Source organism: Peromyscus eremicus, chromosome 5 (assembly GCF_949786415.1).
Source record: "Peromyscus eremicus chromosome 5, PerEre_H2_v1, whole genome shotgun sequence".
NCBI lineage: Eukaryota > Metazoa > Chordata > Mammalia > Rodentia > Cricetidae > Peromyscus > Peromyscus eremicus.
In genome coordinates this window covers 117,986,165-118,051,085 of record NC_081420.1, presented here as the reverse complement: position 1 = coordinate 118,051,085, position 64,921 = coordinate 117,986,165, and the positions used below count along the sequence as shown (strand labels likewise).

Here is a 64,921-nt window from a genome sequence, read left to right as displayed (position 1 = left end):
CTCCCACCCCTGCTGTCCCCCCACTGCCAGCCTTCTTTCCGAATGCCCTCTCACCCCGCTGTCCCCCCACTGCCCAGCCTTCTTTCCGAATGCCCTCTCACCCCGCTGTCCCCCCACTGCCCAGCCTTCTTTCTGAATGCCCTCCCACCCCGCTGTCCCCCACTGCCCAGCCTTCTTTCTGAATGCCCTCCCACCCCACTGTCCCCCCACTGCCCAGCCTTCTTTCTGAATGCCCTCCCACCCCTGCTGGCCTCCTTCCCACCTCACGTCACATGTCCTTGTGCCCTCCACTTCTAGAACCACCTTTGTCCCCTCGTAGACTTCTTGTCTGATCACAGTCTAAATCCACCCTCACAGCAAGGCTGGAATGTTCTAAACCCCATCTTGATTTCCTTGGTCTGTGTCCATGGGTGACCAGAAAGATTTTTATTACATAAGTATACATTACCCCTGGTCTAGAAGCTGGTTTTTATCAGGACACATCTATCTCAAGTACTGAGAGTAATTTTCAAGAGAGGAGTGTACTCCGTGTCTCCCTGTGATAGCAGAGATGGAACAGGATGCTTAATCAGAGAGGAATATGTCATCATAATCAAGAATGAAGGGCTGAGAAGATAGACTCAATTGCCTTATCATTTTCAGATTACAAAATCTTAGCCCAATGGGCTATAAACAGTAAAGCTGTCTCCATCACACTATCATATTCAACATTAGTGTTAATTAATGAGTACTTGAACTCTGCAAAAAAAAAGTTGATGTTCATTATTGTGTGTGTATTTGGTATTGCTAGGTGCACATTGTTAATGTTTTTGCCTTAAAACATTTAAAGCAGCAGTTCTCAACCTGTGGGTTGTGACCCCTTTGGAGGGGGGGTCACTTAAGACCATCTGAAAACACAGATATTTACAATACAATTCATAACAGTTATGAAGCAACACCAAAGATGGTTTCATAGTTGGGGGTCAGCAAACGTGAGAATTGTGTAAGAGGGTCACAGTGTTAGGAAGGGTGAGAACCACTGATCTAAAGGCTTTACAGTTTTGGTTCTTCTCAGTTTCTTTATTTTTTATTGTATGTCTTTTTGTATACTTAGCTTGAAATTTGATCAAAGCAAGCACTTTCTACCCAGTAAGCCACTGACAATTTATTGCAGAGTTGGGCTGCAAGGGTAAGCAAGTCCACCAGCTCGGGCTTTCACACGAGGGAAATGCATGGTGTGTGTCCACAAAATCAAGCCCAAGAGGCTGAAAGGGACTTGAAAGAAATTTGACATGTGTCAAACTTACTCATATTTCATTACAAAACAGACCGAAGTCAATGTTAAATGTAACAGTGTTGCATGAGGTCAGTCAGAAAGGCTTTCACTGAACAGGGTGTGATAGTTAAAGGAACCTCAGGACAGAGTTGAAAACCTAAAAGATAATTACTTTTTAATTTTAAAGTCACACAATGGGCTGCTCTCCAGGGCCAATTCAGCTTTTCAATCAGGACCAGTGTCTGAGAATTTCCCAGGCTCCTCTCACAGGCTCACAAGTTTCTCCGGTATCAAGTCCAGCCTCTTGTTCCCTTTTGCCTACTGATAGGATACTAGTTTGTGGGTATTCCAAGAAGTCAGCCCCAAAGTAAGAGAGGATACTTTTTGTGTGTGTCCGTGAGTGTGTATGCTTGCATGTGTGTCTCTCTGTGTGTGCATGTGTGTGGGTATGTATGTGTGTACACACTCAAGGATTCATACGCACATGCTTGCTCCGTGCCTTCCTCAGTCTCTGCCTCATAGTTTTCTGAGATGGAGTCTCTCAGTGAAGCTGGACCGGCTGGTCTGGAAGCTTCTCATTGACTCACTTGCCACTTGGGCCACTGAGCACCCGAGCACAGGCCCTCCCCTGATGCTGGAGCTGCAGGCTGGCATCAGCACGCCCAGCCTTAATGTGTGGACTGAGTCTCAACTCAGCCATTCTCCGATGTCCCAAGGAGGCGCTACATCCAGGGAAACAAAGTTTCCTTCATGGGTTCTTTGTCTTGTTAGTAAAAGAATTTTAAAACAGACTCAGAAGGAAGCTTAAAGACAATTTTGTTGGAGTTTGAGAGGAATACAGAGCAGGAGAGGTGTAAATGTTAGCATGGACCCAGAGAGAGATGGGGGAAAGGGAGGAGGGGAAGCTTTGCCCTCCGCCTTGGGGGTTGGTAAGTAGCCACGTGGCGGAAGGGGAAGAGCTTCAGGGAAGAAAGCTCAGAGTGCCAGAAAAAGCTTGTGCAGTGTGGAGACTGAAAAGTAAAGGAGGAAAAGGCTGCGGCGCTGTCTGATGAAGTTCTGCAAGCATCTGCCCCCAAAGAGGGGCTCCTGGGAAACAAGTACATCCTCTCAGTAAAGGGATAATTAGTCCCTCCCTCTCTTAGCAGTCTTCCAGTGAACCGGCTGTTCCTGTGGATGAATCCCAGCCAGGTGATTGACAGGTTCAGTTGGGTCATCTCTTTAAAGGAGGAGCCAACGGTATAGTTAGGTCTCAAGGAAACCGGGGGCAAGTCTCCTTCAGTACCTGTGCCTCCGCCCAGCACTTCTCACCACGCCCCCTGCCCTAAGCCCCCTCCCCAAGGGGGTGGAGCTTCACTACTCTTTCCCCAGCCTCATCCTAAGTAAACCTCAGCCACATTGTGGACATGCGGTTGGTCTCTTGCCCTCTTGGTCTCTTGTGTCCTGGCTGGCTCTGCTCCTGGGTCTCTCTTGGGCTACTTCCCACCACCTCTCTCCTCTCACTTCCTCACGGCCTCCTCTAAGCCCCACATGACCGTGTGCAGTCTGAACCCTTCCAGATGCCTCTGGCTGTACTCTCCCTCATATCTACAATAAACCTCCTCAACCCATACCTAGAAGCAGCCATGTCCTCATTTTTTCATTTAATTACGTGGTATTTGGGGTAGTTTAGTTCCCAGGACCACACGGAAGACTTAGATTGGATATTTTTGACCAAGAGGAAGTCCCCGTGTTCAAACGACTTCAACAAAGCCCAGAAACTCCTAACTTTTCATATGGTAATTTAAAGCCACAGAGTGGCAAAACGCATTTACCAGAGACTTGAGGGTGGAGGTCAAAGCCAGCATTTAGGATGGAAGACTGTTCTCAAACCACCATGGCTGTGAATCCTCAGTAACAGTCTTCCTTTGAAACTGACAACACATCCTGAAACAAAACGAAGTTCCTTACGTGGCTGCCTAGAAGAAATGCATCATAGGGACTTTTACTCTAGTTTAGAAACTTCTGGAATTAAAAGTGGTATTCCAGCTGAAGGAACGACCCACTAGGTAAAAGGCTTGCTGTAGCAACCATGAGGACCTGAATTCAGACTTCTAGAACTTCTGTAATTCCAGGAGGATGAAGATGTCATCTGAAACCCCAGCCCCTGGGAGACAGCTTGATTTGCCATATCAGTGAAATCTGAGTTCAAATGAGAGACCCTGACTCAAGTAATAATGTTGAGATATAGAAGACTCCAGACACCAACCCTGGACTTCTATACACACACATACATACATACATACATACACATGTAAAAAATAAACAGGAGACCACTAAAGAGATTACTAAGTATGCACCACTATTTCCCAGTATATGGTGCTAAGAACCCCAGCTCTAGACTTTGGGCAAGGCTAATTCACTGGGGATACTCCACTTGTTAAAAATGAAACTTGACTCCAGCTTGATTGTTATGGTGTTGAGAACCAGGCAGAATGTTGCAAGGTAAGAAATTTATTTTATAGCTGGGCCAGACTTGCAGTCTCCTTGGGAGCAGGAGATTGAAGCGGACAAGACTAAAAGCGGGGGAGTCTTTTTATAGTCAAGTTCAAGCCTGAGGAACATAACAAGTGATTGCAAAAGTAGAATTTTTGCAGTTAATTTAGTTAGTTATCAGCCAGTTCTCAGAATATATCATGAAACATTTATGGTCAGCTAGTTCCCAAAACATACCACGAAACAATAGAAATAATTTATGATGTGTAAATTGTTCAGATGGAACTTTCAGCTTGCCCCTACATGATCCAGAAAGTCCCATTCCTGTCTCCCCAAACCCTGCCCACTCAGAGTCTCTGAACAAAGGAAAGGCTCCAAAAAGCCCAGTTCTGCATTCTTGGCAATGACTGCTGTAGTTTGCTCCCCTAAAGTTACCAGCCACCCAGACCCCCACTTAAATCATCCAGCTTTTGACTATACTTGGACACAAACCCAGCTTGCAGCAGACACATCATCACCCCTTGCCTACAACCTATATAATCTACCTGCTTTAGTTTAGGTGTGTGGCTTCTCCAGCCTCAATCTCTGGGACTGGAGAACCTGCCCAGGAGTAGCTTTGCTCAAATAAACCTGTTGTTATACTTTTGTTGTTATATGCTTGATCCAGCTTACAGTGTCAGCAGAAAAACCTACTGGGGATGGGGGCTGTTAAAAATCACAAGATCATAGTGGAAGAATATGTAAAACAAACAAACAAACAAACAAACAAACAAAAACAAGTTGACCTTTAGCTTAGGATATGATTAGAGAAAAACACCATAGACACAAACCAAATTCTAACATTCTGTTTAACTAGAAGGAAGAAATGGAGCCAGCTGGTCCTTAATGGTCATCTGCTGAATACATAACCTGGGAGGCATGGCCCCAGCACCAGGAGGCTCAGCACACTTCTGAGATGCAGCTAGAGGAGCAAGCTGCTGTTCTCTCGAATTGCAAATGCTTTGGCAATTACAAAAAATCTAAAATTGTCTGAATCCTACTTCCCACGGGGATCTGCTAGGAACCAATTTGTCCTGGAAGGTACAGGCATCTATTTTAAACTACAGACCAGCTCTCAGACAAGCCTCATAATTTGGAGGGATAAAGACTTTGTTTGGAATCTCCAAAGGAAAACCCAAAGATCCATAGTGTAAACAAGATGCAAAATGGTCCAGTCACTTGCTACTCATGGAAGCCAACGCTCTGGAGCTGTCTTGCTCCTCTGTGTTCAGTGCCCCCGCCCAATTACTTAAATAGTAGATTCTCTAAGGGCATGTCTCACAGCTGGAAATCTAATGCAGTCATATGATTTCTTTTTATTAAGTTTTAAATGCTCTAGGAGGGTGGGTTTGTGAGACTTTTAAAAGGTGAAGTGACGGTAGCTAGTGGAGCAGTGAGTCTCTTCAGTCACAGTGGAGAGAGGAGAATCTCCCAGGGGCTCTTCCATCAAACGCAAACCCTCCTGCTACAAGGAAGTCAAACAGGTAACACAAGAATTGGCTGATTACTGGAGTCAGATTCTGACATCATTCCTTCTATTCAGCTGTGCTGGTTACTGCAGTCAGATTCTGACATCATTCCTTTTATTCAGCTGTGCTATTTGGGGCCCAACAAGGAGAATCAGGATTCCTGATTTCTTATCCATTTTTCCACTTTGGATTCACTATGGTCTGAACAAATTCCTGCCTCCCAGGGCTAGCCCTTTCCTCTCAAACACTGGAGATAATGATACAGTGTTTCAGCCCTTAATCTTGGTAATGATGCCAGGGTTAATGAGAGTGTTTGGAAGGGGAGAATGTCTTTGAGCAAGGATCAAAGTATGGGTGAGTACATTTTATTAGAAGCAATAATAATGGGCCCTGCACTCTTGACGCCTGGCGAGCAAACCACTGCCCTTCTGGCCTGCATTAATTCTTGGACCCAAGGGTGTTAATTAGAGTGAAAATGTACGTACTGAATGGCATCCAAGGCCCTAAAGGAATTAATCCATCTCCAAAAGGTGGCTAATTTACCTCTGCCCTCCCCTCTAGGCTTCCACCCATTGTTAGTGCAGAACAACCACGCCTTACCACCTCTTATCAGGCGGTTTTGCTTCCTTCCATTTCACTAATAGAATAAAAAGAATCCAAAAGTGCTATTGAAAGAATCACCCCCTCCTTGAATATTTACTCTTTATTCATTGGTGAGGACAGTCCCAAGCTGTGGTTATCTGTATTTAAGATCAGCTCTGTTTCCTCTTGTCATAGTGTGTAGACCACATCTGTTCAGTTTAGGCAGAACACATTTAAACATCTCCTTTTTCAGATCCACTCCTACACCTTTGAATTTTGTCCCATAAAAAAATGCTTTCCACTCTCTTCATAGAAACAAAATTCCCCACAGTCTAGCATAGATGTCACCAAGATCCCAGCCAAGTTACTTAGATCTAATCTGTCTTAGCCAGGGCATTCAAATAGACCCTTAGTGGATGGTGGTGGTTATCATAGAATTTTTCTTTATAATTGCAGTTTCACTTGGAACAATTGCCCCCTTGATATTCACATTGCTTTCTCACTCATCATAAAAAATCATAAAATAGGGTAGAGTAGAAGTTAAAGGACCACGAGGACACAGTGGGTAAGCCATTTGCCCCCAGAAATCACACTGTTGTTCATATGCTGGAACTAGTTAATGGGCTGGAGGGCAAGCCATGTTGAACGACACAGACATAGATTAAGTGTGGTCCTTATAGCACATCTCACCAGGCAGCTGGAATGTCCTTGGCAATGGCCTAATTCAATTTTTGTTCATATCGATAGAATACCCAGAGTTTTGTCACAGATCAACTTTCCCATCCAGGACCCTCTGCACTAATAGAAGTGAGTTCTGAAAAGGAAAAGCACTTTGCATACAGAGTTCCTCAGTTAAGGTTTCTAGGTATCACACTGAAAAGTCACCTAGAATAACATCAACACTGTCCAACTTAAATCGAAAGATTACTCTTAAAAACAGTACCGGCCCTTATCTAATCCTGGGTTAAATAATAATGCTAGTTTGCCATTTAGGTAAATAGAAAGGCTGGAGTGGGCTGCAAAGGGTGTGCCCACGCATGTTTACATTAGTTAGCTCTGCTCCACAGGAAACATGCACTCCTGACACCATAAACAACCAAACCTCTCAGAGATCAATTCCATAAGAGGGAATTCCCCAGCTCCCTGGGGAGAGTTCATCCTGAGAGGCAGAGCTTGTTACAGGGGCTTCTGGGGATCTGAATGAGTGTCCAGAAAGAAGCTGTTCTGGGCTGATAACTACACAGAGAAATGCCTCTGGGTGGGTCACAGAGAGCAGGAAGTGCAGCGGAGACTAGTCTCTTACACCTTGTGTATGACAAGGGGAAGCAGGATTTGGCCAACATTGGATCTCTGCACCTTTCTTTCCAACCTCCCTACCTTAAGAGAATGCAAAAGGAAAGAAATTCGCTGGGATGGGGGAACTCTTCAGGGACCTTTCAAGGAATAATTGTACACTCCAAAAGCAAGAATTAAAGATTCTAGATATCTTATAAAGCTCCAGAGAATACTTCTGAGAGTTGATGATATACACAACCAGATGATTATACAAACACTTTCAAGTTTAATTTTAATTTTTATGTATATGGGTGTTTTGCCTGCATGTATATCTGTGTACCACTTGCATGTCTGGTGCCTACAAAACCAGAAGAGGGTATCAGATCTCCTGGAACTGGAGTTACAGATGATTGTGAGCCACCATGTGAGTGCTGAGAATTGAACTCAGGTCTTCTTCAGCAGCTGCCAGTGCTCTTAACTGCTGAACCAACTCTCCAGCCCAGCATTCATTTATTTATTTTTATTACACTGATTTATACATACAGGGCACATACATATACTTGCACATGTGTGCTACAGTACCCTTGTAGAATCAAAGGACCACTTGTAGAAGTTGGTTCTCTCCTTCCCCACGTGGGTTCCAGGGATCCAACTAATGTCAGCTTGACAGCAGGCACCTATACCTACTGATCCCTCTGATACCCTTCATAAACATTTTAATCTGAATTTACCTTTTCTTTATTCCTTTTCATTCTTTTCAACATCCGAAGACTGTCCTTTTGTGTTCATTTCTCAGTGATTTGTTGCTGCTACTGCTGCTGTTTTATTTTGTTGCTGTAAGAAATAATCTTTAAGGAACTTTGAAATTAGCATTGAGGCATTGCAGTCAACTGTGACTGGCTGTAACTTTCATTAAAAAAAAAACTGAAGTAAATATTTGAACCTATCTACTTATATTTAAAGGAATTGCAAGACACTGGAACTTTTTCTCGTTATACAGCAACTAAAGAATTTCTGTGGTTCTTATCCACCAGGAGTTGGTTCATAATACGTTTTGGGAATCCGTGCAAAGAAGGCATGCATGCATTCCATGAGTAGTACTGTCCCCTCCATGACCCTGAGCCGCCATCATGCATCTGAAGCCCCCAGTGCGCTCCAGGGTAGTCCTCCTCTGCTTTTCCTCACCAGGACATAAAACTGTCAGCTGAAAACCTTTGCTAAGAGCCTGTGTACTCTGTGGGTAACCCTCACCTCTGCCTGTCTCTGCCACTCCAACCTCTGACTTAGGAACTGCAGTATGAATGTGCTTGCTCTATTGGGGGTGGTTGGGTGGGGGTCTATTCCTATAGTTAGAAGCTAGACCTTTCTCCTAGCTGAGCCAAGACCATTTCTGATACACCAATCGCTCATTAGCCCTCAGCAGCTCCAAGGCTGAACCTCAAGCACTACCCAGCTGATCCAAAACTTAATAAGATGAGGTAAAAACAAGTAGAGATTCAAATGTCTGCTCTACAATGGTAAGTTATACCTCCATACCAAAAGACTCAACCATTGAGCTAGCTCAAAATGCCCAGATCTCATCATGAAAACACACATACAACACACACACACACACACACACACACACACACACACACACACAAAGATAATACGTCTCCTCCAAAAATGATCCCTGAGGAGAGCAACTTAGATGATACACAAGACAATGAATTCAAATTAACAGTTATAAATACGTTCAATGAACTCAAAGGCGATATGAATAAATGTTGGAATGAAAACAAGGGAAAACATAAACAGCTAGATGAAATAAAGAAGACAAGTCAGGATATGAAAATAGAATTCAATAAAGAGATAGAAATTCTGAAGGAAATCCAGCTGAAATAAAAATTGAGATGAAAAATTCAGTGAGTCTAATAAAAAGGTCAGGGGGAAAACCTCACCAATAGATTGGATCAAATTGAAATCAAGGCTTGAAGACAAGGTAAAGGAATTAAATCATTCAATCAGAGAAAATAAAAACTTAGTTCATAGTTTAGGTTTTTGACCATGTTTTACATTCATATTTTAGTATGTAGCTCAAGTTAGTGTGTCTCTTTTCCTAATAACTTATATAGCTTACTTAAAAACTTGAAATCATCCTTTTCTATCTTAATGTGTCTTAAATGTATTAAAGGATAAATCTGGAAACATCCTATTTTGGAGAACTAGCCCTTACCACTTGTTTATTGAATTAAGCATTTCTAAGAGCTGAAGTTGTTCTCTTCTTACTTATAAACTTTATTACAAATAGCTTATGAATCAAAAAAGCACACACCAAAATTAACCAGACTCAAAGTCTAGAAATTCACTGAGGTATTGTGTGTCTTGAAGACAGTCCAGAGGCCATTTGACATGCTGTTCCAGGCTGAAAGTGTGTATATCAAACTTTCCAAAAGAGAATTTTCTATTCATTTTTATCATTCTCTTCTTGGAGTTTGATTTTAGAATTTTGACTTATCTGACAACAGATTTATTATTCAGCAGTTCCTAGACACTTACCTTTTCAATTTATGAACGTATTTTCTGACAGAAGACTGAGATCAGATTATTTAATAATAAAATGTAACCCTGGGAACCCCTCTAAGTCCTTTACTTTTGGGTATAAGGCCAACAACAAGGAAGTTCTAGCTAAATATTGCATTAATTAAGGGCTAGCCTCTTTCACTGTTCTGAATTCAATCCCTACTTGAGTCTCCTGCCTTAGGCAAAACTCTCCTTTTAGATGAATGGATATCTTGAAAAGGAGGGGAGACTTTTCTTTAGGAAAGATAAAGACCCTTTCCACTCCATACTTTCCTTGTAAATTCCCTGTGGGAGAAATCCAGTGAAAGGTGAACTGGCATGAAGGCCATCAGTTTGCCAACAGAATGTGATGAGCCTGCCACTGTGATGTGGATAGAGACGTTACTCCCAGAGTCACGAATAAGACTTTGTTTTCAAAGTCTTCAGAGGACCTCCAACAAGTGCTGAAGTAGCCAACATGGACAGGCAGTAAAGACGGCTTAAGAATACAGAGAAATAATTTCTCCAATTGTCCTATTTGGGGTGGAGGAGAACTGAGGTATTTTGCCACAATGTTGTTTCAGATATAGGTTCAACCTGGGAGGATTAATCACCAAATGGGCACCATTAGTTAGTGCACGGCAAATTACCGCTACTTTCTATTTAGAACTGTGTTCACATATTAGTGAAAATCTAAGTTACCAAAAAGTGAGAGAGATTATTGCAAATTTTCATCTAAGAGTTATACACAGGCAATGCTACACCTTGTATTCTCCAAAATATGAATGTAACAAACATTCATTTCTTCACAAATTCTCAATACTTGCAAAAGACGTAAGATCTTTGGCCAGTAGGCCCAGTACTCACTCTTCTCATACAGACTCCTGAAGCTTGCCTTGTGAGATAGCCTAGTGTGGGCTCTAAAAGCTTCCAAACCAGTGGATTAGGTAGTAGACAAAGTAGGAAGAGCAGGAGTTAAAAATGAGGGTTGCAATGCCAGGAAAATCTGAGGTGGCATCAGAAATGGGTGTGAACACACAGAAGGTTGATGAGAAAAGAACTCAGCCTGTGAAGGGAAGGAAGAGCCAAGCTAGTGTACAAGTGGAACATGAGCACTTATGCGCAATAGGCCTTTACACTGTGTGGATATATGTTGCTGTGACTGGTTTAATAAAGAAGCTGACTGGCCAATAGCTGGACAGGATAAAGTTAAGCAGGAGACCCAGACTAAGGACAGTGGAAAGAAGAAGGGCAGAGTCAGAGAAGTCTCCAGCCAGACACAGCTAGGAAATAAGAGTTGTAAGATGAAAGAGAGGTAATGCCACATGGCAGAATGTAGATTAATAGAAATGGATTAATTTAAGTTGTAAGAGTTAGCTAGTAACAAGCCTGAGCTATTGACCAAGAATTTATATTTAATATTAGTTTCTGCCAAGACACAAAGAAACTCCACCTACATACTTAAGTGTCTTACAGTGTGTGTAAGAGTAAGAAGCATTCAGCCACACAATGGCTGACTGGGAAAACTGTCAGATAAAGAAATAAGAAGTGAAATCAATGCAACATTTAGGACTCCAATCCCACACAGATGTTTAATGCCATCTCCATTAGAAATGGAAAGGGAACAGGGAAATTACTCAAGACTGCTGTCTTCATGCACATCTCTCTTTTCCCAGAAAAAGATAAACTCAGAAATTCTCCAGTAGAAGAAAGCTTATTTTTTCCATGTTTCTTGATAACCAGTTGTCATGGTTATCTGTCTCTGTTATTCTGAGAAAAAGAAAAGATTCGAGTTACAGTTAGTATTTCTGCTAAATTATGTGTAAATTAGTGTAGAAAATAATGTTTCACAGGCTCCCCATGCCCTGACCTTGACTAATGGAGCTGTTATGTTCCAGATGTTGTAAATGAGATTTTAGCTTTAAGAATCCTCTGGATGCCACAGTAGTCTAGAAGGAAGGGAGTCAGCATTCTGTTACTACATCAAAATACTGAAATAATCAACTTATGTGGAGAAAGATTCGTTTCTACTAAAGGTTTCAGTGAATGCTTCCTAGGCCCTGTTGAGTCTGGGCTGTAGTAAAGACACTGCTGACTCCATGTAGCTGAGAACCAGAGACAGAAGGAGGAAGAGAGAAACCAGAGTTTCATCATCTTCAAAAGCACACCTTCTGAGTCATGTTAAAGCTAAGGCCTTCCAGCAGTTCCACCTCCTGATGGGTATACTCTCAATAGCTACAAAGCTGTGAACTACGCTTTTCTTGCATGGGGCTTTGAACCATCACAATAAAACTAAACTGCTGCCAGAGTCCATACTGATCTTCTAGGGAAAACGCAATTTCCTCCTCCCTCTCTCCTTTCTCTCAGGCCAAAGGATTTGTCCTGCTATGTACATATTTTGTCACTGATTAATTTGTTCAATGTTATAGGATAGCAGTTGGGATTTGGGGGTAGATCAGTGTAACCTTTCATTAGCTATTGTTAAAAAGAAGGAGAATCAAGTGAAAGGGAAGTTTTACAACATACCAACTTGTGAATGATAGAGAGGCTGTAAACGGCCAACCATAAGACGGGGAGCATTAAGCAAGTTCCAGAACACCAACAAGCCTTGATTTCTATGTCTTTTGGGGTGCCTTCCTCCCAGGTTTCTTTTCCTTAGTTGGTGGTTTGAAAGAATATGGCCTCAAAGGGAGTGGCACTATTAGGAGGTGTGACCTTACTGAAGTAAGTGTGGCCTTGTTGGAGGAAATGTGTCACTGTGGGGGTGGACTTTGAGATCTCTTTTGCTCAAGCTTCACTCAGTGTGACACACAGACCACTTCTTGTTACCTACAAGATGTAGGACTCTTAGCTAACTGTCCAGCACCATGTCTGCCTGCAGGCTGCCATGTCCCACTATGATGATAATGGACTGAATCTCTGAACTATAAATGAGCCACCCCAATAAAATGTTTTCCTTTATAAGAGTTGCAGTGGTCATGGTGTCTCTTCACAGCAATAGAAACCCTAACTAAGAAAGACACTTAGGACGCCCTAGATCTCTGTAATAAATCCCTTTGAACTTCTCTATTATGAGCTTCCTGTAACAAACCTAAGATGGATGAACAATGATTGGTTGATCATCTGGGTCTGGGGCAATAGAGGGAGACAGAGAGTTAGGATCTCAGGTTTTCACATCTATACATTATATATAAGTGATGACTGGTATACAGTTTAATAGTAGAGCATTTGCTTAGCATGTATGAGCCCAGACTCAATCCTCAGCACTTCAATAAATAAGTTAATTAATTATTAAGTTAAAAATAACTGTTAGCCAGGACTATCTCTTCCCAGGATACTCCTCTAGATATACCCACTCCTACTACCTTGTTGCCAACCCAAAAACTAGTCCTTGTGTCAAGTATCTGAAATCAAGATATATTTGCCATTCTCCAGATGCCTTTGGACTCTTCAAGAAAGTAGATTATGTTCAATACTTTGGTTTTTTATATTTATTTATTTACTTTGTGCATACACAGGTGCCAGAGTACACATGAAGAGGTCACAGGACATCTTGCAAGTGTTGGCTCTCTCCTTCCAGCATGTGCGTCCTGAGAATCAAACTCAGTCATTATGATTATCGGCAAGAGCCTTTACTCAATGAAACTGCCTGTAAATTATATTTTTATGCTGGCTTTTTTTTTCCTAAAACAACATGTGACAGGTCTGTGATTGTGTCTCTCCCTCTTGGAGAGCTGTTGGGAAGTGCTTGGTTCCTGTGCTGCCATTCAAATAACAGCTGCTCATGGAACCTCCCCCTTTGGGAATCCCAGGACTTTTCTTTCCTTGTAGATCATGTGTGCAGATGTGCTTAAGTCTTTCCAAGAGGTATTTATCAAGAAGTGTGTGGCTCCAAAGAAACAGATGGTCTCACTATGTGAAAAGCCTATACCTAAAAATTAAAATAAAACAAAACAAATCCCCAGCATTGTCATAAAAATTCTGAAACCAGGACACTCACAATTCTCATAACTTAAGGCAGAATTATTCCACATGTGAGCTACTCTGCCTACATCTGGTTTCCATAAATGGTAATGATTGAGCAATAGGGATGATAAAGAAGTGAGGTGGGAAATTTGAGTAGACACTCCATTGTCCCATGCTCCTTCCCATGACAGAGAACACATCCCTCCATCCCCTTCGCTCTGAGAAACAATAAGTCACAAGATTCCCACAATACAATTTTCAAGCTTTACTATCTTTACATTATCTTTAAAATAGTAACTACACAATGAAAAAATAATTTTCTAATATTTTGTTTTAGAGTTCCACAAAATCAAGAAATTATCACTATGAAACTTAGACAAAAAGACTCCAGGTTTTTCTATTTATAAACTTCTGTTTTATTTATTTTTCTCGGTATATAATATACTCTTTCCTCTTTCTCTGCCTGCAAAAACAATAAAAACTAGATCTGGCCTAGTAAGAAAAGGCTTGAAGGTGTCCTTTGTGAATCCAGGGATGAGATATACAATAACATGTTACATAATTCTAGACTGGTGTATCATTAATCATTTCATGTAATAACTGTGCACCAAGAAATCGAAATTAAAACAGACATGTGTCACACCGGTGTGCCTAGGGTACATACTAAACTGTTAGAATTTAAATCAAATGTTCTCTATGTTAACTGAAAAAATTCAGTGACAAACCTATGCAACATAAATAATAGAGTTCATTAAAATGATATAAACAGCATTTTAAATAATGAAGAGTTATACAGTCTTTAATACTTAAGAATCTTTTGAGAACACTTTGGAGTAAACCTATGATGCTGGAGAATGGCTAATGAATGGCAGCTTGTGATAATCAAGCTTTAGGTCCAACACCAAGAGAGACAGAAACCCAAGCAAAGCTCGTTCACAGAGCTGATGGACGTTAAGCCAACATGCTGCCAAGACAAACATTCCTCATGAGCTGCCCTAGAGACCCTTCCTATGTCCGTCCGTGGGAGGAAGTCACTTGCCAGATGTTACTGCTTATTTTTCAAGTCTGTCTTGGGCTTGTGCTTATTTTTCCTTGACCTCCCCCAGCTTCTCTCATATATACCACATGGGGTTGTGGGGAGCAGGGCTCTATAACCGTTGCTCACATGGGGTTGGGGGGGAGCAAGGCTCTGTAACCATTGCTCACACAGGGTTGCAGGGGAGCAAGGCTCTGTAACCATTGCTCACATGGGGTTGGGAGGACCAAGATTCTGTAACCCTTGCTCCCACAGGGGGGTGGGAAGCAAGGCTCTGTGACCCTTGCTCACACAGTATTGAGGGGAGCAAGGCTGTGTAACCCTTGCTCACATAGGGTTGAGGGGCAGCAGGCTCTGTGACCCTTGCTAAAGAAGAATTTAGCTGTTCTAATCAATACGTACATCGGTCTCAACATGTGTTCTTGTTTATGTGTCCAGCCTAATTGCTGATGGATGTTGAGTGATTAGGCCCTCCTTTCCATGCTATCTGGATATCCGTCAGCACGACATACTATTTACAACTTGGCATCGTGAATGACATCTTTCTCTGTTGTGATAACAAAAGGCCTATTAAATCTAATTCTAATCAAGATAAAGAAAATAAAAAGTCAATATTAAAGGAAAATACTATGTTATTCTTTAAAGATGTGTAATCCTTGGCTCTTCCGAAAGATCACACAGCTGCTATGCTCTACCAGCTGGGGTTCAAGGAGGAATTTCCCTGCAGTCTTGTTTTCAAGACTGTAGCTAGAGTTTTCCTGCCTGGCCCACAGTCAGGACAAATCTCTCTCACCTGCCAGTCCCACAGCCGCTCAGACACAATCAAGTAAACACAGAAACTTATATTGCTTACAAACTGGATGGCCGTACCAGGCTTCTTGCTAACTGTTCTTACAGTTTAAATTAATCCATTTCTATAAATCTATACCTTGCCACTTCCCAGCTTTATTCTCCTCCTTGTCCTGCCTATATTTCCTCCTGCCTGACTACTGGCCAATCAGTGTTTTATTTACCAATCAGAGCAACACATTTGCCATACAGAACATCCCACAGCACAAGACAGAGCACCAGACTAGCTGATTCAGCAGTAAGGTCTTGATTGTTCTCCATGGTATCTGTTTTATTGACCTTAATCTAAAGTCACAACAGTATTGGTATGGGTCACAGTGTCCTTAGGGGTCTCCCATCTTGCCACATCCCCCTGTCAACTTGGCCAAAGCCAACTAACTCTTCTTATGGTAAACAGACACTGTGCAGGCTTACTTTGAACACTCCGGTGTGATTTCATGGATTTGTCCCCCTGCTATCTTCCAGATCATTCCATAATTAGGAGGTAGACCAGCGTATCATGGAGGCAGAAGATATTAGTTACTTTTCTGTTGCTTCCATCAAGCACTGTGACCAAAGCAACTTAGAGACGTTTACTCTGACTTGTGGTTCTAGAAGGTTAAAGTCTGAAGAGCAGGGAGAGATGGCAGCAGGCAGGGCAGGCGGTGGGAGCAGGAAGCTGAAAGCTCTCCTCTTGAACTACAATCACAAAACAGAGAACAAACTCAAAGTAAGCAAGGCTTCTTATCTGAAAGTGTACCCCACTCCCATGTCTTAAGTCTACCAAGGTCTTAAACACCTACATCTCCCCAGACATCACCACCAAGAGGACTAAATGCCTAAGATTGTGGAAAATTTTTCTCATTCAAACCCATTACATAGGGAAATAAGAATTGGAGCCCAACCAGCTAGGAATATTCTGTAAATGAGCCCAACAGGACTGAATCCTTAAGAGTTACATCGAGGAACTCAAAGGGCTGTAATTTAAATTATCTTTACATACACCTGAGAAAATTTAAAACACAGGTAAAAGATGAATATAACCTCTTTTGTTATCACTAAATTGTGTCCAACTACCCAGAGGATGGGCCCTGGGCACACGGTATATACATAATATTCATTAAACAGACAAATGAGTAGATGGGTAAGTGGATGGATAGATGGTCAAATGGATAGAAATGCAGTCATTGCTGTGTAAAAGATTTCCTCATGCATTTATTAAGATATTCAAGTTGGATAGTAAGTACCCCTTCAAAATTTGGGCATAGCTTTTTACATGTCTCCATCTGTCTAGGCATGTCCAGAATTCTCCTGATCCTGCTTTCCTATGTAACAAAAGACCGAAAATATCTGATTTGTAACCTGCTGTTTACACTCAGCATATTTTCAGCTCAATAGCACTCGTGGCTTGGCTGTGTTTTCTCGTAAGTATTCGAAATTATGTTGGAGTATGTTGGAAGACTATACTGCTTTAGAACTACCGAACAATCAAAATGAAAACAAACGACATAGGGAATATAAACTCCATCTTGTTCATTTTTAGACACAACAGCCACACAAGCCCATGCTCACCAACTGTCTTTGAACTCCACTGAACAATTCTAAACTCTCAGATTTTGTGTTTATTTGGTCGCAAAGTGTCCACAATTAAACCATTTTAGAACCAACCTGTGGGGCACACTGAGATCCTACTGGCTATGTCCAATTTCCTCCTTGAGTTTGTTCAGAGTTAGGCAGATGTACAGTGGCAGAATATAAGGCACCGTATCACCTCCTTTATAGAACACTTAACATAAGCCTTTGCCCAAAAGGGTCAGTCTGGGTTTTAGAAATTCATTTCCAGGCATTTTCAAACAGGAAGGGAGTTATTTTAAACCATTGCATCTTTCACTCTACAGTGATGGGTTTTGTTTGTTTGTTTGTTTGTTTTTGTTTTGTTTTGTTTTGTTTTGTTTTGTTTTTTGGTTTTTCGAGACAGGGTTTCTCTGTGTAGCTTTGCGCCTTTCCTGGAACTCACTTGGTAGCCCAGGCTGGCCTCGAACTCACAGAGATCTGCCTGGCTCTGCCTCCCAAGTGCTGGGATTAAAGACGTGCGCCACCACCACCCGGCCAGTGATGGGTTTTAAAAGTCGAGGAACTAAAGAAAGCTGAAACTCTAAGTAAATGTCTTTTTTTTTTTTAAGTGAATATTTCTGCTTACACATGCCTCTGTCTCCCACTGGAGAGAAACCCCCTTTCTTGGCAGTGTGGACTAGTGAAGATGAATGCTGAGGCCATGCTGGGTTCAGGCAGAAGACTGAATGGCTCTTAGTGCATTGCTCTCTTTAGTGATCATGCTATTCTGGGATGCCAAAAAATAAGAGAGTAGAAGATTATGTCATATGTCCTTATGTTTTCTGTGTTTCCCTACACACACACACACACACACACACACACACACACACACACACACACACACCAGAAAAATGAAATAACTGAACACGTCATAAGGCTGAAATTCCACCCACAAACACAGAGAGGAAGTTACCGAGAGAAGAAGGGAAGCCACTTAAGAGTTACTGAACCACATCAGATTTTTCTTTATAAATTATCTCCCAATTTCCCATCTGAAAAAAGAAAATCCCAATTTCCTCCCAACAACTAGCCAACACAATTGCCGTGTGAAGAGGAATATTTCCTCTAAAGCATCAATAAACAAAGCAGTCCCTGAGGTGCTAGGCTCGCCGACCCTCCCTTAGCACTAAGCATGGAGGGAAGGCTTCAGAAGATGTCGAGTTGTCTCCTTGGGATCTCTCTCTTAACTCTTGTGTGGCTATTTGCATTTCCAGAAGTACCTTTCTCCCAAGTTCACCCCCATTCCCTAGTGCAGAGCCTGGTTCAAGCCCTGATATTCCTCTTCGTGTAGGGAAGGGGCTCTCGCCCCGGTGTTGAAGTCTTCCAGATTGCTCTAGCGACTCAGTTGCCAGAGTATGTTAGTTTTGGCCAGGCAGACATATGGAAAACTGTTATCATGTTCTTTGGCTCTTATACTTTGCATGTCAGACAAACCAGCAACGCAAAACTAAAACTCTTCCAGGCCAAGGAAGACACTGAATTCATTAAGCTTTTGGGAGACAGAGGAAAATTCCTCCTCTGCAAGCCTGGGTGTGCGTGTTCTACATTCAACACTGCTGTTCACTCAGGCAGATCATTCTGCTCTCTGAGCCTCTATGTCCCTCACTCACACTGAAGAATTCTTCTTAGATTGAGATTTGATGATCACTATTAAAACACAGTATTGTGAGTTAAGTCTGAAATGACTCCTGAAGACTAATACGTTGAAAGCCTGGTCTCCAGCTAGTGGCAATACTTAAAGGTGATTGATTTATAAAGATACTAACCTCATCAATTGATCAATTCATTGATAAATTCCTATTGAATGGCTGTCAGGAGGTGAAGCCTGGCTGAAGGAAATAGGTTGCTGGGAGGTATGCCTTGAAGGTAGATCCTGTCCCTGGCCACTTACTCTCCCCTCCCTGTCTTCTGTCTGCATGAAGTAAATCACTTTGCTTCACCATAGACATCTCGTCATGACATTCTGCCTCACCACATGTTAGTCCAGAGACACTAGAACCATCTGAAGCTATGAGCAAAAGAAATCTTTGGGCCAGCAAGAGGGCTCAGTGAGTAAGGGTGTTTGGTACCAAGCCTGATGACCTGAGTTCAATCCCTGGAGCCCATATAGAAGAAGGAGAGAAAAAAAATGCCTGCAAGTTGTCTTTTGACACTCACATGAATAGTTTAGCTCTCACACACACATAAATAAACAAAATTTCAATTTTTTTTCATTTTCATTTTTTGAGATTTTTCATTCATGAGTAATGTATGTATATCATTTCTATCCCTCTCCCAGCTCCAACTCTTTCCTTGTTTTCTCCCATACTCCCTCTCAAACGCATAACCTCTTCCTCTTTAATTAATTAATTATCGCTACATGCACTCACACACACACAAACACAAATACAGCTTGCTGAGTCCATTTAGTGTTGCTTATATGAATATTTATTTAGGGCTGACCATTTCCTTGGAATTGGATCACTTATCAGGGGGCTCATCCCTGGAGAAGACTGATTGTCCTTAGCTCAGCAGATGTTAATTGCTAGTGGCTTTTCATCTGGTGAAATCCTCCCCTACTAAGTTATCATCTCTGGTACCTTGTCCCAGGGTGAGAAGATGACTGAGCATATCAGATGAACATTTTCAACAACCTTCTGTATTTACATTAAGAGAAGTTTTATTGAAAAATTGTTTTCTGTTGTCTAAACCAGATTTGGAGTGTGGCATTAGCTAAAATAAAGAGTGCTCTCAATTAGTTACCTGTTAAACATCTCGTAATTACTCTATACACTTGTATGAACTAGGTGAGCTAAAGCATGCCTTCTGCCTACATCATCTTTTCCTCTCTGTGTCTCTCACCTACTTCTAGAATTGGGAATTGATCCTTCAAGCTACGAAAAAACAAAAGAGTATCTGATCATGATTAGTTTTACTTAAAAAGGAAAAGTATTGACCATTGTAACTTACATTGGTAGGTTAAAAATCACCTCTGTTACAGAAAATTTTAAAACAGTGTACGCATTTTGCTGATGATTTTATCACTTGTTATCAACCATAATTTAATAATTTTTCTTTCATACTTTTCAATAATAAGTTTTAGAGGAAAGTAGAATTCTTTTTTAACTTAGTCATGACAATACTATTTATAGAACGTAGTTTTCTCACTTGCTAATGTAGCCTTTATCTAAGTTGTTATAGATTTTGTATTCTCAATGGTTGCATACTGCTTAACTAATGTATACATCAAAATTCACAATCATCCCCTTGCAGATGAGCATTTTAAATAGCAAGTTGTTAAACAAAATTACCTTTCTGTGCAAAGGACATGAAACTTTCCTTAAGGTGAGATGTAGAGTGTGCGATAGTTAGAAGCCAGGCAGAAGCAAAGAGAGACAGCATCCAGGCTTCTCCCACCCAGAAGGCAACTCTTCAGGGTAGTTAAGAATAAGAGGCCCAGGGAAGCTGAGACTTGGCAGTCAAAGAAACTCAACATCCTGGCAAGCAAATCCAAACAAATGCTTGTTCCCAGAAGTCCCATTTATTCCATAGCCAGGCAGAATGTTCATTAAAGAAAACCAAATTTTCTACAATAGTAGAAAGTGTCTTTGAAAGAAGTGTTCAGTCAAAGACCCCACAATATGTTACAAATTCCAGCGCTCAATGGAAATGGAGCAAGGTTCATGAGCCATCCCTACAGCATGGAAACTGTAAAGGGAAGGAAATTGCCTTTTGGTGCCATCATATCAGTAAGAAAATGCTTGTAACTACTAGCCAGGGTCTACACAAAGTCTTTTTGCTGTGGAATAACCCTTCTGTACACTGTGTAAATTACGCTCTGATTGGTTTAATAAAGAAGCTGGCTGGCCAATAGCTGGACAGGATAAGGTTAGGTGGGAGAACCAGACTAAGGACACTGGAAAGAAGAAGGGTGGAGTCAGAGGAGTCATCAGCAAGACATGAAGAGGAAACAGAAGGTGCAAAATGAAAGAGAGGCAATGCCACATGGCAGAATGTAAAAAATGGGTTAATTTAAATTGTAAGACCTAGTTAGTAATAAGCCTGAGCTACTGGCTGAGCATTCATAATTAATATTGAATCTCCATGTTGGTTATTTGGGAACTGGTGGTGGGAAAGAAAAATCCACCTACATCTTTTATGTCATTTGCAGGGTTGTATACTTAACTTCCCTTCTTTTAAGTCAGACTAGAGTTGGGAGATGGACAGAGCGTTGATCCTTCTTTTACAGAGCCATCTTAGCTGAAGTCAACATCTAAATTTTTCCCAAACACCCTGAAGAAAAATGAAAGGCATGCCTTCATTTTACCCAGGGGAAAAAGTCCCAAGAGTAATTTAAAATATACATATGGTAATAAGGATCACTCTCAGTGACTTGCAGAAATACTAAATTAACATGTGACTTGAAATCTGAAGACAAAGGGTAGAGGTTTTGCAAGATTTTATAATTTAAAAATCATGAGCTGGGAATGTAATGTACAGAGAAAGTGCTTGCCCATGATGCACAAGGTCCCAGGTTTAATCCCCAGTACTGCATGAAACAGTCATGGTAGCACAGACCTGTAATGCCAGCACTCACATGGGAGGTAGAGGCAGGAGGCCCTGATATCAACACCATCCATGTTCCATAGTGACTCTCAGCCCAGCCTGTGCTACAGGAGAACCTGCTCCCACCCAAAAGCAAAACAGAGGAAATATAACTTGGACCCAAAAATAATTAAAAGGTAAAAAAATTATATTAACCCAAGATGTAAAATATTGGAATCTATAGGTCATTTTCTTTCTGTTTTCTTAATTATAATCAGAGTTTTAAAAACATTAAAAGGAAATTATTTTGATGATGGTGTATTCGGTGCCTTTCTTAGTAATCTTCCCTCTGAAGCACATTTTTTTTAAGACAAGAATTTCTCCCTCTAAAAATATTTGTTAGGAGTTCTGAAAGAGAGAGAGGCCCTGAGTCCGACAGCCCTTCAAAGCACTTTCCCTGCACTAACCCCAGATCTCTCCTTACTCGGCTCCTAAGAGGTAACCCAAACAAATTAAGAAATGAAATGCTGTTTTTTTCTTGTCTCTTCTTCCTTGGCTTGGAGAACTATTTTTAAATTAACACTTCCTGTCCTCTCCCACGAACCCTAGCAGCTCTGCAGACTGTTGCTGAAGACCTATAATGTCTCCCACATTCATCCAGCTGTGTTTCCAACAATAACTAGGTTCAGTGATTTCTTCGGGGCTTCGTCTTGTCATGCAACACCTGTTTGGTGGCATGAACTGCAGCAGTGTTTCATGAGCTGGTAGTTTCTCCTGCTTGTGTAAAGGAAGAACACAAAGCACAATGAGCCCTTCACACACACACACACACACACACACACACACACACACACAAGCATGCACACGCACGCGTATCAAAGAAATATGAAGAGGAAATTTTCTCTCATCATTTTTCAGAGAAAAATCTTTGCAAACATACCTAAACAAAGATTTTTTAAGCCAATCTAGTATTTCACATCACTACATGTCGGTTCAACTGATATACTGTTGATGGACATTTAAAATAAGAGATCTAAGTTTAAAGTTTCATAGCCAATGATACAAATGTCCAGATACTAACTTTGTAAAACAACAGATAGAATTGCATATTGTTTTCCAATTAATCAAAGAAACACTTGACCTAAGAGTAAACCACAACACTTGTGATCTGTACGCCCACCTTAGCTAACATAACCTACTAACCAGAAATAATTTTCTACCTTTTGATTAGTGGTTATTTTTGGGTTTGTTACATGGATTTAGAAATGTAACAAGTGCTTTATAGGGTACCTGGAAAAACGTGATTTTGCCCAAAGACTTTGAAACCCTTGAGAAAGTATGATGGGGGTTTATTGCCAATCAGATTGTGATATCTTGTCAGAGTCCTCTCAAACTTTGGTAGACATCAGGCTCACTTACAATTCATTGTCCTTCAAAGATGATTCAGACCTGGCAAGCTTCAGGATGCTGGCCAAGACAGCATACCCAGATCACCTGCATTTTGTCACAGAAAGTAACTTATAGATGTACCCTGCTTCCTCAGGTCTGGACTGGAATGTGGTCTGTCCTCAGTTTCCAGGCTGCTGGCCACCTTTGGTTTCTTTGTACACAACTCTTCCCTAACCTTTAAGAACTGGAACCCCTCTGGCTGCATGAGAGCAAGTTTAATAAGCTTCGGTCTCCTTAAAACAGAGGGACTTTTGTAGACTTCAGGGAACCACAGCTGACCTGAATGAAACACAAAGCCTGGGGAAGCTCCAGACTCTTCGGAACCCATGGATGACCTGATGATAGTTTCCTGTGTGCACACTGACAGCAATTTTCAATGGTGCTAAGCCATTTGCCATGTCAAGATTTGTTCAGGGTGAGGAGATGCTAACATGTATTGTGCCCTCTGCAGCACCTGAGTTGTCTAAAAAAGAGCCTAGAATATATGGACCTCAATAGCAAGTATTTGTTAAATTAATTAACAGTTTCTTGCCATGTAAAGTGTGTGATATTTACAAACTAAAATTAATAGTAATCACAAGACTCTTGGTAACAATATCAAAGGAGCCATCTTTGCCCATTGTTAATCTACCATAGTCAACTCCCATTTTGCAACATGGCAATCAATGAAATTTGCTTCAGATGGAGACTTAGCATTTCTTACCTGTACATACAATATTATACAATTCCAAACACTCAGTCCAAGTTTACGGATTTGAACTACTCAATGTCCTGTAACACAAGACGGCCCTGGGCTCCAGCTGAATGTGTTGTGCAGCACAGTCTCAATCATTGCTAATTTTCTGTTTTTAAAGCTACAAAGAGAGTCCTGAAGTAGCCACCTGATGAGTGTCGTTATTAAAGGATTACTGGGTTTTTCTTGGATGAATGCCTCCAATTTTCTGTTGGTCCATCAGTAGAGTTCTCCTCCTGCTTAGACTGGAAGCTGAGGCCCTTTCTAGCTAACCACATTTTCAATTACATGAATTAAAACTACAAGTTTTACTTGCTCAAGTCACAATAGACTCTGTTCAATACAAATGATCTCTGAATCTTATCTGTCAACTGAATCTCAGAAATTTAATTATAATCTGACACCCTAGGGAAGTCTGTTGGTTTACTGCATTTGTAGTGTGATTTTGAAAAATAACTTATTTCACTAACAACAAATTTATCATTTGTACTATTAAACCAAGAGCTTGTTTTATAAGGCTGGGTAGTGTTCATTCACATTTTGGAGGAAGAGACAGAGTCTTTTAAACAACAGAAAATCATCAGCCAGGTAAAACTGCCCAGGGAAACTCTTTCATTCAGTCAATATTCTCTGAAGGTTTTCCTAAGCCAAACATTAAGCAATGATGACATGGTAGTTGGGGTTCCTGTTGTCATAGAGCAGACATTGGGAGAAAGGGCAAGCACTGAGAAAACACCAGTGAAAGTGGAGGTAAGAATGTTAAAAGTGACATCTAAGAGGTCCCCTTGGGGATGTGGCATTGAGACTGAGGTCTGAGCCTTGAGTGACAATTCATCAAGAAAAGTGAGAAGAATCAGCCAGCTTTGTCCAGAAGTGACAAGATCATCTGAAAAGAATTGAGCAAAACGTACTAAAGCCAAGGCAAAGAAGAGGTGGTGGGCGAGTTCTGAGAGGCGGAGGCTTGGGCAGGTCTCAGAGTGGAAGCCCTGGCCACCATACAAAAGTTTTGACCCCTCATCTGCAGAATAGTGTTAAACTTCAACACTGAAGAGGATAAAGCCAGCACCACAGTAGTGTTTTCACGAGCACACAGATCAAGCAAACAGCTCCAGGCAGCACTTACGGGAGCCTCCTTTCTCAGGCCCAGGTTATTCTTCAGGAGGAGTTGGTGATTGCAGGGTTCCTATGTGACTCATGTTTTTGATTCCACGACTCTGAAGAATAAGAGCAGAGGAAGGAGAGGGGTGAGATGGAGGAGGCACCGCCATTCCAAAGGTGCAAGGTTGACCTCAACATTTAATGCATTCAGCAATCCTCTGATGGGGAACTATGATTGAAAGATCTGATTCCATCAGAGCTATTTCCAGAACAGCCGGGGCTGTTACATAGACGGGGGAAAACAAACTATAGACCATGGTTGTCAGAATCTGAAGGCCTCACTGTGGGTGGAGATTGTTTCTAAGATAGTTCACTCATCCAGTCCTGGTATTGACAGGAAACCTTAGCCATGTGGATTTTTCTCAGACAGTGTCACAGTCCTTACAAGAGGCCTGCTGACTTTCTCCTGACTGAATAATTTCACGAAAAAGAACAAGACCAAAGCCATGATGTTCATGATTCCTTCCCTCAGAAGTCACACCATCATTCCCATGACATCACATCAGTCTTCGTAAGTCAGCCAAACCAGTAGGGACGCAGCTGCACATGGGTGTGAATACCTGGGGGCAGTGATCACAGGTGGTCACCATTTCACAGCTGAGGCTCCTGGGACCCAAGGACACAAAGTAACTTTGCAGAGGTTCCCACAATGAGCTGTGGACCTGGAATTTAAACCCAACTTTCTCAAAACCCCATGCTCTAAGTGACTGTACACACTTCCTCTTCAAAAAGACAAAGATATTTATCCACACAGGGAACTGTTTAAAATAATATCAAGAATGCAAAATAAAAAACAAATCCTGGAGCCTACCAATAGACTTAATTTGGCACAAATTTCTGACTCCAACTTGCTTCATCTCCGGCCTAAATTGTCAGGTTTATAAACATAGGTGTACTTGTGCCAGAATTAATCAAATATTACATGGCACAGTAAAGGGGGCACAATCTGAGAAAGTTTAATTTAGTAAAATAAACTGACTTCAAAGCAACCCAGATGTTTTCCATGCTACCTTTTTAAAGGCTAGGCAGAGATTAAAACCATGATAATGAAACATTCCGTCCTCTCTAGGAGATGGAGGCGGGACTGCTTTCTTCTTCTTCTTTACAAGACATTAAAAACCAAAGGCTGGGTGACTAAATGCTGTCATAAATCGTCAATGCTGCCTTACTCCGTTCTGGGCAGTGCGGGCTGTACAAGCAGAGCTCAGTGTGAAGACTTGGGAACAAAGGAGAGGAGCATGCAAGAGTTCTCCCCACCTACATCCACATGGTAACACCACACATGGCCACGTTGTACTCAGTTAATAAGCCATCAACATTGGTGCTGGGCTAGGACCATGAGGGCAGGAGTCTTATTTATTCTGTAGTCTAGTCATAAAGCATGCTAATGGTTAAGCCATATGGAGAAAGTCCAGAGACAATAGCCTCAGTGTAGGGGGTAGTCTCCAGAGCCCCTGCTCCCTACACCAGGTCCTAACTTTATAACTCCATGGCTTCTGCAGACCCACCTACAAGTGGGGGAAGCCTTTTGAATTCTCTCTAAAGAGGATGTTAGAATTGCTTTCCCAAGTCTCAGATCCCTGCCCCTGGACTCCACAGGAACAATGCCCCATTGTTCAATGGAAATAACAATCTTAGAGCTTCAAGCAACTGGTTCTTTTCAACTCTGGCCATTCTGAAAGCTTCGTCCTGTGTTTCTCTCTCTCTAATGAAAGCAAATGAAAAGCAGGCATATCACGGCCGAGATCCACACAGTAAATTAAAGCCATTCCCCTCTCAATGGTTCCCAGCAGCTTTTCATATCTGCAGGCCACGCTGCAGACTTAATCATTTTCATTCACTTCAACTCCTGTTTCAAAGCATAGGGAATGGAATAAATTAGCCAGCTCAGCTTGCCCTTGCCCTCTATTTCATAAAAATTCTGGCATTATTTCTTTAGAGACTGTTTCGTGGGATAGACAGTATTTCTTAAAGAAAAAAAATGTTTTAGCAAATGGGTAAAAGATCTACAGCAGTGTTCAATAAGATTTCAAAGAACATAGAGAACAAAAAGAGGCAGGGTGCTCCAGCACAATACAGCACCTTGAGCCTTGCAGGGTCTTTGGTTAGGAGGAGGAGGAGGAGGAGGAGGAGGAGGAGGAGGAGGAGGAGGAGGAGGGGGAGGAGGAGGAGGAGGAGGAAGAAGAAGAAGAAGAAGAAGAAGAAGAAGAAGAAGAAGAAGAAGAAGAAGAAGAAGAAGAAGAAGAAGTTGTTGTTGTTTGTGGAAGTTTAATGTAACAGTCTCCTGAAGTACATCTACCAGTTAAAAAATGTGATGAGTAATATACATGAATATCATCATCTTTTTTCCCTTTCTACTCTCTGGTCCTACTCCATTTCATATACATACTCAGATGCAAGCTCTCAGAAATATGTCGTTTCAAAAGATGTATCTCTTGCATATATAGATAAAGCACACAAAAATGACCCTCCAAATCTATCGTAAGAGCCAAATGGAAGTTTTGTCTGGTTCTGTTTTTAACATTGCTCTCTGGATTGAGGGTATCGAATAGTAGTATAAACTAAAGATAAAAAAGGAAAAGAACAAGAAAGAAAGGCAGAGCCCCCAGTGACTGGGAAGAGAATGTATCAAGCAAGTTTCAGAGCTGAAAACTGGCCTTGGCCCCGTGTAAAGCCATGCAGGGTCCTGATTAGGAGTTTGCAAAAATCGTCCTCACAGCACGTTATTCAGATCCGGTCACCTGGTGGCTGCGCTTTGAAACCTTTGTGGCTTCACATGAGACTCCAAATAAGATCAAATTCCTCACTGGCCTCTGCACAGCCCTCCACGGTCAGGCTCTTTGTTCTTTAACAGCAAACCATTCCACACTCTCTCTGACCTGTATCCCAGTCCACAGACTATCCCCCTGGCGAACCCTCTGTGACCTCACACTGTCTCAAACCTTTTGCCCATTTTTCTGCTGCAAACAACCCCCCCTGCCCCGTTTTCCCTCCGTCTCTACTTCCCTCTCTCCCTCCCTTCCTCCCTTCCTCCCTCCCTCCCCACCCTTCTTATTACTGCCTCCATCCTGGCTTTTTTAGAGGGAGTTCTGTTGTCCTGTCTGGTAGTTCTAAATGATCTGTCATACCTCTACCCTGTCATGCCCATTCTTGGGGTTCTACATCACACCCCACATTCTTTTCTCTTGTAGCCTTTATTCAAGTTGGACACGTATATGTATTTCTTTTCTTTTTTCTGTTTTTGTATTTAATAGACCCATCATTCCAGGGCAATCCAAGCCCTCAGGGAGCATTACTGTTTGTCTGATTCACTGTTGTGAACACAACTCCTAGTTGGTGCCTGGTGCATATTACATGTGCCATAAAAACACATACAAAGGATGGTCAGTGACTCATACAGCATAATAAATGTTCTCATTAATTGAACTTAAACCTTTAAGGAACAGACACTAATAAGATTAAAAGTAATAACAACAATCTGGTGGAAATCTTAGCATGCCTTTAAAATTGACCGCTTGGATGCAACGTAAGCTTTTCCTGGCGAGCTGAGGTTGTATTAATGAGTGGTACACACTGCACCTTGTATAAGCTGGATGCTGTTCTTGGACACTACCCATCATTAGCTCATCAGTGATCATGCTCATGTGCCTGAGGTTGCTGTGCTTTTGAATTTTGTTTTTCTCTGGGTTTATCATTTCTGGGCTGTCCAATAGCCACTTTCTAGAGAAAGACCCTTAAGCAGCTCACTGTCTTCATCTGCGTAGCTGCTTTAATCTGTTTACGATCTGGAAGGGTAGACACTAATCATGGAACAATGTGGACAATACAGCAGTAGACAGACTGCTCCAATACCTGTCAGAACACTCGGCTGAGCAGAATGACATCTAGTTCAGCCTCTATCTTCACAGTAGTGACTGTTGCAGCTTCAGGAGCCAGCAAGGTGAGCATCCCTGAGAAGGTGACTGTGCTCCAGCCTCAGGAGCCAGCAAAGTGAGCATCCCTGAGAAAGTGACTGTGCTCCAGTCTCAGGAGCCAGCAAGGTGAGCATCCCTGAGAAGGTGACTGTGCTCCAGCCTCAGGAGCCAGCAAAGTGAGCATCCCTGAGAAAGTGACTGTGCTCCAGCCTCAGGAGCCAGCAAGGTGAGCATCCCTGAGAAGGTGACTGTGCTCCAGTCTCAGGAGCCAGCAAGGTGAGCATCCCTGAGAAGGTGACTGTGCTCCAGTCTCAGGAGCCAGCAAGGTGAGCATCCCTGAGAAAGTGAATTGTGCTTCCATGATGAAACAACTCCCATGGCAGAGTCCCATAACCATCTCAACTCTTTGTATTTCCAGGCTAAAAGTTACAAGACAGACGTAAGCTTAAATATATTGCAAATATATGTAGGAAAATAATATATTTAGATTATTTTGCAGAGAAAAGAAAAATATTTTGTATAAAGCATATACATTGGGGGTTAATAATTCAGAAACTTAACCAAAACTAATGGCAAGCATCCAAAGCAGGAAATTGGTAGATTTATCTAAGGATAGCACATGTTTGATTCATTAACCTCCCATTAGCCAATAACCAAATTAATGACTCCTCAATGAAAAATCCCTTCTGAGTTTTAAGGAGGTAAAATTGAAGAGCAGATGAAAATGGAGATACTAAATCTATGACTTTTTGTTTCTCTAAGGATGAGTCACTGGATCTTCTAAATGATTGATTGCACTATGTAAGAAAAAAGAACACATTAAGCCATTGGAGCCCAGTGGCTCTCTGGGGAATCTCCCTCTACTATTTCAGCTGTTTGATTGCATAAGCCAATGCTACACATATTAAAAAGTGAAAGAATCCCAACATCTGGTTCTTTTGTCTGCCTGGAGTGTACTAATGTCATTTTCTAAAGGGAAAATTCATCTAGTACTACGATAGGCTTATTAGTGTATTTTATTTTTTCTTTTTAATAAGGTATGTATGTACACATGAGTAGAGGTGTCCATGGAGCCCAGAGGAGTCAGATTCCTGGGAGCTGTAGCTACAAGCAGCTGTGGGTGCTGGAAACAAAACCCCATCTTCCACAAGAGCACTACATTCTTCTAACCACTCAGCCATCTCTCCAGTTTCATATTACTGTATTTTTAAATATTTTTATTGTATCTTCTCCAGTTTCAGAAATGATAGAAGGGCTAGTAATATTCATGCACAGTAAGAAAGCCAAAATAGAAAGGGAAAACCAATTCTGAGCAGTGAGAGCTAAGTCTATCCACACTAACAAGAACAGATGAGAACAAAAGACAAGTTTCCTAGGAGCCAAAGTCAACTGAGCAAGTGAGGGATCACATGTTTGTTATCCAAACAAAATGTATCCCATCTTTAGGAGCTGCACCTCTTCTCAGAGTATTTATTTCATGGACTCTTTTACAAGTGGCATTAGAGAAAATAACAGACTATTCATAAGCCCACTATGAGTACACATACTGCTGAGTTTTACCATATAATAGATTCAGATATTTATGTACATACATAAATCCATAGGTACATATGTGTGTGCATACACACACATATATAAACATGAATGCATGAAATAACTCAGAAAAATGTTTTGCTAAAGGGGTCAGGTGATTGGAAGCCTACAGACGGCTGGTAAGGACAGCCACAACAGTTCCCTCATTCCTGTGTGTTACCATGTGACAGTGTGATTTGGTCATTTCCTCTTTTGGTAGTTGAGTGTATTTCTTCTTCTCTTGCATGTGGGATGATCTGGGACCAGCTGTAACCCACAGAAGTGAGACTTACTATTTCCTAGCTGGCTTCCAGGGACCTTGCTGTCCATTCCCACTCTGACATTAGGAAGCAGAGGGCTGTGATCTTGGCGACAGGAAACTCCCCAAGGGAGAGGCCCTGCGACAGTTGGTACCGCCCAACAGGTGGAAGAACAGGGTCTTTTTAGGTTCTCCTAATCCAGGCAAGACCCACAGCTTCAAGGCAGAGCCCAGGAAAGGCCAAAATGGGCCAAACTGAAGTGAGTAAACACCAGAATCATAAACTAATTTACTAGCTAACATTGCGCTGGGATATTCATTCTATAAAGCAACCACTTAAGGGTGTTTTAAATGGAGATGCTGACACTCGAGGGACCCTTGTCTAAGAACAGGAAAAATGTCCAATTCAAGAAAGTGTCTTGTAGGTCCTTTGTGTGTATATTAAACCTTCTTTTGTGTTTTTATGAGATTCCTGTGTGTGCAAATATGTGTGTGTCTTTGCATCTGTATGTGTTTCTCGTGTGTGTGTGTGTGTGTGTATGTGTGCATCTGGATGTGTTTCTCATGTGTGTGTGTCTGCATCTGGATGTGTTTCTCACGTGTGTCTGCATCTGGATGTGTTTCTTGTGTGTGTGTGTGTGTGTGTGTGTGTGTGTGTCTGCATCTGTATGTGTTTCTCGTGTGTGTGTGTGTGTGTGTGTGTGTGTGTCTGCATCTGTATGTGTTTCTCGTGTGTGTGTGTGTGTGTGTGTGTGTGTGTGCATCTGTTTGTGTTTCTCATGTGTGTGTGTCTGCATCTGTATGTGTTTCTCATGTGTGTGTGTGTCTGCATCTGGATGTGTTTCTCCTGTGTGTGTGTCTGCATCTGGATGTGTTTCTCATGTGTGTGTGTCTGCATCTGTATGTGTTTCTCATGTGTGTGTCTGCATCTGGATGTGTTTCTCATGTGTGTGTGCATCTGTATGTGTTTCTCCTGTGTGTGTGTGTGTGTCTGCATCTGTATGTGTTTCTCCTGTGTGTTTGTGTGTCTGCATCTGGATGTGTTTCTCATGTGTGTGTGTGTGTGCATCTGTATGTGTTTCTCATGTGTGTGTGTGCATCTGGATGTGTTTCTCATGTGTGTGTGTCTGCATCTGGATGTGTTTCCTGTGCCTTTTCTTGAGCTCTTTTTCTTTTTCTTTCTTTCTTTTTTTTTTTTTTTTTTTTGTCCTATTCAATCTGCTTGGTCTTGTTTTATCTTATTGTATTTTGTTTTGTTATTATTCATCAGATGCCTGTTTGTTTTCTAAGGAGAGACAGAAACTCTGAGGATCTGGATGGCAGGGGAGGCGGAGAGGGACTGGGAGGAGTAGCGAGAGAGAAAATCATAATCAGAAGACATTGCATAAAAAACCCTGTTTTTAATGAAAAAAGAACAGAAGTTGTAGCTATCCGTGCTGCATTAGGTGGAGCTTTTACCTACTTCCATTTTTTTACATCTTTAGTAGAATAAGTAGGTTGAGGATACAACTTGGAGGAAGACCCAGTAGAATTTACTAACACACTAATGTTCTGGGAAGAAAGTTCTGGAAAAATGAGCATGGAGAATAAAAGGTTATATAAATTGGAGATTTCAAAGGTGATAAAATTTCTCTGGCAGGTAAGATCCAACACACAGAAACAGGTCTATGGGGTGGTAAAGGAGAAGACGGGGACATGAAAAACAGGAAATCGTGTTATTAAGTGAGAAGTGAAGTATGTGTAACGTGTATTAGCAATCTTGTGTCACTTAAGCCAGCTGTGATCATGATGACGCAAAGAGCCAGCTGTTTTCTGTGTCTGACACAAGCCTTTAATCAGAGAGCATCAGTCTACCTTGTACCTACCCCAACGAAGAAGCAGTCCAAACGGCCACCTACATAGTCTACAATGGTCACAATGAAAAACAAAAACCCACAGCTTACCTACTTGTAAGTCAGTCCTGACACCACGTCACATTCAGAAGAATGCCAACACCACCAAGGCACAACTGGAAAGGGATTGGGATGTTCACAGTAAGCCTTGGCGTGGTGCCAAGGGTGAAGTGGGATCTCATCCTTATGCCACTTTAAAACCCTTTTGCTCTCAAAACTCCACACTCCAGGGCTGGGGGATAGCTGAGTTGGTAAAGTGTTTGCCACATGAGCATGAGGACCTGAGTTTGACTCCCAGAGCCCATGGAATGAGCCAGCATGGTGGTATGCATTTGTAATCCCAGTGCTGGAGAGACAGAGACAGGGGGATCCCTGGGGCTCACTGGCCAGCCAGCCTGCCTAGCCATTGAGCCCCAGCTATCAGGAGGAGATGTTATCTCAAATAACAAGGTAGATGGCTCCTAAGAAATGATACCTGAGGTTGACCTCAGGTACATGTGCACGTACATGTGCCTTCATGATCATGCATATACCCGGCGGGGTAGGAGATGTCAATCAAGTCAAGACCTTTCTCTACACCTCCTCCAAACTTTGTTCTCACGCCTCTCAGTAACTTCCATTCTGAGTACCTGTTTTCCCAACCTTAATCAATCAAGCTCGACTCTAGTCCTATTTAGGAACCAGCTCTGTGTAACAAAGTTCTGTTACGACACTAAACAGTAACGTCCTGCTCTCTCAAACAGGTGCACAGGGGCAACCTGCTGTGACATTTTGGTGTTTTTTTTTTCTCCTGACACACAAAGGATAACATTTAGAACAGTGTATCTCAAATTTCACAGTGCATCAGAGTTCCCGAAAAGGCTTGTTAAAATACAGAGCCTTCAGCTCATCGCCAAAGACTTTGATTCCTTCGGTATGGAACCCAAGAATTTGCATTTCAACAAACTGGGGGTGAGTGCCTTATTGTTGGTCACCAATAGAACCCATGCATGCAAGTTCCTCTCAAGAGTCCCCTGGACAGACTCCAAGTCACAGAAGGGCTTGTTATTTTAGTAATACGTGTCTATGAATTTTTCTTTCAGCATGTAGCATATATTTTTAGGATAGATTGAGATAGACAGATGATTGATAGATGGTAGATAGATAGATAGATAGATAATAAGATAGATAGATAGATAGATAGATAGATAGATAGATAGATAGAAAGATAGATAGATAGATAGATAGATAGATAGATAGATAGATAGATAGATAGACAGACAGATAATTGATAGACAGATGATAGATAATAGATAGATAGATAGATAGATAGACATAATAGATGATAATAGATAAATAAATAGATAAGAGAGAAAGAGACAGACAGACAGACAGACAGATAATAGATAGATAGAAAATGTTAGGTAAATAGATGACAGCTAGAGGAGAGGGGAGAAGAGGGTGGAGAGAGAGAGAAAGGGGAGGAAAGAGGAAAAGAAGAGTCAGAAAAGACTGAGCCTCCTCCCTGTGGCCTCCTACAGCCATGAGCAGCTGGTGCTGACTGCCACGGTGTCACCTGCCAAAGACACCCTTCTTCAGGCCATTCCAATGGCATAGGTTACTGCCCCTTCCTACCGTCACCTAGTGGGATGACAGCTGTAAGACTGGAGGTCACTGCAAACACCACTCACTCCGTAGCCCCAGGAAATGTCTGTGGAGTAGTTCGGGTCACAGACAACCCTTCAGATGAGGCTCCTCTTGGGGCGCTCTCCCTCAGCCTTGTCTCACAACTGCAGGGGTTTAGTGTAAAGTAGCAGTTGTCCCCTCATTTCTCCCCAATCCTGTTATTCCCATAAGTACATCACATACAGACAGACAGCTTCCTTTGTAATTTTGAGGAGATAGATTTATTATTCTGTGTTTTAATTAAAACTGTAGCTATCATTTATCCTTGAGTAAGTAGTATATTACAATTCTGTTTCTCTATCACCAGCCTTTTGGGCTTCTGCAACAAAACACCATATACAAAGTGGCTTAGAAACCACAGAAATTTCTTTCTCGTGGTTCTGTGGCTTAGAGGTGCAGAGGTGCTGGTGGACTTAGAACCTGGCAGGTACTTCCTGGGTCCCAGAGAGCATCTTCTCACTAGACTTCTCTTCAGCCTCTTTCATAAAGGCACTGATCCTGGGCCTAGGGCTCCACCTTCCTGAACTAATCACTTTCCAAAAAGTGGACCTTTCAACACCATCAACCTAACTGCATGTTAGGTCTTCAGTATATGAATTTGGCAAGACACATCCATCTCTTTCTTCAATATCTGTTATATTCTTAGAATAAAGTGCTTCTTTTCATTGGTTTCCTTTCACTTTGGCTCTGGCTATGTTTTCCTAGACTTGTCAGTAATTCTCCATTTAATTTTCTGCATGGCTTATGCTCCCATCTATATAAATTGGGTCTATTTTTGCTGGAAGCATTTTCCCAAGCTGCCCATCATCCTGTACAAGGTCTCCTGACCTTGCGGGAATTTCTTCTCGTTCCCACAGTGGTGACATTGCATCCTAGATTTTTGTATCTCCTGCTCTCTTGATCAGATCTGTGTTTTGTAGGAATGACTTATTGAGGAAGTATGGAAGAGCTATAGTTAATAAAAAAAAAAAAAAAAAAAAAAACAGGCCTCTGGCTGGGGAGATGGCTTATGTGGTAAAGTGCTTGCCCCATGGGCATGAGAACCTGATTTCAATACTCAGAATGCATGTTAAAAAGCTGGGCATGGTGGGATGCACCTGTAATCCCAAAACAGGGGAGGCAGAATCAGGCAAATCCCCCAAGCTCAGTAGCCAGTCAGCATAGTCCAATTGCAAGTGTCAGGCCAGAGAGAGACCCTGTGTAAAGAAGCAAGGTGAGAGGTGGAAAAGTGGCTCGTGAGTGAAGTTCTTGCTATTCAAGATGAGAAGTGCAGTTTGGATCATGAGACTCCGCGGAAAAGCTAGGCAGGCATAGCAATGTACCTGTGAGCCCAGCACTCAGAAAGTGGAGGCAAGGGATCTCCTGGGAAAGCTAGCTAGTTAAAACGGATTGGCAAGCTCCACGTTAGATCCCGTCTCAGTAAATAAAGTGGAGAGTGATCAAAAAAGACACCCAGGCTGGAGAGATGGCTCAGCGGGTAAGAGCACTGGCTGTTCTTCCAAAGGTCCTGAGTTCAATTCCCAGCAACCACATGGTGGCTCACAACCATCTATAATGAGATCTGATGCCCTCTTCTGGCCTGCAGACAAAACATGCAGGCAGAATACTGTATACATAATAAATAAATAAATCTTTAAGAAAGACACCCAACATCAACCTCCACATGTGTTTAACACATGCATCCACACGTATATGAACATGCACACATGCTTGCCTATCCAACACACACAAAGGTTTACTGCACCCTGCACATGACTGTCTGGCCTCCGCAATACACATGAGATGAGCATGTACACATATAGCACAGGCACACACACACACACACACACACACACACACACACACACACACACACACAGAGTTTTTGCCTGTTTGAAAGTATCTGCGTTCTAGTTTTGCAACAGACTGCTTGTTTCTGGTGTTATTGATATCTCTGACATTTGAAGCCGTGCTTGAGAGCTTCCTGTCTTCCATGTGCAGGCTGACTGCCGTCGCCGACGTGGATGCCATGTGTCATTTGCTTCTGTTGTTTTCTCAGGGAGGTGGTTAAGAACTCCTTTTTATGTCTGAATTTCTGAGATTTCACAAAATTCAAAAGATCTGGCACTGTTCTTTTATCCAAACATAGTATTAGGTACTCAGTGACCTTTGCAATTGAAAAGTCATATCCTTTCATACTGAAAATCCTTTGTATAAGCTCTTCAGGGCACCGCTGCTCTGTTTCCTGTGTTCTCTTTCTGAGGTGCCTAATATCTGAGTCTTCGACTTCTACTGTCTACTTTCCCAGCAATCCTCTCACACTCCTCCTTCTCACTACAAGTTCTCAAATCATCCCCAGGTCTTAATGTTTCCCATGAGCACCAGTCTACTAATGCAGTTTCTTTTCGTTTTATGTATATATTATTTCTCTTCTTAGAATAGTCAGTGTGTGTGTGTGTGTGTGTGTGTGTGTGTGTGTGTGTGTGTGTGTATGCATGTGCACTGTGGTATGTGGTGTGTGTGCATTTTTATGCCCCTTTGCAATCAATTTTTTCCTTGATTTTGTTGTGGTTGGTAGGCTGGCTCCTGTCTTCAGTTATGAACTTTCCTCACGATTGATCTTTTGTATCTTGCACTACTTGCCTCTTCCTTACTGGGAGCTCCATGTGCATGTCATGAGAGACTCCTCGTAGGACGGACAGGATGGGCCCTTCAGATCTCTCTGCTTTCCTATCAGTGATCTGAGAACAGAGCAAGGCACAGTTAAGAGACTCACAACTAAACTGCATGCTTTCATCTAACCCTATTTCCATATAGTGTCGGATTTCATTTTTAACTGACAACACTGTTAGGTCTCAAATGTGGAACAAACAGCTGAGGTGCCTATTAACATCTAAAGCTGATGCTGGCCTCCAGGTTCTCTTAGCATCCCTCAGTCCTTACCTGTTACAGGGTCTTCCTGGCTGCCATACCCACCCCCTACCCTAAACTTCTTCCCCAGCTGTTCTTTCGTATATAAACCAGCCATTGTGGTTATATGATGCTTTTGGCCCTTTTTTGGTCTCTTAGCTCCTGGCCCTCCCCCTCTTCCCTTCCTCTCCTTCCCCTCTCCTCATGAGGCCTAGCTCAGTCTGCTGGTCATGTCCACTCTGGAATCTTCTAGATGTCTCTACCTCTACCTATTTTCTCCCTTATATCTATAACAAAACCTCAGCCCCTTAGGAACACTCACGTCCTCCTTTTATTTCTTTCTTTTTTTTTTTCATTTGAACACACAGATTTCTATTCATCATAGTTTGTGTCCTGGGTCCTTAGGATACACGGTCACCAACAACTCGGATCCTGTAGCATAGAGATATTTGCTCAGCCCATGACCTTGGGCTACAGGGGCCGAAGGAGGCCGTGCTTCCTGCCATTGTATGTAACCTCTTGAAAGGGAGAAGGGTCATGAGCCCCTTCTCCCTGCTGCCTGCTTCCTGGTCTGATGGAACAACCAGGTGGGTTCTCTCCCAGTCAGAACAGAGGACAACTTCAGCTGTGTACTCGGTTCTGTATTCGTGAGCATATTTCCTCCACTTATATCATAATAAATCCCTATTACCCATTAAACAGACTCTCGTGGATTGATCACAATACTGTAGTATTAGGATAGGCCTAATATTAGGGGTCTTATCGTGGGAAAGAAGGGCCTGTGGACATGTTAAAACTCTGGCTTGGAGAAGTGAGAGAGGTTTCTAGATATGGGGACAGCAGAAGATGGGCCCCAGGGACACTGACAATCATCCTCTTCTCAGTCTCAATGGGTCAAGACAGCTGACTTAATTCTCCCTACTCGCTCATCTTGCTCTTTTCTCTTGGGCAGAGAGTGTCAGGGAGGGCGATCCTGACACCAGCAGCAGTTCACAGCATGGGGCGGTCAATAGACTCCCCTTAATGTGTAGCAGGGTTCATCAGGTTAAACCTATCCTAAGTAGAAGACGAGGTGAATCAAAAATGCACTCAGCATGTTTAACCTGCTGCTCTCGGTGCAGCCACTGAAGAGCATTGATTGTCTCCTGTTCTGAGCTGAGAACTCTCTAGAAACTGGAGTTCATCTCTGGCGTCCTGGGGGAAGGAACATACTTCAGATCACAAGCCCAGAAAAAGAACAAAATTCAAAAGCTGCGGTATAACCTCCTACTGAATCTACGTAGATCACATCATATGAAATTGAATGACCGTCTTTACCTCCATTGGATTGTCTACTGGGCCCATCTGCTGGTCCTAGAACTATAACCATGGTAATACCATCACATACATGCAGGAGCAGAAATTCTGTTTGGGATTTTTCTGTTCTATTTACCCAAAAAGATCATTTTAAAAACAAACCACAATTGATATCCCTGTTGTACAATTGGGTTTCGCTCTTAAAAGGCACAGCAAACCTTGCCTATCCCAACCACCAAGAGGAATTTCCCCAGCCCTCCTCCTATTTCTCTTGGAACATCAGCAAACTGAATGGCAAGGGACTTAGAAGATCTTAAGTTATCCTGCAGACATGAAGACATGGGAAGTTGGCTATAAAAATACATTTGGGTATTTTTCTTATTCCCTGCTCAAACGCTGTCCAAATTTTCTTTGTGAAATTGGAAACTGCCTTCCTTTTCCTGCCCCTGCTCTCTGCACGTCTAGAGCTAAGGAGGCTTTCATAATCTACCCTTTTCTTCCCCCCACCCCACTGCCTAGAATGCTCAGCAGCATTAGAGCGTCATTCTTCACTGTCTGAACTACTAAAGGAAAAACCAGTCCATAACAACATGCTTCCTACCCCTGCCAAGATAAATGGTAATCAATCACAAAAAAACAGGATATATTCCAAGGAGGTACCAACGGCTTAAAAGAAAAGTAAGATATGTGTTTGGATAAGTGTAGTGGCCTCATAAACATCTAGCAATCAGGTTGTAATGTAAAAGGTGTGTCAGGAGTGTGACTACAGCCCAGACTAGAGTCCATACGGTATTTCAGCACAAAATACAATGCCTGTTCTCCTGTGATTCCTCTGACTTTCTGCCCTTTTATTCATATCAGGTGGGAGATGAGAATTGGTACAGTTCATGATGAAAAATGACATTCACTACAGAACGTCCTGATTTTTTCCCCTTTTACTTTGAACATGGGAAGTATGCCATACATGTCAACTCCTTTGTCCCACATCTTCAACAATAACCCACAGCCCTAGAACGAGAAGAGCATGTTAGATTTTCGATCCTAAACCATGCAAAGCAGCCCTGTTTAAAAAGCATGTGATGGGGTCAAGCCAGAACTATCCAAGGATTCCACTGCATAAACTAAGTTTATAAATGTTTAAGGGAGGCTAGCCTTGAGCTTTCCCATAGGACAGGGGGAAGGGAGAAAGAAATCAAATAAATTCCAGCTAGATAAGCAGTCTGGGTTAAGGACAGGAATGGTGTGGGGAGGGCCTAAGAAGGTCATAAAGCCAGGAAGCAGTAAGTTTCATTAGACCAGAGTATGAAAGGAAATTGTCCACACAGTTAATAAAGAGGTCAGAACAAGAGAGGTTGGTTCCCAGGACCTTGTCAGCATCTGGCAACGGACTTGTATATATGACAATGTGAACAAAATAGAAGACACAGAGGGCTGAGAAATCAAGAGAGCTCAGAACAGACGCTGCCTGTCTCAACAGCCCTGAACTCATGAGAGAGGCAGCCCAAGCCTTCACGTGGGACACATGCTCAGCTTCTAGGTATTTTTCATAAAAGAATAAAAATGTCTTTTAGGAAATTTAATGAGATTAAAGACGGATCTATGTAGGAGCGCATGGTCATCTCTGCCTACTCTGGGCTTGTGCTTGTCTTTCCTATCCAGCAGCTTATGCTTAGTGTGTATTCACAGGACAAGATCACATGCACAGGTTCACCAATGACAACTCACAATGACACATTTGCTGTTCCTGATGCAAGTTCTTTACCAAATGCATGAAAAGGCAGCATTTTCCATAACGTATGTAGGAAAAAAGATCTGCCACAGCAGCTGTCCTTCTCTCTGCAGGAAATGAGCCGATGTCAGCAAGGTTTCCTGTGTGCTGAGCCTCACACCACCCCAGCTACCCGAGTCCAGCTGCTCTTGTTAACAAGGGTTTATCTCTCAAGGATATAAGAAATGACACACCAGCTGTACAGACGAGATCCATCCCAGGGGACAGTGGCTTTCTACCTCTCCCATCTTCTGGTGCTTAGCCACATCTAGGACCACTCCCTGTTAAAAGTCTCGTCAGCACCAACTTGGCACTTTCAAGCTAGTGACCCTTTAGTCGGGAATTCAATAAGTTGTCTTCATATCACACGGCCATTTTTTTTATTTCTCCCAGAGCAAGATTCATTCAGCTTGATTGCACGTTTGTTTTCTTGAACCTGTCTCCGTTTGAGCAGGCCCCCAGGCGCACTGGATAACGTATCAGAAGCATAGCTCCTGGTCGAGCCTTCCTGTCCATGCCCACTGCAGAAAGACGAGCTTCACTTCAGCATCATCAGCTGCTTGAGAACACAGGTCCACTCAGGAGTCAGGAAGTAGAACGGGAGACAGGAAGTAGAACGGGAGACAGGAAGTAGAACGGTTATGCCGATCTGAAAAATCCCACGCTAGAAAGACAAGGGGTTGTGTTTGGTAGGTTTTTGTTTGGGTGTTTTGGGGTTTGGGGGTTTTGTTGTTATTGTTTGGTCGTGGGGAGTGTGAGACAGGGTTTCTCTGTGTAGCCCTGGCTGTCCTGGAACTCACTCTGTAGCCCAGGCTAACTTCAAACTCATAAAGATACTCCTGCCTCTGCCTCTGGAGTGCCGGGATCAAAGACATGAGCCACCACCTCCCAGAAGTTTTTGCGATTTATTTATTTATTTATTTATTTATTTATTCTTTCATTTATGGTTGCCTGATTGCTTTTTCCTAAATTACTACAAGGCCTGTCTTTACAGAACCCAAACAGCCAAAATATTCAGCTAACTGGTATCCCCCTGCGTTTTACCTCAAAACAACAACAACGTTGAATTAAATTAAGTTTAAAAAAGAAAAAGAAAACAGAGATGAAACAAACAAACGGATAACTAACTTCAGTTTTGCGTCATTATTATTCTGGTTTTTTGGAGTAGGCAGTAGGGCTGGAGAGGTTGCTCAGTTAGGTACTTGCTGCTCTTGCAGAGGACCCCATTCAGTCCCCAGCACCCACATAATGGCTCATAATCATCTATAACTCCAGTTCCAAGATATCCAGCACCCTCCTCTGACCTCAGGCATCAGGCATGCATGTGGTGCACAAATACACATGCCTGCACACATATACACATGAAAGGAAACATAAATATAAAAACAAATTTACAGGTCATAGGGCCTGCGTATGAAGGATCACCTACCTCTTCCACACTGTGTGTTCATTCACAGTTACACCAGGCTTTTCAAGACATGACTCATGAAAGAAAGAACCAATTTTTAATACTAAATGTACTAAATCTTGTTGGGGGGGGGAAAGAAACTGGAGATTCATGGAACTCTCAATTAAACTTACATTTTCTTTCTCGTTTTTGTGTGAAATCAACTTTTATTTGAAAGGAAGTGACTTTTTACAAATGTATCCTCCAAGAACTTTATACTATACCACAGCACACTTACCAATGTCCATACCAAAATTTCTAACAGCAAATTATACAATTGTTCCAAGTCATTAATAACAGTTGACTTTCATCAATTAAGAGAAATATTTACATTTTACTAAATTTAGCACACACCCAAAATCACACGTTCAGTATATAAGGTTCAACAGACACATTTCAAATGCAATATGTCTTACAAGAGTAAGAATCTATAAGCTTCTACTCTCTAAAAATGGACTTCATTTTCAGGGTTCAAAAATTACATTCTTCAAAAGAAATGTCCATATGCTTTCTGCAGCATCAAATCTCTACACTTTGACTGCCCCGTGCCACTCCTGATTGCACTTACTTCATTGTTACTGTCCTCCCAAACAAAATTTAAAGTAAAGCTGTGGAATACTCCCCATGGTAACCTTCTCTGAATTGTTCCAATTTTAGTACATGTGCTGCCAAAACAGGTACAATAACATTTTCTTAGCCTGGGCAGTATATGTGTGTGTGTGTGTGTGTGTGTGTGTGTGTGTGTGTGTTACATATATATTATACTTTACCTTTATGGTATACTTTGTATATAGTATACTTCATAACTGAGAAAAATAGTCCAATTCAGTGAGAAAACACATACAAGTGAGTAAATTCCCCAGAAGAATCCCAAGGTCACCAGCTCTGTCAGTGAGGGAAGCCGACCACAATGGTGCATCTTCCATTTCTATACAGCCTTCTGGACAGAAAAATCACTTTGAAGATGGTGTGTAGATTAGCAGTCAACTAGAGCAATAGGGAAGGATGGGAAGAATGGAGGAAAATGGAAGCGACTTCAGAAATGAAGGTTCTGTTTTTCAGGTGAGAAAAGTATCTCTTTTTTTCCTTCTTTGCAGTGTTTGGATTTGAACTGAGAGCCTCTTGTGAGCACTGTACCAATGAGTCACATCTCAGACTTCAGAGAAGAAAAATATCCTAAATTTAAGACTATAGTAATGTTCATACCTCAGTGACAGCAATAAAATGATTGGCTTGTATGTTTGGATGGGTAAGTATAAGACATGAATGACATGAACTTTTAAAAACAGCTTTTAGAGGCTAGGGACATGGCTCAGTGGTTCCGAGCACTGGCTGCTCTTCCAGAGGACCAGGGTTCAATTCCCAGCATCTACATGGCAGCTCACAATTGTCTGTAACTCCAGTTTCAGGGGATCTGGCACCCTCACACAGACATACATGTGGACAAAACATCAATGCACATAAGATAAAAGAAAATAAATCATTTTTTAAAAACTGCCTTTAGAGAAAATTTGCTCGGCTGCCCAACACACACATGAGTGTGTCTGTTACTTTTCTTGCTGTGATCAAATGCCTGACAAGAAGCACCTTACGGGCTGAAGGGTCCATCCAGCTCACGGCCTGAGAGGAGACAGTCCATCGTGCCTCCAACTGAAAGTTCCGGCACATTCCCCAAACAGCATCACACGAGAACCTGCAGGAGACATCTTATGCTAGGACCATGACAGTGAGTCAGTCTGCCCCAAATGAGAACAGTACATGCGAGCACCACCTGTTTTGGCCCTTCTCCTCCTTCTTTGGCCACAGCATTTTACAGCTCTGTATTTGAACTTGCTATATAGCTGAGGATGACCTTCAGCTCCTGACACCACCGCCCCCCCCCCCTTCGATTCCCCGGTTTACAGTCATGCGCCCTCAGGCCCAGTTTTAAGTGGTGCTGATGATGATGGGATGCATGTGTATGGTGGGCAAGCCTCTGTCAGCGGAGCCACACCCTCAGGCCTCCACTACGTCTTTTAGAACATGCACTGATCAACGGCTCTGGCCCCCGGATCATACACAAAACCTAATATCTGGAAATGAGCAGTCTTCCTTGATGGGCATCCTTCCAGACTCGGCCGGATGTCCATGTTTTCCACCCTCAAACCTCTATCCTACCCCAGAGACGCTAAGTAAGGACTCTGGTTGACTGTGGAAAAGACTTTGCTGGGTCATGTGGCAATCACTTGCGCCAGAATGAGATGCTGTGAGGTGTAGTTAATGGAGACACACACTAGGCAGCATACGAACCTTTCCGGGCTACTTACTGTTGTAGATTCCTTATGGTTTTCCAGTAGAACTGGACCATGTTGTTCTCCGTTAGAACAGAATGTGAGGAGTTCACAGCAGTGCCGTGTGTGCCTCGGCGGCGTCAGGGACGCCCATCCATGCAGACCTGAAAGCACCATTTCCGGAGGTGCGCGTGTGTTGGGTAACCATGTTTGGAGTGGCTGAGGAAGAGGGAAGCTCCTAAGAGCTTATCTGAGCTCATGGATGTACAGATGCCAGACATGTGGTTTCCTTGAGCGGCTCTGCCTTTCCCAAATGTCTCCACCCCACTTCTAGAGCTCTTCCCTTCCTCTGCAGAATCTTTTCAGGATGTGGGGCTGCAGGGACCGCTGAGTCACCAGGCTGTCTGTGGTCTGACTCCCTGGTGCCTTCAGTTTTGACTTGACAAAATTGCATGAAGCCACTGATCTTTTTCTCACCACTGACAAATGGCAAAGTTTTCACACGCTGAAATCAATGTTCTTAAGTGAGAAATAGAAGAATCAATTTGTCCGTCATTTTGTTCCTCTTTTCAAACACTTCATAATTAAGGAACAGGCCCCACCATTCCGGTTAATTGCCTTAAAAGGTTCTATTTGTCCTTTGAGTTTGCAGTGTTGACAAACTGCCAACACTATGAAAAGTTCTTTTAAGTAGTTAGGTAAAACTTGTCAAGGAGTTTAAGTAGGTCACTCATTCAAAATGAAATTTCAAATTGAAAGGCACAAAGCTACACAGAGAAACCCTGTCTCGAACAAAACAAAAAAAAAATCCGTTATAGCAATTTTGGTTTCCTAAAGTTTTACTTTTAAAAATAGTTCCATCTAACTTTCTTCTTACATGTAACAAGATCAAGAACCAATGAACAAGAGTGGCTTCTTCAAGTTCCTGTACCTAGTATTGGTCCAGCTAGGGTTAGAAGAACCCAGGTCCTTGGCCTCCTAAAGCATCGCCACTACCTTCTCCAGGATTGTGGCAGAGTGGGGGTGGTGATGGGCGACGGACATTTGGCAGAGTGAGAGGATAGATAACATCCTCAGTCAGAATACTGACAAGAACTAACCTACTCCCTGAACTGGAAAGGCAGACTCTCTGACAGTTAAAAAAGCTGGGAAACGGACCCTCCCAACCCGCAGCTGCCTCCTAAGTCTTAGAGACTAAAACCCAAAGCTTACTGTGTCAGGGCAGACAAGGTCAAAACGAACCATGACTCACACCAGTCTTAAATAGTTGCAATTATGTCTCTTAGTATTGCACTCTCATATCAAAATAATAATAGCAATTATATGCACTTACATTTTATATACAAATGTGTATGTATCCTTGAAGGTCATGCAATATAAAAGAAATAAAGAACTCCAGTGAAGAAATACTGCTGCTCCATTGCACTGGTCCTGCTTCCTGACTTTCCTTAGGCCTTCTGGATAAACTCCTGTCAGCAAATGCTGCCTAACCTTTTTGCTATGAGCTATTTCTGACATTGCTAATGTGTATTTCTACAGAACACTTTCCTGGGGCAGAGGGCAGCTGAGGAAGTCCCACAGGCTCTAGGAAGACAGTGAACTTCTTAGTCTGAATAAGGAAGATTGAGGTTGCTCATTAGGCGTGGGGCCTATCAGTTAATGTTCTCCTTGGAAGAATTTCTCAGAACCAGAAGAGAACCTTTTAGGGAGATTCATACAAGACAAGTGGTGTTGAAGCAGGCGGCCACAGTTTTCAGTGAGAAGCATGAAGCCCACTTTCCCCAGTCACTATTGGTACGTCACTGAACAGGCCTACAAAACAAGATGGGCCATAGGAACACCATAGGTTGTTGTGGGCATTCAATGGCATAAACACGTGATTGTCCCTGGCCTGTCAAGTACATAGACTGCATCTTTCTGAAAGAAATAGTTTCCTTCTTCTCCATCCTGTCCTTCCTCATCACCTTTCTAAAACTCTGTGTGTGTGTGTGTGTGTGTGTGTGTGTGTGTGTGTGTGTGTACACATATGTGTGCATGTGTGTGTGTGTGTGTGTGCATGTGTGCATGTGTGCCACAGCATACACGTAGAGGTCGGAGGCCAACTTTGTGGAGTCTGTTCTCTCCACCCATCTTTACATTGGTCCCAGGGTTCGAACTCAGGTCACCAGGCTTGAGCAGCAAGCACCTCTACCCTTTGAGCCACCTTACAGCCTCAACCCTTTTCTTTTTCTTAAGGAAATCAACTCAAAGTTCTGGTTGTAGTGTTGAAGAGAAAAGACATAGCACAGAGTACTAGAGCTATCTGAACTATGGGACGTGTAGGTCTGAACTGTGGCTCCCAGGGAGATGAGGAAACACCAATCTGTCTACCAAGAAGTACAGCTGTCCAGCGTCCAGGTCTTGTTTCAGTCTGTGGCCCAACAGTGTCAGTGTTACCCGGACCTTCTAGATGTGGATCTCTTGAGGTGGGACCCAGGAATCTGAGGCTCCAGCAGCACTTCTGGTAATTCTTTTGCACCTTCAAGTCTGAGGAGCACCACATAAGAGAACATACTATCACCAAATCTGAAAGGACAGCAAGGCATTGGCCAGACAGAAATGGGGTTTCCAAGGGCTGGAGTTAAAAAGAATTTAAGGGACTTTGAACCTGTCAGACCTCTGGAAGGGTCTTCAGGAACCATGTAGGCATTATAAATGTTACAAACATCTTCATTCATTTAATCAACATGAACTCACATGCTGCTCATTCATCTCCTAACTAGAGATGAGCCAGGGAGTTTATTAGAAATGAGCTGGGCAGGCTGTTTCCCAAGACAGGAAGGGATCAGTAGTAAAAGCTTAAAGACCCTGAGTGCTTGGACTTTGGTGACAGCAGGAGAAAAGGAAAATGGGAAGACAGAATGTTACTAGTCCTGGGAAGAAAGGAACCCAGGACAGAAGCAAGCAGTCCAAACCCCGGAGGCTTTAGAAAGGGGAAGGGAAATATAAGCGCTAGACACGGGCTGAGACATGCTCCCTCAGGCTTGCTCTGGCAGGAGGCCCAGCAGGGAGTCTCTCTCTCAGGAACTAACATCTGCCTTTCCTCACGTCTCTGCAACATACTAGATGACCTGCTAGAGAGCAGTTTCAGCATCACAAAGATCAGAACACAGGATGCTTACAAAATGCAGTCACATGCGTAAACACTGACCAAGCTACTTCCCTGAGGTTGGCCGGCTATTTTCATTTTATTGGCAAACTATGTCACTTTAGTAAACCACTATATTTTACTAAGACTATGTGAACTATATGTGTGCAAGTATGTATACTGTTAAGAATATGTGAGATAGATAGATAGATAGATAGATAGATAGATAGATAGATAGATAGATAGGCAGATAGATAGATAGGTAGATAGATAGATAGATAGATAGATAGATAGATAGGCAGATAGATAGATAGATAGATAGATAGATAGGTAGGTAGATAGGTAGGTAGACAGATATGTAACTTGAAACAAGTAGGAAATGTGTTACATGTGTTCAGTAGAGTTTATCCCACTCAGGCCTCTAGAGCTGCAAGGTTTTCAGTCAAGGTCTTAATGGCGTGCCTGGTAGAGGATTTAACCTGCTACTGATCCACTGGGATTCCATTTGAGGTTAGGGCTGTTTGAACTTGTTTCCACCTAGAACTCTTCTCTAGGACCTAGATCTGATATAGATTTTAATCTATAGAAGTATCTAAGTACTCTTTTTCCTAGATCTACTGTGCCAGTCACTTTTCTGTGGCTGTGATTAAAGACACCATGACCAAAGGCAACTTAAGGAAGAGGAGGTTTGTTTGGTTTGTCGTCCCTGAGGGGTAAGGGTACATGGTGTGGAGCAGAGGCACAGCAGCAAGCCGCAGATGTGGCGACAGGAGCAGGAAGCTGAGAGCTCACGTCTTCAAACACAAACACAGCAGAAAGAGCAAAGTGAAAGTCGGAGAGGTTTTCCACTCTAAAGCTTGCCCCAGCCGGGCGGTGGTGGCTCACGCCTTTAATCCCAGCACTCGGGAGGCAGAGCCAGGCGGATCTCTGTGAGTTTGAAGCCAGCCTGAGCTACCAAGTGAGTCCCAGGAAAGGCACAAAGCTACACAGAGAAACCCTGTCTCGGAAAAAAAAAAAAAGTCATAAAAAGTCATAAAGCTTGCCCCAGTGATAACTTTCTAGCTCACACCTCTGGACCTCCTCAAACAGCACCACAAGGGGGGGGGGGCAAGTACACAAATATGGAAGCCTAGGGAGGACATTCTCTGTAAAACCTCCATACCTAAAGCTGTTGCATCTCCTTTGCCTACATCTTGTTCTTTTGGTTATCTTCCTCTCTGTGTTTTATTGTGTACCTACTACACATCTGTCTCAGTGCGCAACCTGTGACCTAAACCCTTCCTCCAGGAGGCCCCCACTGTACTTCCTGGAAGAAGACTCTAAACCCCGCTTCCCAGGTGCTCTGACATGATAGGACTTAAAAACTCAAGCCAGGTGGTGGTGGCACACACCTTTAATCCCAGCACACCTTTAATCCCAGCATTGAGGCAGAGGCAGGCAGATGTCTTTCAGTTCAAGGTTTACCTGGTCTACAGAGCAAGTTCTAGGACATTTAAGGCCACACAGTAAAACCCTGTCTTGAAAAAACAAAAAGAAAAAAGAAAGAAAAAAATCAATAAAAAGATTGACAAGAAAAACATGGTCTAAAAATAGAGAATCAAGAGATGGATAGAAGATGAGTTCCGAGAATCTAGTAGGGAAATAATAAGCTTTATGAAATTGAGACAGGAAAACAAAGAGGAAATCCATAATTAGAAACCTAAGGAAACTTCTTAGAACTGAGGTCATGTATTCAATGTGGTGTGTGAGCCAGGAGGACTGAGCCATGTAGGCATGGCACACTCCAGAAGTTCAACACAAGGATGCTACTACACTCTGGTCCCAGAGAAGAGTACAAGAGGAAAGTGCAGAGGAACCAGGGGGTAGATAAGAGTTAAAAACACAATAGTAACTGGAAATTGGTAGAGAAATGTCTTCAAATTTCTCAAGGAAAATTATTTTCAATATAATTCTATAAGCTGCTAAGCCTTAGCATCAGGAACAAACGTATTTTCTAATGTTCAAGGACTCGAAGAATGTTATACAAGTGACTGCGATGGTTAGTATTCATTGTGAACTTGATGAAATGCAGAATCCTCCGGAAGATGAGCCTCTGGGCATGCCTGTGAGGGGTCATCTTGATTACATTGAGGTAGAAAGGCCCACTCACTGTGGTTGGCACAACTCCGTGGACAGGGAATCCTGGACTGTATAAATGAAGAACAGGGACTGAGCCAGCATGCATTCATGGCTTTCTTCTGTTGACAACAGACACAAAAGGAGCAGTTGCTGGATCTCCTACTGCCTTGAATTCCTGGTGGTGGACTGTACCTTGAACTGTGCGCCAAATAAACCCTCTTCCTTTGAGTTGTTTCCGTCAGGGTGTCGCTATCACTGTGACAGGGACAGACTGAGACTGTAGCCAAGGCATTCAGAGTCAATGACAGCAGCAACTGTGAAGACATAGCTTAAAACAAGGCAGCTCAGAGAGTGCAGACAATTACGCAGGAGAGTGTGTATGCGGTGCACATGGTCCACCCATGAATGAAACGCAGGGTTGGTGACGTGAGCGTGGATACAATGGCTTGAATGTATCTCTAGAAGTTTACATGTTGAAAACTAAACTTCCGTTGTAGTGGAACTGTGGGGCCTTTAAGAGGCGATCAGGAGGAGTCAATGCCTTTCTCCCAGGACTGGGTCTGTTCTTTGGAAAGTGGGCATTACTGAGAGGTGCCCTGTCTCACAAACAACTGGCCGGACCTCTCATTGCTGGTCTGTGTATGCACCTGTTGTCAAGTTTAGTCAAGATCAGAATGGGTGCAAGAGCTTCAGGATACAATTAAAACTTGTCCAAAAAAAACAATTCTACTTCCCACCTAAGGGATTTTTAATGATTCTTTGCCTTTGAACGTTCCTTTCTTTTCCCAGTTTGTGTCTGGGATACTCCTTTCCTTGTGTCCTGCAGAGAAACCTACAGCTTTGTAAGGTTTAGGAAAACACCCCATCAGCTGACCTGATGAGTCCAACAGTCACCCTTGTGCTATTTGTCTGTTTTTATGATGGCTCACTAGGGTCAGAACCATAACCAAGCCTCATTAAGACACTTGCAAATAAATAAGCACTCAGTAACAAACGCTTGCAGTCAGCCTTTGCCTCTCTGTGAGCACGGCTTCTGCCGGTTGGTCAGTTATGTTATTCTGCACGGCCCTCTTGCATGCCCTAATAAGTAGAAATATATCGCTCACCCAGCAGCCTCTGAGACTTTTTAGAACCCTGATTATCTGAAGAGATCTCAGCTTCACAAAGATATCTCAGAGTCTCCAGAGGCCCCTTCAAAACACAATCCCATTTCTGCCAAAACCAACCACAGCTAATGCTGATGGAAAACTTGCTTAGGCCCTGGAGTGTGCAACCCTGTTTCATCCCAAAACAGCCCTGGAAGGCAGGGGCAACCATTTACAAAAGGGAAACCTGAGGCTCAGAAAAGCCAAGTGATGACACAGAGTCACACATGTCACAGAGCTGGAGTGCAAGAGAATGAGCTACACCCCTCTTGTTTCCCTGTAGCTGGAGTTTTCTCTCTGGGTACCGCCACGCCCCGGCAGTCCGACAGCTCACTTATAAAATAAACACACAGATGCTTATATTGCTTACAAACTGTATGGCCATAGCAGGCTTCTTGATAACTGTTCTCATATCTTAAATTAACCCATTTCTATTAATCTGTAAGTTGCCATGTGGCTTGTGGCTTACCGGTATCTTAATATGTTGCTTCTCCTCACGGCGGCTGGCAGTGTCCCCTGCCTCAGCCTCCACTTCCCAGAATTCTCTTCTCTGCTTGTCCCGCCTATACTTCCTGCCTGGCTACTGGCCAATCATCATTTTATTTATACAGAGTGATATCCACAGCATTTCCCAGCCCAGAGCGCACAGCCCCTGCCTTTGGCTTGGAGCTGAGTACTTCCTTGTCTAGCACGGTGACCTGTTAATACGGAAATGAAAGCCTCATCTTTCCAGGATGGAACCGATCTATGTTTGTCTCCTAACATGGTGTTCAAGCTTCATTTCTGTTGCTGTGATAAAGCACCATGACCAAAAGCAGCTTAGGGGATAAGGGGTCGTGCAGCTCACAATTCCAGGTGGCAGTCCATCGTCAAGGGGAAGTCACAGAGACAGGGCTTAGGACAGCCGGTCCCACCCATCCACAGTCACAAGCAGAGCAGCGAGGAGTGAATGCCCCTGCTGCGGGCCCCCTTCTGCTGAGCCAATTTCCTTTCCTCTTACGCAGCTGAGGCCCAGCGTATGAAATGGTGCTACCCACATCCAAGGTAGGTTCTCCTATCATAATTAATAGCCAAGACAAGCTCCAGACACGCACACAGGGCAAACAGATCAAGACAGTTACTAGTTTGAGACCCAATTCTCAGGTGATTCTTGGTTGGAGCAAGCTAAAATTACAAGTTAACCATCATATCTAGGTATATGGCAAGTCATCCTGACTGTAGTAGCTTTAGCCTCTTTCAGTTACAAAAGAAAGAAAGAAAGAAAGGAAGAAAGAAAGAAAGAAAGAAAGAAAGAAAGAAAGAAAGAAAGAAAGAGAGAAAGAAAGAAAGAAAGGAAGAAAGAAAGAACGAAGCCTGGGCAGGAGGTAAAGTGATAGCCTTGCAAGCCTGAGTCTCAGTTCCACAAGCCACGCCTACTAGAAAACCAGGTAGGCTGCCTGGAGACCTTCTCCTCTCTCTCTGCTCCCCCAGATGCAATGCCCCTGTCTTGTCTCTAGCACTAAAACATAATACCACCTGCAGCCTTCCCTCACCCCTGCCCACATCTCCTGTGGATCCCACAAACCATCCCCTACTAACCCCCACATACACTTGTCGCTATGTCCCAGACTCCAACTTCAGCAGACACCTCTTGCTAACCTCCCAGGCCAATAGCAGACAGAAGGCTGACCCGTGCCTCTCCTACTGCCCCTGAGCTCTAATCCCCCAGTCTCATCCCCAGCTCTGCTGTGCCCTCCCTTCCCTCTCTGACCCCATCCCCAATGGATCACAAAGATCTTCTCCTCCAACCTCTCTTCCCCCAACTCATCCCAGTATCCCAGCCTCCAACAGGAGCAGGCATTCCCTCTAAACACACCAGCTCAACAGGCTAGGAAAACAGGCAACCCACAGCCATCACACTCTCTGAAAATCCAGAGAGGAAACAGAAACCAAGGAACAAAACACCCACCCAACAAAGACAAATCCAGACCTATACTCATCCCAAACCCAGATGCCAGGATGGCAGCATAAAAACACCATCAATAACAGTCAGGACAATATGTCTCCACTAGAGCCCAGCTATCCCTGCACAGCAGGCCCTGGATATTCCAACACAGCTGAAGCACAAGAAAAAGACTTTAAAACCAACTATATGAAGATGATAGAGGCCCTTAAAACGGAAATGAATAAATCTCTTAAAGAAATGCATGAGACACAAACAGTGGAAGGAAACAGATAAAGTTGCTCAAGACCTGGAATTAGAAATAAAACCAATAAAGAAAACTCAAACTGAGGGAACAGTGAAAATGAAAGATTTAGGAATCTAGGCAGGAACTACAGAGGCAAGCCTCACCAACAGAATATAAGAGATGGAAGAGAGAATCTCAGACATTGAAGATACAGTAAAATAAGCAGATGTATCAGTCAAAGAAAAAGTTAAATTTAAAAAACTCCTGACACAAAACGTCCAGGAGACCTGGGACACTATGAAAAGTCTAAACCTAAGAATAACAGGTATAGAGGAACAAGAAAAATCCCAGATCAAAGGCCCAGAATATGTTTTCAACAAAATCATAGAAAAAAAATGTCCTAAATTAAAGAAGGACATGCCTACAAAGGTACAAGAAACACACAGAACACCAGGAAGATCGGACCAGAAGAGAAAGTCCCCTTGTTACACAACAATCAAAACACTAAACATACAAAACAAAGAAAGAATATTAAAAGCTACAAGGAAAAAAGACCAAACAACATATAAAGGCAGACCTACTAGAATTATACCTGATTTCTCAGTGAAGACTCTAAAAGCCAGAAAGGCCTGGACAGATATGACAGACATGCTGCAGACTATAAGAGACCACAGATGCCAGCCCAGACTACTATACCCGGCAAAATATTCAATCATCATTAATGGATAAAATAAGATATTCTGTAATAAAGTCAAATTTAAACAATATCTATCTACAAATCCAGGCCTACAGAAAGTACTAGAGGAAAAACTCTAACCTAAGGAGGTTAACTACATTAAGGAAAACACAAGAGTTAAGTAATCTCACACCAACAAAACCATAGAAGGAATGCACACACACACACACACCACCACCACCACCACCACAACAACAACAACAAAATGACAGGAATCAACAACCATTGCTCATTGACACAGACAGGATAGATGGAAAAATAGGGTCTGTCTTTTTGTTGTATCCAAGAAACATACCTCAAAATCTAGGATAGATATTACCTCAGGATAAAGGATTAGAAAGAAATGTTCTAAGCAAATGGACCTAAGAAGCAAGCTGGTGTAGCCATTTTAATATCTAGCAAAATATATCTCAAACTAAAACTAATCAAATGAGATCAGGAAGGATACTACATAGTTATCAAAGGAAAAATCCACCAAGATGACATTTCAGTTCTCAACATCTATGCCCCAAACACAAGGGCACTCAAGTTTGTAAAAAAAAAAAAAAAAAAAAAAAACCACTAATATAGCTTAAGTCGCACATTGACCCTCACACACTGATAGTGGGAGACTTTAATATCCCACTCTCACCATGGACAGGCCATCCAGACAAAAGCTAAACAGAGAAATATTGATCCTAAAAATCTTTATAAACCAATGGACCTAACAGATATTTACAGAACATTTTACCCAAACACAAAAGAATATACCTTCTACTCTGCACTTCATGGAACTTTCTCCAAAATTGACTACATGCCTGGACACAAAGCAAGAAAATTGAAATGACTCCATGTAGCCTATCAGACCACCACAGATTAATGCTGGATATCAACAATAGAAACAACAGAAAGCTTACAAACTCATTGAAACTGAACTCTCTACTGAATAAAAACTGGGTCAAACCAGAAAGAAAAAAGGCATTAAAGACTTTCTAGAACTGAACTAAGATAAGTGTACAACATACCCGAACTTACGAAATACAACAAAAGCAGTTCTGTAGTTTCTCCAGTTTCTCCAGTCCTGCCCGGCCCCACAGTCAGGACAAATCTCTCCCACTGGCATCCTGCAGCCACTTGGTCCCAAGTAAACACACAGAGGCTTATATTATTTACAAACTATATGGGCTATGGGTCAGGCTTCTTGTTATATAGCTCTTATAACTTAACTCAATCTATTTCTATTAATCTATTTGTTACCACATGGCCGTGGCATTACCAGTCTGCTGGCATCTTGTTGCTCCTTGGGTGGCGGGCTGGCATCTCTCCTGACTCCACTCTTCTTCCTCTCCTCTTCAGGTCTAATGTATTGCCTAACCTTATCCTGCCTGACCATAGGCCAATGCAGCTTCATTTATCAACCAATCAACTTATGGGATACAATGAAAGCAGTTCTAAGAGGCAAGTTAATAGCACTAAGTGCCTACATAAGAAAAAAAATTCGAGAGATCTCATACTAGCAATTTAACAGAACACCTGAAAACTCTAAAAAAAAAAAAAAATAAGTAAACACATCCAAGAGAACTAGACAGCAAGAAATAATCAAACTCAGGGCTGAGATCAATAAAATATAAATGAAGAGAACAGTACAAAGAACCAATGAAACAACAAGTTGGTTCTTTGAGAAAAATCAACAAGATAGATAAACCGTTATCCAAACTAACTAAAAGGCAGAGAAAGAATAGCCAAATTAACAAAATCAGAAACAAAAAGAAGGACATAACAACAGACACTGAGGAAATCCAGAGAATCATAAAGACATACTTTAAATCCTATAGTCCACAAAATTGGAAAATCTAAAAGAAATGGACAGTTTTCTTGGTAGATACCACTTACCAAATTTAAATCAAGATCAGATAACAATCCACAGACCCAGAGACGCTAGGTAATAAGGAGAATTCAAGTGGAGATACTTGGATCTCCTTGGGAAAGGAAAAATCAAAGAGATTTCCAGGATGGACTGGGGGTGGGGAGAACATGAGGGATCAGTTTGGAGGGGGGAAGTGCTGAAAGAGATGACTGGAAAGGGGGCATTTCAGGGTCAGGTGCAAAGGAAACTCCCAGGAATCTACAAGGATGACCCCAGCTAAGACTCCTAGTAATAGGGAATGCATAGCCCAAATTGACCATCTCCTGTGACCAGACAAGACCTCCAGTCGAAGGATTGGAACACCAACCCAGCCATGGTGGACTGGGGGCAGGTGGGGATGGAAACATGTGGGATCAGGTTGTTAACTCCAGCTATGAATCCTAGAAATGGTGGATACATAGCCTGAACTAGCCATCTTCTATGTATAGGGATTGGGACACCAACCCAGCCAAATAACCTTCAAACTACAGTCTTGCTTGCCTATGCGATGTGCTGGAGTAAGGGATGCACAGAGAATGTAGGAATGGCCATTTGACTGATCCAGCCTGAGACCATGCCATGAGAGTAAGCCCACCCCTGACACTGCCTGGAGTGCCAGTACCAAGGGCTGGACGGCCCAGAGACCTAGGATAGAACCAAACATGATTGGAGGAAAAAAATGTCAACTCAACAATGCCTAATGATATTATGTATACTCATAGATTGGTGGCTAGCCCAATTGTCATCAGAGAGGCTTCATCTAGCAACTGATGGTAACAGATGCAAACCCACACCCAAACATTAGACCAAACTCAGGGAATCCTTCTGAAGAGAGTGAGAAAGGATTGCATGAGCCAGAAGGGTCAAGGACACCACAAGAAAAACCACAATAGAATCAACTAATCTGGGCTCATAGGAGCTCAGAGTCTGAACCAACAACCAGGGAGCCTTCATGGGACTCACCTAAGCCCTCTACATATATGTGACAGTTCTATAGTGTGGTCTACTTGTGGGACTCCTAACAATGGGAGCAGGGGCTGTCCCTAATGCTTTAACTAACTTTTGGGAACCTATTCCTCATCTTGAATTGCCTTGCCCAGCCTTAATACAAGAGAGGTGCTTAGTCTTAGTGCAACTTGATAGGCCATGTTTTGTTGATACCATGGAAGGCCTGCCCCTTTCAGAACAGAAACTAAGGAGGAGAAGATTGGAAGAGGGAGGGGGTGAAGAGGAGGGAGGAAGATTTAAAATAAATAAATAAATTTAATTAATAATAAAAAAAATCAGATAAATAATTTAAATAGACCTATAACTCCTAGTGAAATAAAACTAGTCATTAAATGTCTCTCAACCAAAAAATTCCAGGGTCAGGTGGTTTTAAAGCAGAATTCTACCAGACTTTCAAAGAAGAGTAAGCACCAATACTCCTTAAATTATTCCACAAAATAGAAACTGAAGGAACAAAGAAAGAGAATTACAGATCAATTTTCTTTATGAACATAGATGCAAAAAAAACTCAATAAAATACTTGCAAGCCAATCTTGCAAATCTAAGAACTAAAATCTTGCAATCTAAGAACACATCAAAAAGATCATCTACCATGATCAAGTAAACTTCAACCCAGAGATACAGGGATGGTTCAATATATGATGTCAGAAAATGTAATCCACCATATAAACAAACTGAAAGAAAAAAACACATGATCATCTCATTGATCTCTTAGATGCAGAAAAGGCCTTTGACAAAACCCAACACCTTTCATGATAAAAGTCTGGGAGAGGTTAGTGATACAAGGGACATACCTAAACGTATTAAAGGCAATATGCAGCAAGCCAACAGCCAACACCAAATTAAATGGAGATAAATGCAAAGCAATTCTACTAAAATCAGGAACAAGACAAGGCTCCACTCTCTCCATATCTATTCAATATAGCACTTGAATTATTAGCTAGAGCAAAAAGAAAACTGAAGGACAATGAGAGGATACAAATTAGAAAGGAAGAAACAAAAGTATTATGATTTGCAGATGATATAGTATACATAAGTAATCCTAAAATTTCCACTAGGGAACTCTTACAGCTGTAGTTGGAGTTTTCCTGTGTCTACCTAGCTCCAGCTCAGGCCTGTGGCCACTCTGACCCAAGTAAACACACAGAGACTTATATTACTTATAAACTGTATGGCTGTGGCAGGCTTCTTGCTATCTAGTTCTTATATCTTAAATTAACCAATTTCTATTCATCTATAAGTTGCCATGTGCCTTGTGGCTTACCGGTACTTTACATCTTACTTCTCATGGTGGCAACTGGCAGCATCTCCTGACTCAGCCTTCCACTTCCCAGAATTCTCCTCTCTTCTTGTCCTGCCTATACTATACTTCCTGCCTGGCTACTGGCTAATCGGCATTTTATTTATCAATCAATCCAAGCAACACATTCACAGCATCCCCAGCATACAGCTGATAAACTCTTTTGGCAAAATGGCTGGATACAAGATTAAGTCACAAAACATCAGAAACCCTCTTATATACAAATGACAGGCTGGGGAAAAATCAGGGAAACAACATCTTTTACAATGGCCTCAAATATTTTAAATATCTTGGAGTAACTAAACAAATAAGTTGTAGAATAATATGTTAAGTTGTGTTACATTTGTTTATGTTGCATTTGTTTAACTCTGTGAAGCTGTGTTACTGTGCCTGTGTAAAACACCTGATGGTCTAATAAAGCACTGAACAGCCAGTAGCAAGGCAGGAGAAAGGATAGGCAGCCTGACAGGCAGAGAGGATATATAGAAGGAGAAATCTGGGAGAAGAGAGATCAAGGAAAGAAGTAGTCAGAGAAGGAGGAGAACTTCAGAGGCCAGATACCCAGCTACACAACTAGCAACAGAGTAAGAAAGAAAGATTTACAGAAGTAATAGAATGGGAAAAGCCCAGAGGCAAAGGTAGACAGGGTAATTTAAGTTAAAGAAAGCTGGCTAGCAACAAGCCAAGCTAAGGCTGGGCATTTGTAACTAAGAATAAGCCTCATATGTGTGATTTATTTGGGAGCTGGGTGCAGGCCCCCAAAAAAGAGAAAAGGCAACCAACAATAAGTGAAAGACTTGTATGATAAAACCTTCAAATCCTTGAAGAAAGAAATTGAAGATAACAGATGACAAGATCTCCCATGCTCATGGAACAGTAGGATTAACATTGTAAAAAACAGCCATCATACCAAAAGTAATCTACAGATTCAATGCAATCCCTGTCAAAATTGCAATACAATTATTCACAGACCTTGAAAGGATGATTCTCAATTTCATATGGAAAAACAAAAAAACAAGGCTAGCTAAAATAATCCTGAACAATAAAAGAATTACTGGAGGTCTCACCATTCCCCATTTCAAGTGTCCTACAAAGCTATAGTAAAAAAAAAAACCCACTGGGTATTGATGTAACAACAGATATGTTGATCAAGTAAATCAAATTGAAGACCCAGACATAAATCCATACACCTATGGACACCTGATTTTTGATAAAGAAAAAAAGGCTGCTTCTTTAACAGATGATGTTGGTATAACTGGATGTCTGCATATAGAAGAATGCAAACAGATTCATATCTATCACCCTGTATAAAACTCAGGACCAAGTGTATCAAAAACCTCAACATAAAGCCAGATACACTGAAGCTAACAGAAGACAAAGTGGGGAATGGCCTTGAACTTATTCGCACAGGAAACAACTTCCTGGACAGAACACAATTGGTGCAGGCACGAAGATCAACAATCAATAAATGGGGCCTCGTGAAACTGAAAAGCTTCTGTAAGCAAAGGATTCTAACAACAGGACAAAGAAGCAAACTACAGAATGGGAAAATATTTTTAATTAACTCCATATCTAAGAGAGGGCTAATTTCCAAAATATCTAAAGAATTCAAGAAACTAGATATCAAAAAAAAAAAAAACAAATAATCCAATTAAAATTAGGGTACAGATCTAAACAGAGATTCTCAATAGAGGAAGTTCAAAAGGAAGCACTTAAAGAAATGTTCAACATCCTTAGCCATCAGGGAAATACAAATCAAAACTACTTTGAGATTCCATCTTACACCTGTCAGAACAGCTAAGATCAGTAACACAAGTGAAAGCTCATGCTGGTGAGGATGTGGAGCAAGGGGAACACTCCTCCATTGCTGGTGGGAGTGTAAACTTGTACAGCCACTATGGAAATCAATATGGCAGTTTCTCAGAAAGATGGAAATCAGTCTATCTCAGGACCCAGCTATACCACTATAGTTGGGGGGTTTTTTGTTGGTTTTTGTTTGTTTGTTTGTTTGTTTGTTTGTTTGTTTTATTGTTTTTTTATCTTTGGGGTCCCACCACCAAGCTCCCAAATAAATACACAGAAACTCATTCTTACTTATGAATGACCATACTTAGCTTGGCTTGTTTCTAGCCAGCTTATCTAACTTGAATTATCCCATTTCTCTTTAACTACATTTTGCCTCTGGGCTTTTTACCTTTCTTTATTCTATGTATCTTTCTTTCCTTCTTACTCTGTGGCTGACTGTGTGGCTGTATGGCTGGCCCCTGGCATTCTCCTCTCCTTCTTTTCTCATTCCTTGCTCTTTTCTCAAGCCTAGATTTCTCCTCCTATTTATTCTTTCTGTCTGGCATCCCCACATATTTCTGTACTGCCTAGGTTTTGACCATTCAGCACTTTATTAGGCCATCCAGTGTTTTAGGCAGGCAAACTAACACTGCTTTACTGAGTTAAACAAATGCAACATAAAAGAATGCAATACACTTTTGCATCATTAAACAAATATTCCACAGCATGAACAAATGTAACACATCTTAAATTAATATTCCACAACATACCACTCTTGAGCATTTACCCAAAGAATACTCTACCCTACCACAAGGACACTAGCTTAATCATGTTCATTGCAGCTTTATTCATAATAGCCAGAAACTGGAAACAACCTAGATGTCTCTTAACAGAAGAATGGATAGAGAAAATGTGGTACATCTACACAATGAAGTATTACTCAGCAGTTAAAAAAAAATGACATCATGAAATTTATAGGTAAATGGACGGAACTAAAACAAAACAAACATCCTGAGTGAAATTATCCAGACCTAGAAAGATAAATATGGCATGTATTCACTTTTAAGGGGATATTAGCCATTATGTAATGATAACCAAGCTACAATCCATAATCCATAGACCCAGAGAGGCTAGATAAAGAGGAGGAATTTGGGGGGGGGGGACACAGGGATCTCCCTGGAAGGGGAAAATAGAATACATTTTATGAGCAAACTGGGAGTGGGTGGGGACAGAAGTATGGCAACAGGATCTGGGTATCAGATGAGGAAGTGATAGGGTGGGAGAGAGAGTTCAGGGAGAGATGAGCTAGAATTGGGGGACACTTAGGATGGTGTGGAAGTGTACAGTGGAAACTTCCTGGAATCTATGAAGGTGATCTTAACGAGGACTCCTAGTAATGGGGGATACGGAGTCCCACCTGGGCATCTCTTGTAGTCAGACCAAGTTTCCAGTGGCAAGAACAGGATGCATTCAATTGAGTTGTTGGCCAAAGAGGTCCCATGGAAATCCCCAAATAACCCAGGCTGTTGCTAAGACAAAAGGTTGCTCTCTGTAAACTGACAGAGGGGCCCCGTTGCCTAGGACAACACCCACACAATTCAATGAACATAGGAAAGTTAAGATGGTGCCACATGGAGCTTTCACCCCTATGTTCTCGTCTCTTTGGTAAGGGAAGCTACTCTAAAGCTACCAAAAAAGAAACACAAACACCAACCCAGCCACAAAACCTGTGACCTACAATCTGTCCTCTGCAAGATATGCTAGGGCAATGGTGGCTCAGAACACATGAGAGTGGCCAGCCAACGTGTATATGGCTTAAGGACCACTCCACAAGAAGGAGCCCATACCCAACACTGCTTGGGTAACCAAGAACCAGAGACTAGACAGCCCAGAGACCTAGGGTAAAACTAAACACAAATGATCTAAAAAAAATGATTCCTAATAATATTCTGTTCTACTCATAGATCAGTGACTTATCCAGTCATCATCAGAGAGGCTTCCTCTGGCAGCAGAAGGAAACAGATGCAGAGACCCACAGCCAGACATGTGGGGAGAGAGTCTAAATTGGAGGTCTTCATCAGATCTTTCCCTTAGAGCTCAGGGAATCCCTTGAATCCTCAGGGAAGAGGAGTTGGAAAGTTTGTAGGAAACAGAGGGGATGGAGAACAAGGCCCTCTGAATCAACTAAGCAAGGTGCATCTGAACTCACAGAGACTGAGCAGCAAGCACAGAGTTTAAATGGGATTGCACCCGGTCCTCTGAGTACATATTATAGATATTAGCTTAGGGTTTTTAATGGGACTCCTGCCTATAAGAACAAGGTGGGGGAGGGGTGTCTCTGACTCTTGTGCCTGCTCTTGGGACTCTTTTCCTTCTGTTAAGTTTCCATATCCAACTTCAATATGAAAGTTTTTACTTCATCTTATTATACTTTATTTTGTCACGTTTGAATGTTATCTCTTAGAAGTTTGATCTTTTCTAATAAGAGACAGAAAGGGAGTGGATCTAGATGGGAGGGATGGTGAGAGGAACTGGGAGGAGTAGAGGGAGGGGGAAACTATAATCAGGATATATTATATGAGAAAAGAATCTGTTTTCAATAATCAAAAAAAAAAAAAAAAGAGTCTCAGTTCCATGTAAAAAGGTAGAGCATTGGTAGTGTGTTTTTAAATCTCAGTGCTGGGGAGGTAGAGACACTGGATCCCTGGAGCTCACTGGCTACCCATTACAGCTTTATTGGTGATCTGCAAGCCAGTGACAGGCCTTGTCTCAAAGGAGATGGATGCCATTCCTGAGAATGACAGTTGAAGTTGTCCTCTGGCTTGTACATGTACACTCACACAGGCACATGCACCCACAGGACCTCATGCACAGATGTGCACACACACACACACACACACACACACACACACACACACACACACACACAAACAGAGAAAGACCTAACTTTATCTTACCCTCCACCAACAGTATTCTGTCATCAGAACTTTCCCTGTAATCTTGAGAGGGCTTTGTCATTTTTGTTGTTGTTGTTGTTTTCCAGTGAAGCTCCTCATTCTCACATGTCAGATTAACTTGTCACCATGTAAGCACCTTTAGAGACCTTGAGATCAGAGCTCTTCAAAAGCTTGCTGGAGCCCAGCAACCCACTCTGAGAACTAAGATGCAGTTTCCAGGATGGGAAAGAAAAAAAGTGTTCTCAGCGGCCTGCACATCTGTCCACAGCCTTAGATGTGAGCTTTGAAAGGCTGATGCCCACACAGGAAAAGCTGCGCCGTTCTGCTCCGTCTGCAGCTGAGTCTGCAGACATGCACTGGTAAATGCAAAGAACCTTGTCTGCTGTGCCAGGCTCCTCCAACCAGCACATGCAGAGGCTTTTAGGGACATCCCAGTTACACAAAAGCAGGCGTATTTGCACTTCACATATACCAGTTATGGTGCTTCCAATTGTGTCATTTGTGGACACAAGTTTGATCTGAGTGATCCATGCTCACCAGTTTTGCACTCAGCCATTTTTATGGGAAAAAAAAAAAACCAAAGAACATTAAGTACTATTTATATTTCTCTAAATTTTCTTCACTGCCCTTCCGTGTGTGCATGCTTATGTCATTGCATCATGCAAACTTTGTGTTCTACATTACACTTTCTCTTTGTTCTGTGCACTATTCCTTTGTACCTAAATAGCCCCCCTGCTTGCCTGCCTGTCATGGAATAGCTATGTGCTACTCCTTGGTGAAGCTGCTGCTGCTTGCCCTTTTCCCCCTTCTTCTTTTGCCTTTTTAACATTTGGGATTCTATCCTATTTTCTATTCTTTGTTGTTGTTGTTGTTGTTGTTTTGGTTTTTTTCAGGACAAGGTTTCTCTGTGTAGTCCTGGCTCACTCTCTAGACCAGGCTGGCTTCAGACTCAGAGACCCGTCTGCCTCTGCCTGCCAAGCACTGGGATTAAAGGTGTGGGCCACCACCACCAGGCTGTGTTTTCTACTCTTTAAACTTGAGTTTTTTGCATGTTGAAATATAGTGTTTACACTTTCTTCTGTAAGAATACAGTAGTACCACAGCTTCAGTGTATTTTTTTTCTTCTAAACCAGAGTTTCCCAACTTGTGGGTCTCAACTCCTTTAGGGTCAAATGATCCTTTCACAGGGGTCACCTAAGACCATCTGAAAACACAGGTATTTATACTACATTTCATAACAGTAGCAAAATTACAGTTAGGAAGTAGCAACAAAAAATAATTTTATGGTTGGAAGTCACCATGCATGAACTGTATTAAAGGGTCACAGCATTAAGAAGGTTGAGAACCACTGTTTAGAATCTAAACTCTTAGCTTAACCACATATTAACTGAAAGTCTAGTTAAAATATACACACGAATTCATGCACTCACACAGTGGCATACAAAAAGCCTAACCTTGCCTGCCCTTCCCCATCCCAGAGCCTGGTCAGGACCTTACTACTGTGGATGGATTCTCAGAACTGGAGTTGAGGAAAATAGAGAAGAGTGCTTAAGTCCTGGGGTTTTCCTGGGCCAGTTTTGTGGGTTCCATCTCCAAAAGGACTCTAGTAGGTTCTAATACAGAACTGCATGTATCTGTGCCTTCAGTGTTAAATTCTTTACTGTGGTGAGTGATCTGTGGGGCCTAAACAGGACAAAAATAAGATACCAATACTCTTCTAGAATCCAAACCCTTGAGCAAGCTCTGGCAGCCTAGGCCTGGAATCCCAGCTACTCAGGCAGTTTAGGCAAGATTAGGGCCTGCCTAGACTACAGAGCAAAGTTAATACCAATCTGCTCAACTCAGTGAGATTTTGTATCAAAATAAGTAGTAAAAAAAAATTCTGGGGATAAAGCTCAGTGTACAGTCCTTGATCAGCATGTGGTAGACCATGGTTTCAACCCTCAGTACCACAGGAAAAAAATAGAATTCAAATACTCAATTTTGAGCAAAATTATGTTTTGACAGATGCTCATTTCTTTTTCCACTATTCTTTGGAGTGCCTAAACTGTGTTTCCATCTTAACATTGAATAGGTTCCTCATATTGGTCTAATGTAGAGACCTCAATAAATAATATTTATCACATTTGTATCATTTTATAAAATTATTTTTCTCCTGTACATATGTAATAATAAACTGCACCTATTATTTTGCCATTTTGTTGTTTTCTTTGAAATGTTGTTTTATGGCTACTTGCTCTACAGAACTTTTTAGAAGTCTGTATTTAAAGTCCCATGTGTGAAGCTGAGAACAGGAGTGAAGATAGACTCATAGACCCCCCACAGCCACCTTGAGGACAGACAGATCCCCAGACAAGGCCACAGATACCGTATGGGTGGCCCCAATCACAACCCATAACGGAGTCTCAGAGAAGCTTTGCCAAAAAGTCAGCTAGTCCAGATAAGAGACTGGGGGGACGGGGTAGACCAGAAGCCCGGAAGCTCCTGCGGACTCCGAGGCTATAAAGAACAGTCTCTGTCCACCTAAGACGAACCGCAGTCACCAGTTCTTACTCCGTGCACTCTACTGCATGGTTCGTTAGGGAGCAAAACATCTTATGTTAGTTCAGGAGGCAGGCAAGCCCACATCAAACCTCCCACCTACTCTATGATGTCTTTGGTTTTCTCAAATCTGGAAACTTGTTTTCTAGTTATAAAGTTTCTACCTGGTTCCAAAGAGTAATAGAACAGCTTACATAGGATTCACACTATGTGATTTGTTACACACAGTATAATGTGA

General features: G+C 42.2%; 1 long non-coding RNA gene across 1 annotated transcript; it reads right to left on the bottom strand.

Moving 5' to 3' along the window:
- Window positions 1-15,730: 15,730 nt before the first annotated feature.
- LOC131910755 (uncharacterized) lies at window positions 15,731-25,000 on the bottom strand. Its single transcript, XR_009379212.1, has 2 exons — window positions 24,907-25,000; window positions 15,731-16,162 (listed from the first exon to the last, which is right to left on the bottom strand). It is a non-coding gene; the product is annotated as an uncharacterized LOC131910755 (long non-coding RNA).
- Between the last annotated feature and the right edge of the window lie 39,921 nt (window positions 25,001-64,921).